Below are 72,089 nucleotides of genomic sequence, written 5' to 3'. Positions count from 1 at the left end.
ATACAAAACCTCAGTGATCTTCTCCCACCGTCTGTCGCTTTGATCACAGGGTCATCGTAATGGAACGTACATGGCATTATTAGTAAAACACGATTGTAAGCTTATAAATTGTTTACACGAAATAATTATGTTCAAATAAAGATGTTTTTGTAATATGTCAAATTTTGAGTGTCTTTTAGAGTGTAACTTTATGCTGTTTTGTTTACTTGTGTATAAATATAGTAAACATGTATGTCGCACCATGAACAAGACAAAATACGTCGTATTCTGCGTCATTTTCCTCGGGCATGTTATATGTGGTTATATTGTGTCGATCAGAACCAGACACCTACACAGTAAAGATTGGTAAGCTACCTTACATATTTTAGCCCACTATCAACAGATGGATTTGCGGTTTAAATCCGCAGTGGCGCATATCCGAAGTCATATTTTAGCCCTCTATCAACGGAGGGTTGGTTGTTTAATCTCCAGCGACGGATGTCTGACATAAGTCATGTTTCAGCCTACTATCATCAGAGGGTTGGTTGTTTAAATCGACGGATGTCTGACATAAGTCATGTTTCGGCCTACTATCATCGGAGCGTTGGTTGTTTAAATCGACGGATGTCTGACATAAGTCATGTTTCGGCCTACTATCATCGGAGGGTTGGTTGTTTAAATCGACGGATGTCTGACATAAGTCATGTTTCGGCCTACTATCATCGGAGGGTTGGTTGTTTAAATCTCCAGCGACGGATGTCTGACATAAGTCATGTTTCAGCCTACTATCATCAGAGGGTTGGTTGTTTAAATCGACGGATGTCTGACATAAGTCATGTTTCGGCCTACTATCATCGGAGGGTTGGTTGTTTAAATCGACAGATGTCTGACATAAGTCATGTTTCAGCCTACTATCACCAGAGGGTAAAAATCTCCAGTGTCGCATGTCCGAAGTCATATTTTAGCCCTCTAGATGAAGCAGTGTCAGTGAACTAAACCGATGAGCGATACAGGCCCAATTGACCTCTTATATTGAAGATACCTATATAATGTAGTAGAGAATTGACAGGAAATTACATTATTTTCTTGAATGAATTGCCTCCTACACAAACTGAATCATTTTAACTTTTAAACATATACAGTGCTTTATTTTTCACTCTTGGGAAACTGGTCACTAAGATAAGATGAAATTCGTGCTCCATAATGTGACGAAGATAACAATTATTACATATACGTCCATGTCATTCTGTATTTACATCACGTCCTGATAAACTCAATTTTTTATTTAGTAAATACTTGATCAAATAGAAAATAAGTTACTAATATCAATATAAGTGAATTTTCCAGTAAAACAAATAGATGGTGTCGTGCAATATTGTTAACCCACTAATTAATCAATGGCCCTCGTTCAGGTTAAACAGCAACTGTTAAAGAAGAAATCTAGATATAGGATTGAATTTTCCACAAAAAATCCCCGGAATTGTACAGGATTCCATGTCCATGCCACCACCAGTCCACTACATCTACACACCATTCAAATTTATACAGAAATCATATTAAAGTACAACTGCGACAGTTAAGAGTTCAGCTGAACCATTAACACCGGGAGGGTAGCACCTGCCTGGAGACGTAATTGAAAATAAAAAAGATAATTGAAATAATTAAATCGTTGCTGTCGAGCGAGACGAATGCAGGAAGGTGCCGAGTAACAATTGTGTACGGAATAATCATTGTATTAATTTAGATAATTGATAGACGGTAAACATCGTCTATTGTAGAGGTCGTCTGTGCGGTATGTTTTAGATGGGATGTTTTTACTTGTTACATTGTACATTTTGTGGTTAGATTTTATTTTCTTGTAAGTGTATCAGTTGTGTAAAAGGTGATATGTTGGTCTAAAATCCGCTGCTTAATCGGAACAGCGTCCATTTCTGTATCCAATTTGGAGGAGATATGTTGACGTATGTCTTGACATCTGCTAAAGACTATTCTACCATGAAGATAAAACAAACCATCACACACATATATATAGTTGTCAAACCATCACATTAACACAGATATATAGTCGTCAAACAAGCACACTAACACACAGATATATAGTCGTCAAACCATCACACTAACACAGATATATAGTCGTCAAACCATCACACTAACACAGATATATAGTCGTCAAACCATCACACTAACACACAGATATATAGTCGTCAAACCATCACACTAACACAGATATATAGCCCTCAAACCATCACACTAACACAGATATATAGTCGTCAAACCATCACACTAACACAGATATATAGTCGTCAAACCATCACACTAACACACAGATATATAGTCGTCAAACCATCACACTAACACAGATATATAGTCGTCAAACCATCACACTAACACGCAGATATATAGTCGTCAAACCATCACACTAACACAGATATATAGCCGTCAAACCATCACACTAACACAGATATATAGTCGTCAAACATCACACTAACACAGATATATAGCCGTCAAACCATCACACTAACACACAGATATATAGTCGTCAAACCATCACACTAACACAGATATATAGTCGTCAAACCATCACACTAACACAGATATATAGTCGTCAAACCATCACACTAACACACAGATATATAGTCGTCAAACCATCACACTAACACAGATATATAGTCGTCAAACCATCACACTAACACAGATATATAGTCGTCAAACCATCACACTAACACACACATATATAGTCGTCAAACCATCACACTAACACAGATATATAGTCGTCAAACCATCACACTAACACAGATATATAGTCGTCAAACCATCACACTAACACAGATATATAGTCGTCAAACCATCACACTAACACAGATATATATAGACGTCAAACCATCACACTAACACAGATATATAGTCGTCAAACCATCACACTAACACGCAGATATATAGTCGTCAAACCATCACACTAACACAGATATATAGTCGTCAAACATCACACTAACACAGATATATAGTCGTCAAACCATCACACTAACACACAGATATATAGTCGTCAAACCATTACATTAACACAGATATATAGCCGTCAAACCATCACACTAACACGCAGATATATAGTCGTCAAACCATCACACTAACACACAGATATATAGCCCTCAAACCATCACACTAACACACAGATATATAGTCGTCAAACCATTACATTAACACAGATATATAGCCGTCAAACCATCACACTAACACACAGATATATAGTCGTCAAACCATCACACTAACACACAGATATATAGTCGTCAAACCATCACACTAACACAGATATATAGTCGTCAAACCATCACACTAACACAGATATATAGCCGTCAAACCATCACACTAACACACAGATATATAGCCCTCAAACCATCACACTAACACAGATATATAGTCGTCAAACCATCACACTAACACAGATATATAGTCGTCAAACCATCACACTAACACAGATATATAGTCGTCAAACCATCACACTAACACAGATATATAGTCGTCAAACCATCACACTAACACACAGATATATAGTCGTCAAACCATCACACTAACACAGATATATAGTCGTCAAACCATCACACTAACACACAGATATATAGTCGTCAAACCATCACACTAACACAGATATATAGTCGTCAAACCATCACACTAACACACAGATATATAGTCGTCAAACCATCACACTAACACAGATATATAGCCGTCAAACCATCACACTAACACAGATATATAGTCGTCAAACATCACACTAACACAGATATATAGCCGTCAAACCATCACACTAACACACAGATATATAGTCGTCAAACCATCACACTAACACAGATATATAGTCGTCAAACCATCACACTAACACAGATATATAGTCGTCAAACCATCACACTAACACACAGATATATAGTCGTCAAACCATCACACTAACACAGATATATAGTCGTCAAACCATCACACTAACACGCAGATATATAGTCGTCAAACCATCACACTAACACACAGATATATAGTCGTCAAACCATCACACTAACACACAGATATATAGTCGTCAAACCATCACACTAACACAGATATATAGCCGTCAAACCATCACACTAACACAGATATATAGTCGTCAAACATCACACTAACATAGATATATAGTCGTCAAACCATCACACTAACACACACATATATAGTCGTCAAACCATCACACTAACACAGATATATAGTCGTCAAACCATCACACTAACACAGATATATAGTCGTCAAACCATCACACTAACACAGATATATAGTCGTCAAACCATCACACTAACACAGATATATAGTCGTCAAACCATCACACTAACACACAGATATATAGTCGTCAAACATCACACTAACACAGATATATAGCCGTCAAACCATCACACTAACACAGATATATAGTCGTCAAACCATCACACTAACACACAGATATATAGTCGTCAAACCATCACACTAACACACAGATATATAGTCGTCAAACCATCACACTAACACAGATATATAGTCGTCAAACCATCACACTAACACAGATATATAGTCGTCAAACCATCACACTAACACACAGATATATAGTCGTCAAACATCACACTAACACAGATATATAGCCGTCAAACCATCACACTAACACAGATATATAGTCGTCAAACCATCACACTAACACAGATATATAGTCGTCAAACCATCACACTAACACACAGATATATAGTCGTCAAACCATCACACTAACACACAGATATATAGTCGTCAAACCATCACACTAACACAGATATATAATTGTCTAACCATCACACTAACACACAGATATATAATTGTCAAACCATCACACTAACACACAGATATATAATTGTCTAACCATCACACTAAATATCTCAGTCATATCTCGTTGCGAGTAAAACTGTTCAAAGCTTCTATTACAATTGGTATATAACACGTTAAATCAACATTGAAACCGATATTATTTTTTCCGTTATGTAATAAGGGCTGATATCTGATAAATTCATATCTTTGATATTTGCATCTTGTTAAGTAAATCTCCCGTCATTGATTAATAGGTTATAAAGGTTTAGTTCGTCAGGCCACCATACAATTCGTGTAGCAGAGGTTTGTTAATAAAGCAAAACCAATAACAGTGTGTTTATGACGGAAATAACTCACGCATGATTGTTACCCTCTGTTAAAATTCCCAAATGAACAATGAGGGATATTGGTACGTTTTGTTTAAGAATATGACATAAACCACAGCCTTTCTAAATCTGTACGATTATTTAGTTAGTCAGGTAAAAATAGTCAAGAGCGTGCTAATATAACTTGTTATACACTTTAATGGGGTTTTTTTTTCTAAATTTACCCACAGCCGCAAATCAAACAATAATATTCAGCCCTGCTATAAAAGCAGAGCGTCGTTAAAACTGAGCTCATTACACCGGAGTAATTACATGGCAGTCGGTACGGACTTCTGCCGTCACGCTTCAATGAACTGTTTAATTCTACTCCGGATGAGACGAGACATCGCGTCAATTTTATCTGGTGGCACGTGCAATAGCGCGAGCACGGCACGCGGCAAGATGAACTGAAGCATCGTGGATGATGCTGGTAAATGGAAGTCGCGAATTGTAAAAGAAAAGACTGACAGGGGAAAAGCCAAAGGTTAGTCAGGACAAAGCTTTAGGGGGAAATTATAAACCCTAAATAAAGGCAAACGTGGCTAGAACATTTTCGTCACGTGTCTATAGGAAAATGACGTTATTTTTATCCACATTTTTCTGTATTGACAGTCGGTTCTATTTTAAATGACTTTCCAATGCCATCGGAGAGTGCCATGTTTTCAGTCTTCAGTGGTGTGGGCGAGCTATTGTTTCACCGTGTTGCCATGACAATGCATGTTGAAGATGATAACTTTACGAACATTAATAACTCGTGCGTTTTAAGAGCTTCTCCATGTTTGTTCTTATCGCCCTCCTCCTCCTCCCTCCTCCTACAAAGCTAAGGCCATTCCAGAGACAAGATTGATGTAAACTTGTTAACGGACACTGAAAACTTCCCTATCAATAATCAAATGTTGAAACAAGACTGCGCTAACAAGTGAGCGTTTCCACGTGATTGACCAGAACGGACACTTGTTCGTATATTGTCCACATATATATATCACATGTATAAGGTGGAAGGAGATGGACATTTAAGTGTTGTAGCATGTCTAACTCTTTGGCTCTAGTCAGATGGCCATTTTGAGGCAGATATTCGGCACCTATATTAAAATTAATACATTATAAGTGAAGACAGTTTGATCTAACATGGCGGTGTGAAGAGTGCATTTCGTTAGAAGCAGATAAAAGCGAGAAAAACAGTTTTAAAAAATCAGAGGCGGATCCTGGAAATCTCTTCCTACCAAGACAATGAAAACAAATACTTGCTTAATGAGGAAAAGAGCAATGAATTACGGACTGTAGGTGTGCCTTCTGTAGTTTGTGAATTTCGGATGATGCACGTGTATATAGCTATCTCGTTATCGAGGTCGTACATGGTGATAATAACGATAAAAAACGCTGTCGAAGCTTAACTTATCTTTGTGTAGACGATCTTCATTGATATTAAAAATCTAAGCAGTTCAGCGAATCTAGGTGATATAAAAAAAATCGTATCTTTTTAACGTTTTCGATCATTGACAGTTATTTGACAATATAGTAATCTACATATATCTTGGGATTTGAGTGACAGAGAGATACTTTTCGAAAAATACATGTACCTAGAGAACCGTTTTTGTAACCACAAATAATGTTAAGTCGCTAAACATGTGAATGAATACTTTCATATTTCGTCATCCGAAATGTAAATGCTAATGTGGATGCGTTATGTTAACTTGATACATAATCTGAAAATGTAAATAAAGGAAAACCAAGTATTTCACATATTGAGTTTTTTCTATCGTGTTGACTAATCTCATATTTTACGAATAATTGCGAAATTTTCTGTTAAACTTGATATAATCATTCTCACAAATAAGAATCAGACAGATAGTGTAATGTTAAATCTATAACAAGTTTCTTTGATGTCTCTTAAAGAGTTTTGTTTCTCGAGAAATTGATATGTGCTTTCGACTAGTATACGCCTGCCATCTGTCGGATGACCTATATTCAGCGTGAAGATGGACTACGGCGTAACAGCCGTAAACAGATTTCAATGAAATTTGAATTTAGTGAATGAAAGTGTCGGTACAATGGAAACCACCCTGTCCATTGAGAGAAATTGCCAGGTTAACGACAAACTCATGCCGGTGTTGGCCTTGAATGATGCGCACACGTATTTTCTCTCAAAATGATTAATGTGGTTTTGTGTAAATAGATTTGTTCAGGTTTAAAAACTTTTTTTCATAATAAACAATAAACAAAGGAATATTGGAATAGATTAAACCTCTGTTCACCATCAACAAAGCAATATCGACATCGCATTATCTATAACACATTGCCTATAACTCATTACCTATAACACATTAACTGCAACACATTGTCTATAACAAATTACCTACAACACATTACCTATAACACATTACTTTTAATACATTACCTTTAAAATATTGCCTATAACACATCGCCTACAAGACATTACCTACAACACATTGCCTATAACACATTACCTATAACACATTATCTACAACACATAACCTACAACACATTGTCTATAACAAATTACCTACAACACATTACCTATGACACATTACTTTTAATACAATAACTTTAAAATATTGCCTATAACACATTGCCTACAACACATTACCTACAACACATTGCCTATAACACATTGTCTATAACACATAACCTACAACACATTGTCTATAACACTTTACCTACATCACATTGCCTATAACACATTGCCTATACCAAATTACCTATAACACGTTGTCTATGACACATTATCTACAACACATTACCTATAACACATTGCCTATAACACATTATCTACAACACATTACCTATAACACATTACCTATAACAAATTACCTGCAAGGTGTTGCCTTCAACACATTCCCTGCAGCACATTGCTTACAACACAATATCTACATCACAATGAATACAGTACATGAACTACTACACATTACTACACATTACAACACATTACGTACAGCACATTGTCTACAACAGGGAACATGGCTCAGATCGCTATTACCCTGTTAAACAAAGTGTAGCAGAATTAAAATAAATTGTTGTCATATTGTGTATTTTTCGTCACACTATTTTCGACCTTAGTGTACGTAGGATTATAGTGCAGCCGAACAAGGTTATGGTGATCATAATTTATTGTTTTAGTTTGAATTGTTGTTTTTGCTGGTTCGAATTTTGTCGTAGGATCTTTTTTCTACACCATCGGACATAAATATCCACCCTTCCTGTCAGAGTAATATACCTGGCAGAAATATCAACACTTCCTGTCGGAGTAAGATATCTGAGAGAAATATCAAAACTTCCTGTCAGAGTAAGATATCTGAAAGAAATACCCACATTTCTTGTCGGAGTAAGATATCTGACAGAAATATCCACACTTCCTGTCGGAGTAATATATCTGACAGAAATATCCACACTTCCTGTCGGAGTAATATATCTGACAGAAATACCCACACTTCCTGTCGGAGTAATATATGTGACAGAAATATCCACACTTCCTGTCGGAGTAGTATATGTGACAGAAATATCCACACTTCCTGTCGGAGTAATATATCTGACAGGAATACCCACACTTCCTGTCGGAGTAATATATGTGACAGAAATATCCACACTTCCTGTCGGAGTAAGATTTGTGAGAGAAATATTAACACTTCCTGTCCGAGTAAGATATCTGAGAGAAATATCAACACTTCCTGTCAGAGTAAGAAATCGGACAGAAATATCAACACTTCCTGTCGGAGTAATATATGTGACAGTAATATCCACACTTCCTGTCGGAGTTAGTTATCTGAAAGAAATATTCACACTTCATGTCGGAGTAATATATGTGACAGAAATATCCACACTTCCTGTCGGAGTAAGATATCTGACAGAAATATCCACACTTCCTGTCGGAGTAAGATATCTGATAGAAATATCCACACTTCCTGTCGGAGTAAGATATATGTATCCTACCAGCACTCACAGAACATAAATAAAAAGTGATTGTTTGATTTATGCCGTTGATAATGACGTGTTAGGGCTATATACCAACGGCCTATTGTGGATGTATAGTCATATGATATCATTTTCTGATGGTATTGGATAACGATATATTTCAGTGGGTAAATTGGACGGAAGACATTCTTCCCTTACATATGGTAGGGCAGAGAGGAGAATCACCTTTGTCTTACCCTTGTATTATACAGTCAAAAATCCTTCTCGGGTAGAGATTTCTCTATTCGACCCTAACAGTCAACAATCTCCTGCGGGTACAGATTTCTCTGTTCGATCCTAACAGTCAAAAATCTCCTGCGGGTAGAGATTTCTCTATTCGACCCTAACAGTCAACAATCTCCTGCGGGTAGAGATTTCTCTATTCGACCCTAACAGTCAACAATCTCCTGCGGGTAGAGATTTCTCTATTCGACCCTAACAGTAAAAAATCTCCTGCGGGTACAGATTTCTCTGTTCGACCCTAACAGTCAACAATCTCCTGCGAGTAGAGATTTCTCTGTTCGACCCTAACAGTCAACAATCTCCTGCGGGTAGAGATTTCTCTGTTCGACCCTAACAGTCAAAAATCTCCTGCGGGTACAGATTTCTCTGTTCGACCCTAACAGTCAACAATCTCCTGCGAGTAGAGATTTCTCTGTTCGACCCTAACAGTCAACAATCTCCTGCGGGTAGAGATTTCTCTGTTCGATCCTAACAGTCAACAATCTCCTGCGGGTAGAGATTTCTCTGTTCGACCCTAACAGTCAAAACTAAAGCTAGAGAAAGACTAAATTTGTCTTGTTTTGTATTTTTGTTGTGTTTTTTTTCACATTATGCATTTAAAATGCTTCATAAAAAAGGGTCATTTCGCGCTTAATTCTGTCCGCTGTATTCATGACTTTTAGAAATGTAAGTTGAGAAATACTTAAAACTATTGAATATTGCTACTATAACTCAAAGTTGTTAGAGATACGTCTTAATGCCGGAACCTTCGTTGACTAGCGCTCTTTGTTCTGTCATTTTCATCAGATAATCAGGGGATAAAGCGCTTGTACACGAAGTTGAAGAAACTCCTATAATTAAGTCGGCTTCTGGAAAAGGATTTATATAAGTTGTTTAACTTGTTTCCAATTTCAATTCCTCTGTATACGTTACTAGGTATTATTCGCATGTTGTTATGGAACAAAAATAAAGTTTATATTAAGTCGGCTTCACTTTTGGAACAATTAAGTTCGTAGTTTTGTATTGAATGAATATATAAAACCTCCCGAAAATTATAGGATCCGGTCCTTCCTATGGTAATATCTGTCAATGTTTTTTGTCAGTCACGGTTGATCATGCATTGATGTATCTAGACATCTGTCTGATTAGTAAAAGTGGACAATATTCTTCAAATTTCTTTCAATCCGAGACATGAATAATTGCATTAGTGTTTTAACCGACTGATATCTATATTTGCTACAAGGGTAAATGTCCGATTTCTCCCTAATGAGATAACTGCAAAACCGCAGCCAGATGGAAACTCCGCTTTGGGCTGATTCTGAATCGAGAATAAGGGTATGGATAGTCTCACATACCTATCTTTAAAAACACATCACATTTTCAGAAATATCAACACGCTTGAGAATGACTTTTTACCGTCGGACCCATTGTATAAAAGAATTATCATAAAGTCAGTAAATATGTAGGATTCGGTATCCAATCGTATATCTCAACTTTTCTTTTCACCTAAATGGCCATTTAATGTTCCTCAAATAAATAAACCTGTTTTTTGCAATAATAAACATTCCGGTGACTGTCTTTATTCATCACTCACAAAAAGAAAAACGAAAATGGCCTTTCATTGAGCTTTTGGAGTCTATCGAGTAAAAATCAAACCAATATATGTTAAATGTTAAACGAATGATTACTTCTCATTGTTAAAGGTGAGTAATCTTCATTCATTGTACTTTAATAACTTTTAAAACTGATATCCAGCATTCGCTGATGGCAACCTGTCACTGGAAATTCAGTATGAAACGCCTTTCTGTATTTCTAATAAGTCTTTCATATAATGTTACGGCTTTATCAACTTGGGCCGGATGTTAAAGCCTTCACACCCATGTTATAACAATATGCTTCCTAAATACAAACTGTTACCGGTGTGACCATCAGATCACAAAGATAAATTGGGTTTCAGAGCGGGAAAGTTTTCATTCATAAAATTTCATGAATGGTGGAAATTTTACGACGAGAAAGGATGGGGCCCACGTGGTACTGTGCGCGCGCTCGCCAGCTGTCGACTGTCGTTTGCTTTTCTCACGGTCGGTAATCGACACCTGTTGATACGAAGGACACGAAGTTTATCAATGGCCGTGAGCTTTGATTTGATAATGTAGCCATGCAGGTGCTTGCCAACGTTTTATTTCAATAAGAATGATTATGTCGCGTGTTGAAGGAATTTGGGCAATCTGATCGCACTCAGATTTACTATGAATTAAAGATTTTTGATGATAACAAGAAATAGACCAAGGTGTGTGTTTTCCCTGTACCGTTTCTTTCTGTAACTAAATCACTTGTCACCTGTTGTTGTACCAAGGAGAACAGTGACACAATTTATATTGGCGGTGAAAATCTGAAGCACTTGAGATCCCCAAAGATAAACTTCCATCTGATATCTCTACCGTATACACTAGTTAAATCAACGTCTAAAGATGTTAACTCACCTAGAAAAACCTCAGTAAGTGAATTCAAGAGAACATACGAAAGATAACTTTAATTCTGTTTGACTGGCAGCGTTGACTTTGCTTACATGCATATATCTATATCTATTTTCCCCGTCTCCTTATCCGAATTGACAAACTGCATTTAGAATAAGTTGGGAAAGGTATTTTGTCATATTTTGTTGTAAATGGTGCGACAAGAGACAGAGGAAGATGGACTATAATTACTTATAGAAAAGGAAACGTCGGAGATTACGTAAATGAAAGCCGAAACCCTTTCTCAAACATATAATGAGACTGCACACAGGTGTCTGTTGTTTTGGAATCAAAGTAGAATGAATTCCAGATTGTCCACGAATCTCCTTATCTCCCTATCGTCTAAGTGGCTTTTCACATTAGACTGTCTCTTCTAATGAACAAGTCACTTCCTGTCGTGGACAAAGTCGTTACGGCAGAGATAACTAGATAATAGTATAATTAGCATTCCGATCATACCAGGCAATGATGTTCGAGTTCACAAAACAACACCAGAATATATTTATCATTTACTAAGCCGAAATTGTCAAATTAAACAGATTGGCTTTATTGTAGAACATTTTTCTTGATTAAAAACAGGATTGGCATTCTGTAATGAAGTCTACCGAAAAACAGGTAAACATACCTGACATTTTTTAAAATTGTGAAATTAATTTGTAATTGGCATCATGTTACTTCATAAGACGATCATGTGAACAGCTGTTTGTTTGACGTTTTTATCTGAGAACAAATTTACCCTGGTATGTGTCAGTAATGTTAGAGGCCTAATAATAAAATCTAGAAGAAGGAAATTAGGGAAATGAAAATAGACCGAAATAAACAAGTATTAATGGGATTGTCCACCAAACAAAATTCAATATTCGTTATCATCAAATAACTTCTAAAGAACTACGTACATTTGTTTATCCTGTCATCAGTAATATTAATTTCATTGTGGAATGAAGGTGTTGCAAAAAAAACACAGACGTTCATCAGCACAGATTTTTCACTAAGATGATGGTAAGTGTGGTGATATCCCCACCGTGACCTCACCAGGAAGTATTCCAATTAAGAGGCTTAATTGGAGATGGCTTAATATAAGATTCATAATCTTGTTGCCAGATCCATTTTCAACTTTATAATTTGTGTATGTGTATGTTGTTAATGAAAATCTGAAAATAAAATATTGTTTAAACCAAGTATTCCATTTCAGAGACTACGTCCACCGTGACCTCACCAGGATGTATTCCATTTCAGAGACTACGTCCACCGTAGCCTCACCAGAAAGTATTCCATTTCAGAGACTACGTCCACCGTGGCCTCACCAGAAAGTATTCCATTTCAGAGACTACGTCCACCGTGACCTCACCAGGATGTATTCCATTTCAGAGACTACGTCCACCGTGACCTCACCAGGATGTATTCCATTTCAGAGACTACGTCCACCGTGACCTCACCAGGATGTATTCCATTTCAGAGACTACGTCCACCGTGACCTCACCAGGATGTATTCCATTTCAGAGACTACGTCCACCGTGACCTCACCAGGATGTATTCCATTTAAGAGGCTACGTCCACCGTGACCTCACCAGGAAGTATTCCATTTAAGAGACTACGTCCACCGTGACCTCACCAGGAAGTATTCCATTTAAGAGGCTACGTCCACCGTGACCTCACCAGGAAGTATTCCATTTAAGAGACTACGTCCACCGTGACCTCACCAGAAAGTATTCCATTTAAGAGACTACGTCCACCGTGGCCTCACCAGAAAGTATTCCATTTAAGAGACTACGTCCACCGTGGCCTCGCCAGGAAGTATTCCATTTCCTTGTGCAATATAGAGGGTGTTTGATGTTTGTTATGATGCCTTGTGATTTGTTGTTAATCTTGTTCCCAACAGTGACAACGTCTATGAAGAAGAAGACATATTTCCTTCCGATACACCACATCTTAATTTCTTTCTTTATTTATTTTGTCCATGTTTTGCCCTCCTGTTAACTTCTGGTATTGTCTTACTGTTGTTTAAACATGACTCTTGAGGTTGTTGCACGTTTTACTTAGATCAACTTACTTTTTAGATGACATGTGTTTATTTTTTCTTAACATGTCGGTATTTTTTATTGTTTACCCTCTGTAAATAAAAAAAAGTATAACTGCACAGTATTAGCTCCAGATAATGAAGCACTGGTCAGTGAAAAACTAAGGTCCTAAATAGTCAAAAGCTAACTTAGTCCTTACAATGCTGGAACTGTAGAAGACCTGTACACACAAACATTCTCTGTGTTATTTATATTTGTGAAGAATGTAGAAAACCTGTACACACGCACATTTTGTGTTATTTATATTTGTGAAGAATGTAGAAAACCTGTACACACGCACATTTTGTGTTATTTATATTTGTGAAGAATGTAGAAAACCTGTACATACATTTTGTGTTATTTATATTTGTGAAGAATATAGAAAACCTGTACATACATTCTGTGTTATTTATATTTGTGTATGATGTAGAAAACCTGTACCCACACACATTTTGTGTTATTTATGCTTGTGTAGAATTTAGAAAACCTGTACATACATTCTGTGTTATTTATATTTGGGTAGAATGTAGAACATCTGTACACACACATTCTCTTTTATTTATATCTGTGTCGAATGATCACAGAACTTAGTGTAGTGTCTTTTTATACCATAGATACGTAAACTATCACACTCATTACATTTACGTCAGATTTACTTAACGAGATCCAACATGGAGAGCTTTCCACTAAGTGCTATGATAAACATGATCCCTCTTGTTAATCTGCCATTTCTGAAGAAAAGAATACATGCCTGCATCTCCGACATTTGGTGTTACTTGTCACTGTTGATTCGATACCCAAGGACCTGTTTGCAATATTACGATTCTCGTGCACGATATTGTCAACTGATAGACAAACTGATAACACGTGGTTTAAAAAGATGATGGGTTGGTGAAAATCATGAGAGAGTTTAAAGGTCGTCTTAGCCATCTCATTGACAAATGATTTGTTTCTGTGTGCGATATGAAAGTGGACGTGTTTGATGCTCCGTGGTTTGTTTGTTGGTTCCGTACTTGTCTATGTTCTTATTTTCGATCAGACTTGGGTTGATTGGACAGACCAAGATTTACATGGTGGATGTCGTCGATGAACAAGGAGACGCTTACCCTTCCGGAGCATCTTGTCGTATCCTCTTGTACTTTTGATTGTTCATAATTTGCAATACATGTTTTAATTGGAGTTATGATTCTGTTCACATGTTGATATTTTATTGTTGTGTTTATTTTCGGTAGTCGTACATAGACATAAGTTTTTAATGATGTTCATTAATCGAATGACGAGTAATATGCTAAATAATTTTTCGTGTCGACGAACCATGGAATTTATCGCAAGAACTTTTCACGGGAATTAATATACAACTTATTTAATGCTATTTTTTTAAACATTTTCTTCAGTTTCAATTAACTTACTTGAAGACATATAATAAACTTTATTATTTTCGCTGAACATGTCTACTGTCACACTCTTGTAGCACTCGTCTCTAATATTTACACAACAGAAACGTAAGACTGGTATTAACATGGCAAGGATGATATTGGCACCATCGATTTGTCAGATCAAATCTATTTAATGTCCAATATTGGCGTATCCGGAATCTATACTTTTTCTATCACAGATGGTTCATGTGTATTTTTCGGAAACCATATGTGTTCAACTTTTATGGCATCGTGGCAGGAAAAAATCCGTTTTTGGCATCTGACACGCTAACTAACTGTACATTTGACGCTGTGACACGTCAGAGCTCGCGATAAGTCACGTGCCACGCGACAATGGAAGAGGCCGCAGGCAGCCATGACAACAATGGCACTCACGCATGACTGCTGGTCGACACAATGGCCGCTACACCTGTGCCCTCGAATCAATGTGGATTCTTTAGAATATGGAAAGAGACATTTAAATAGAGGCTGTATTTACCCCGTATATACAACACGGGCTAAATTGTGTCTTCTATTCAGGTGCCGTGTTAGTGTCATGTTTAATTATCATTCATCTGTTGATTGAGTTACAATGAAGTGCATATCCGACATTGTTCATTGCTCGGCAAGGTTTATCTGTTCCAGCGAATCTCCAGAAAGGACACTTACAATATATATCTACACTTTAAGAAATATTCTTACCCGTCCCCCTTTTTCTTTCCGTCTTGATATTATTATCCCACGAATATATACAATTATTCCACGAAATAGCATTTATTCGACTACCAATGATTACACAGTCCACAAATTTCTACTCCTCTTGATCTTTTCCACTTGCCATAAAAACATTGTTGTTTAAAACATTTAATAGCAAGATAATTTATGTTCAGAACGTCGCCTCTGCCATGTAGTGATGCTGATGGTTTGACAGACCTACGTGATCTCTCATATCGTTGGTAAGATTGTGCAAAATTTATGAATTTAGTTACAGTTTTTAGAAGTGCACGTCCCTATTTTGTTTTTGACATTTATGGCGACCCATTTTGACTTCCCTCGTTCCTCACCGCAAAAAGGACGAAACAGCAGTATGATGCAGTTTTATTCCTTATTGCGCTAAATTGTAACTTGTTTAAATATAGTTTTACGTTTGCGATTCACTCACAAGTCTATTATACAATGTTTGACTACAGATTTAACACTATACCTTAATTATTACCTGTAGTTTGTGTTACAGCTGACTTCCTTCTCTGATTGGAGAAAATCAAAGTTATTCAAGCAACCGATTCCTCTTCCCTCAGATCCATCAACTCAGGTATTCTTACGAACTTTCGGCATGAAACTGTACGAATGCAGATTTGATTGGCAAATTTAAACCCACGCTAACTTAATCAGAATTTGCTGAAAAGGCTAAACAATTTTCAAACACAAAAACTCTAGACTTCATTGCACAAAAATGTGGGTAATTTTTCGGAAAAAAAGTTCAATAGAAGATCGCGAAAAGATGCATGATTGGTGCGGGTCACTTTATAAAAACACTCTCTGTTCGGCAATAGACTGTCCTATATTTCTACTTCTCTGTATATACTTCCCTTACTTACTGTTACAAAATTTTCTTTTAGAAACCACCAACAAATATCTTGATATAACTTAACTTCACTGAACGAAAGTTATAAAATTATTATTTCTATACAAAAATAGGCATGTTTATCACAGAAAAATATAATTTGACTTATCCTATTTCAATCTGGAACGGTTTTCACAAGGCTTAGGTTGTGTGAACATGACATTTAAATCAGTGATAGACCAGTCCTCCGTCGCCATAAATCCACGTGAATGACATTTAAGTAGATACAAGATATGTAAATAAAACTTCGAAACCGATATAAGGTTTTATTAGATTAACTTTCAAAGACATTGTGTACTTTGACTTTTCGTTCGATCTCTTTGAGTTTTTTTTTCCTAAGCTTCAAACTTTAGGCCCTTAGCATCACTGACGAGTCTTAGAAGGACCATACAGCTGTGTAGTGTAATGTACGTGGACGGCACTGCTGGTGGACATTTAGTCCCCGATGTTTGCTGTAAACTACACGCCACGTTTTGATTCTTAATATAATATACACATGTACTTGACGCTTTCTAAAATTATCCGATATATGAAAAAATACCTAACTAATTGTTTTATAGGACTATTGCACCTCCTGCCGTCTAAATTTTCACTTTTCTTTGGATAACTTTGGACTTTCCTCAGCCGTCTCCTAGAATTCAAACTTCAGGCTCTTAGCACCACCAAACTTCGGTATTAGGTTATGCTAATGTAATATTTTTGCTTGCTTCAACAAAACTAGATTTGTTTTGGTCAACAAATTAAAACATTTACAAACCTTTGTGATCATTGCTGTGCCTTATGTTGATTAAACTGAATATTTTGTTTTATTTTTGTTATTATTACGTGAACAACACAAAACATCATTATTCTCACATCATTTTTGTCTAGCAAACTTTCTATACTTCAAGAAAATTTGACGATCTTTCAAAAACAGTTTTAGCAAAAAACCTTGCTCCAAATCCACAATAAAACAAACTATTTTTCCTCGACATATGTCGGATTAAATCGGATGGGTAGTCTAATGATATACCCTCTGTTCTAAAGACTCGGTGAAATAGTTGTCGCACGTGGCCCTCATGTACCCAAATTTCCACCCATCCACTTAGAAGACTTCCAAGTCTTGGGCCACACGCAAATGCACGTGACCCAGATATGTACACAAACCGGTGTTTTGTCTGTCTAGTTTGCCCAATCAAAACTCGAAACTCCAATTCATTACTCTCGTCCACACGAGAATCTCGCGCCACTTGCCAAGTGTGACCCGTATGTAGCGTCTCTTGGAGACCGTCTGTCTTGTCACAATGTTTCGCTCCTAAGAATCCCGCAGTGCGCCATCTGAACTAGTGTCGCCGCTCCTGTTGGACGGAAAGATTTTTTCTATTTTCATTTTAACCAAACACGTGCCTTAGTGTCACTTGAGGTAAAGTCAAAGAAATCACGTGAATCTTTGATGTCCACTTCCCATATGTCGTAGTAACCATGTAGCACTTCCTAAAATATGGTATAAAGACAGCACGTATTTCTTTTCTTTCTTTTTTCTTTTTTTTTTTTTCTGTTTTGTTTCGTTTTGTCGATGGGTGTCTTTCTTTTTTGTACTTTTGTTATATGGATCATCGATTCTAATGAAAATGCAATGGTTAAATGTAAAAAAGAGACTTTATTCGTGAACTTTAATAGGAGTAAATCTAAAATTTGATGACCATTTGCATGTGGCTCGTCTTAATGTGTTGGAGTAACTACCTTACTGAAGTAGATAAAAAAAAAGACTCTGTTGCCATAGTGATGTGTAAGTTTTAAACCAGCTAATGAAATAATTCCGCAACATGGCCAAAATCTACGTTTATATACAATACAGTGTAATATTCTGACACCTTAGTTAATCTTATGATCAACACTGAACGCCCCTCAATGTCCCCTTTACATACACGTTTACTCAAAACGAAACCAACAGTAACAACTAACCACTACGCTATTTCTGTATGGAGTTTACAAATTCCCTTGATTTAGTCAACAGCTGTACATTGATTAATCTTTCACAGTCCATCTATATCTACCACCTGGAAAAACAAAAATTCCCGACAATAAATGAAAAGAATGATAATTCCATTTATGAATGGAACAATACATATTATTTCCTTTTCATACTAACCGTTACAATTAATTGCTCTTTTTTCAAAAACAGAATTTTCCATTTCTACATAGCAGCCACCTCCTTCTCCACACAACAGTATGTTCCAATATTCAAAGGCTAAGTACCAATATCATTATATCGAAATTACCTATATTTGATTAAAATTAACATGGCGGATGTCGCCGATGATGCCTTTCGGAACACCTGGTCTTGTTTCCTCGTAGATGTACTTCAATTGTCTACATCTATAGCCGTTTAATCACAGGATTGTAGTTTTGTGCACTCGGCTATATGTTTTGTTATTGAAAACTATGTTGTCATTGACTATTCTATTATTGTTACATACTCGAACTATTTTGTTTAGCAGGTTAACCTCGTGATATGAAGAATAATGTTCCTGATACTTTAACATCGTGTACACGGGGCGATATATGCCTCGCTTACGTCTTGTGAAGCGTTTTAAGGAGAAATTGCCAACTAGAAATGTGATTAAGCATTGCTTTAAAGAATCATTTGCTTCAAGTATGTAGAATAATTATGTTTACAATTAATTAGTAGAGGATTTGGAGAAATCGGCCAATATTTGTTCAATATTCCAAGAATTTTTATTTTAACTCGGACCACACCCATATAAGTTTGTAATAAGAGTTGAAAAAACATGGGATCGACAGAGAAAAAATACGAGATACAACATAAATATCTATATTACAATATGTTTTAATAGTTTCGATAGTAATACCGATTTTTTATTGTAAATATCAATATTGTTTGTACATTTATCTTCTACAAATCTACTTACTTTATACAATAATATTACAAATTGTATACAAATCAATGCTAATGAGGTTAACATAATAATAATTCGATACAGAAGTTTCACGTAAAACTGAAAAAAACTCTTATTACGAAAGAAGTTTTCAGTTTATATTAATCACTCTTGTTGGCCCGGATTGAAGTGCGCGAGGAATCTTGTTGTGTAAGGAAACCGGAGTATCCATGGAAAACCCGCGTAATCCGGTTGGTGCCCGTATACCTTTTCACGTCCATGCCGGGAAGCGAACCCGGACGCGTATGTTATGTTACCACTGTGCCATCCAACCACCTTATTACAGTGATATGGATTGTCCATTATGATTTATATAGAATATAAACTTCCCTCACGAGTTATGTTTTTACATCTTACTGTCTGCATACATATAAACAAGTATAACTCAGGGCCATCTTGATTCTTTAACTGGACTGTCAACTAGATTGTCTGTTAGTTTGCCTGTTGTGGTATGCATTGTTCTCATTTGAGAACGTGACATTACTTACTTGGATTGTCCTAGGATTACATGGCTGTTGTCGTTGATGAAGCAAAAGACGCTCACTCCTCCTGCACACCTGGTCTCATACGCCTTGTACTTTTTAAAGAGTCTCCCTGAAAATCTTCTTTTGTTCTGATTTTGCCCAAGTTGTATTGAATTCGAGTTTGGATACTGATTACATTGACATGTTTTTTGTTTGGGTTTTTGTTGTTTGTTTGTTTGTTTTTTTTTTTTTTTTTTGTTTGTTTGTTTGTTTCGTTATCACCATATTGTGTAAAAAATATATTTAAAGAAATAATCGTATATGCTGATCATATATCATATTCATTACAAGAAACTACTATTGAGATGTAACAAAAAATCGAAATCGACAATGTATACATACGCTCATGTTGTAGTCCCGGTTACGACCCTGACATAGAAACGTTCATGTTGAAGTCCCGGTTACGATCCTGAGATCCGCACATTTCGGTTACAGGGACAATCAGCTTTGCATTTCTACATAAAATACGTGACTGAAATTGATAGCTTTTTTAAGTTCTTCAGTGTTCTGACAAATACCATCTTTTAATCAAAAGTGTGCTCTTGTTGTATAGCTCACACGTAGATGCATGAATCTGCGAGTGTGACCCGTATGTGTACAGGTTTTCGTGTCGACGGGTTTACTGTCCTACAGAATGTCCCGCAGCGCGCCATCTGACCGTTATTTGTGTAGAATGTCATCTTGCTTATAAAACAACAGCTCTGAGCGAGAAGGTTCCCAGCTTCATTTCCTTAAAACTTGCCTGGCACGTGCGTAAAGAAGCGAGTGTCCTTCCTGTTGTTGGCGACCCATATGTCGTGGTATCGTTGTTGATCTCGGGTAGGAGAACTCTTTTTTCCGAGGAACATGTCAGCCATAATGAGTAGCATTTTACTTTCTTTAAGGAAAAGGAATATCTGAATAATTTTTCAATAAAAAAAAATCGACGAGTATATCACGACAACAATGACGAATTAATCAATTCAATTTCATGTTTCACAAACAATTTCATGTTTTCTCAAGCATCACAAATTCTAGGGACGAAATAGCCGACACTTAGAAAACCAATATCGCTATACCTCCAAATCGCACAGGATTTTAGGACGTTACAATTTAAAAGTGTTCATTTGTCTTACTTTAGTATTTTACTTAAGGGAAACTTGCCCTGCTCGGTCTTAACTTGATTCAAGTCGACTTTATTGTTTCAATAGATATCTGATAAAACAGAACTAAAAATTCACCTCTTATCTGTTCACGAATAACAGTGAAGAGATTTTGACGATGAATGATCCCAAATAAAATAGCTATGTATTTTGAATGATGGTAGAACTCAAAGAACTTACATAAAAACACCCTACATAAAAAGGAGGTATATGGTAAAAATCTTACAAAGCATTATCATCAGTTTTAAACAACACCCTGAAAATAGTCCAGCTAGAAGCTGGACAGAAGTGAGCAGTTCTCTGCCTAAATAATGCTATATACAAATGTAAATGTTACGGATACAATGATGGACCAAAAACGGCAACCATTTTGGAACATGATGAAATTTACTAGATTTACCAGAATCTGATTAATTCGTATCAATGTGATGTTTGTCAGAATTTACCTTTATCAGTTCCGTTACAGAAAAACCACCACTCACTGCAAACATTTTCTGTCAAAACCAATGTCTAAACTTGTTTTTATTCATCACCAACAATTTTTCATAATTATGAAAGCAAAATACAGTGTCTCTGCCATGTCTGGTTTACACATACTGATATGTACTTCTCCTCGCCGATACAATGGAGTTATATGAAGGTGTTTATCACACAGACACGGTAAGAACGAATGATGCAGGATTTTTTTTTAACATAACACTCTACCCATTGACTTCATGATAGACCAGTACATCACATTTCATCAACTCACCTTTAGATGTCAGAAACAAGCCAGCAAATACCTATGTTATAGATGTTAGATTGTCTCGATTTCATTTCCAAACAATGAATCATACATGCATATATTGATATATTTTACAGTTATATATCACAACTTTTTTGATAAGACAAATGGAGATATCATCAGTGTCATTAACATTGTATCGTTAATATATAAGTAGTCCCTCATAACCACTCCCACTTCAGATATCAATCATTACCACCCCCACTTCAGATATCGATCATCACCACTCCCACTCCAGATAACGATCTTCGCCACTCCCACTCCAGATATCGATCATCACCACTCCCACTCCAGATATCGATCACCGCCACTCCCACTCCAGATATCGACCATCACCACTCCACTCCAGATATCGATCACCGCCACTCTCACTCCAGATATCGATCACCACCACTTCCACTCCAGATATCGATCGATCACAACCACTCCCACTCCAGATATCGACCATCACCACTACCACTCCAGGTATCAATCACTACCACTCCCACTCCAGATATCAATCACTACCACTCCCACTCCAGATATCAGTCATCACCGGCAGCACTAAAACTCCATATCACCATAGCTGTATGCTTAGGGCAAAATATTCAAAACAATCGTGGCGATGCTATCGTAGGTCATCGTGAACGCATCCGTTGCTATCCTTGGCTTTCCGTGGTGATTCTTGAGAAATCTTCGAGGGGGGAGGTTCACGTTGTACTACTATTCGGTTACGGTTTCACTACGGATTACTACGTTTTCGGAACGATTGATGACGATGCGTGTACGGTTGATAGCGATTTAATACGATTTCGATACGGATTACTACGTATGCTCTAAGAACTTCTACTTTTTGCCAAGATTGTTTCAAGATTATCCTACGATTCACTACGGTTAATAGAAGTTCTATAAATACCGACCACAACTCGAGACCCGTCTGCCTCACCTCTTTCTCAAATAGAGGACATCTGCCAAATACTGATAGAACATAAATGGAATATGGCACCCAAAACAAAAAAGACAAAAAACAAGAAGACCACTCGTACTCAAAAAGCATGAAACGCTTTCCGATGACGAAAAAGAGTACTTCACAATTGATTGACTGCTTGGCGAATTCGTTGTTCCTTTTATAGGATCTTGACTTATCTTGGTTGGTCGTAACTCAACCGTAATTATTCTTAGGGTAATCGTAGAAGAAACGTGATTAATCGGCTGTGATCGTAAATATCCGTAGAGTGTTCGGCCGTCACCGTGAAGCACTCGTCGGTATTCGTTGGGTGATCGTATCCTGACCGCAGCGGATCCGTGGAGAACCGTAGCAACTTTGGCAAATCGTGATGTGTCGGCTGCTCATTCGCCATGAATCGTACAAACATCGTGAATATTCGTAACATCTTCGTAGGAAATCCGTAGAACAAAGTAATGGTGGAGGTTTGTATAAAAAATCACCACGATTACCATGTCCACGATTGTCAACGATTAATCAGCATCGTCCGTAGCTTTATTCTTAACAGTGTGACCTGGGATTTAAGCATTGAGTATCCGAAGCAGGAGCCATGTTGAGTGGTATACGCATTTGCATGTAGACATGTGTGAACAATGTAACAATGCATTACTTAAGAAACTTGACACCACGATCCTCTGTTTGATAAAATAAATTATATATTAGTGTGTTATTAGTCTCTGTCTATCTCCGAGCACAGACTGGGCCACAAAAATACAAAAAGTGTAGCAGTAAACAGGTGAGTTATATAAATATTTATACATTTGTTATACATATAGAGGGGGAAAGACCCACAATAAAACTGGAAACATTTCCTATCGTATGTGTGTATTTATCACGGGATCTTGTAAGTTTTAACTTTCTAACATGTAATTGGTACCTGTATATCATGTTACAGAAAAACGAACCCTTTGTACACAGATATAAAGCTGTGTATGGATGAATCACTTGGTATTTACTGTTTGTAAATAATATGTTTATAAGATAAATTCTACATGTAGTTCTACATAAAGTAAGATTTTATAGTTTCAAGCAGATAATTAAGGGTATCATGGATCAAAACTTTTAAAAATGGTATGTGGTGCTGATCATTTCTGCATTTCTTAAGAGTGTCCAAAAACCATCAAGAAAATACCAACATGGCAACATAATCAAACTTCAAATTTAAATGCAATGAAACTAAGGCAAAAAAATGAACAAAAGAAAGATTTAAAAGGAGACTCCTGAGAATTTACAAGGAGAATAAGACCGTATGTTCCGGAAGAGTAAGCGTCTTCTGGTTCATCAACGGCACCCGGACAATCCAAGTTAGTAATGTCACGTTCTGAAATGAAAACAAGGTATACTAGAGCAGAAATAGGCAAATCAACAAGCATCAAACACATCCATTTTTTATATCATACAATCAATAGAATATTTCTTAATAGATTTTTGGCGACCGTAAATCTTCCCCGTAATTTTTATCAACCTACATCTTTTTTACCCCTGTGTTACGAGTTTGTCCGTCAGCTGATAATTTCTCATACGAAAGTTCATTATAAATTGCAGCATGACTCGCACTCATTCTAGCAGCATCTAGTTGGATAGGTGAAAAAAGATCGGATTATTTCTGACTGCAATTATTCCACACAACAATTGCAACATGAGTTTAGATGAGAATGGGATTTATATATCATTCCTTAAGATTTTATGACAAGTTGTTAGTGATGATATGTATTTTCATAAATAAAATTAATGTGATCTGACCATGAACCATGACTCATAAGAAACTCAACGATGTTTATGTCCTTCCTTGGGGAGGGGGGTTTATAATTTTCACATTATTATTAATGAATATATGATCAGGAAGTAGTCTATCAGTATTGCGCTTATTTAAAATCAGAAGGGCTTCTGTTGTATTGTGATATAATAGTATATCCCATCTATATGTCAATCTATACATTCCATTAAAAATCATTATTTAAGAATTCAGCAGCATAATCATTATCTATTCGCACAAACAGTGAGGTATCATCAGTAACGAAAATTGACATTTCAATGAATTCATTTTTTTTAGTAATTTATGTAAATAAGGAATACATCAGGACCGAGAACCAAAACTTGTGGTACTCCAGCTAATAGAGTCTTCCATGATGATTTGAATTAATTAATTATTTCACGTTGTTGCCAGGTGATTAGAGAAACACTTAAGGACATTACCTGTAATGCTATGTACATCTATATACATGTCCATCATGCAAAACCCTTACCGATTATTTACTTATATTAAAAAACTACAAAAAATAACAAAAAATAAAAAAACAAAAAATACTTACAGTCTTCTTTCTTGTTATTTAAGTAGTATCATATCCTGATAATAGCTGTTTCACTATGGAGTCTTTGGGGAGAAATCCAGATTGGTTTGAAGAAATGAAATTATTTAAAAAACACTTCTCTTGCATTTTACTGAATAATGGTGTCTCAATAATAGGTCTGTAATTAGATGGAATGTTTTCAGTTTTTACGTTTCTTTTCCTAGTCAGGTAATCAAATAAGGAAAATAAAGATGCTTTAGAAATACGCTAAAGATGTTTTAAGAATGTATAAAATATATACACAACTTTATCTATTTCTCTATATCAGTATATAAACACAACTTTATTTATTTCTCTACATCAATATATAAACACAACTTTATTTATTTCTCTACATCAATATATAAACACAACTTTATTTATTTCTCTACATCAATATATAAACACAACCTTATTTATTTCTCTACATCAATATATAAACACAACCTTATTTATTTCTCTACATCAATATATAAACACAACTTTATTCATTTCTCGATATTGATATAGAAACACAACTTTATTCATTTCTCGATATTGATATAGAAACACAAGTTTATTTATTTCTCTTCATCAATACAAATCAGTTTCATTTTTTGCTTCGCTATTTCAGGTAATAGATGAACAATCACTTCTTTATCAATTCAATTTATTGCATACGTTTACAGCTTATTTCAAGAAACAACACATTTCATGAGACATGATTTGGTGTTATCGCGGTCATAAGAGTACAAAAAAGTTTATGAAATTAAGTGTACGCCAGATACAGAATGATCCTACACTATGTGTCAGCGCCATTAGTCTGTGCTCCATGTAGCTAGTGTGACGTTGTTCGATCTCTCAAGTAATTGTCCATTTCAAGCTTAATCGGTTTCCATGGAAGTGTAAACAAATGGAATCGATGGTTGTATCCGGTTTCCAGAAGACACGCGACCAACCGCGCGCACGTCACGTGCACCTTTGTTTCCTGTCACGTGGGACACACGACAATGGTTTGAGGGTGGAGACAGGTCTCGTGTGGGTTTTGTAAAGGCAGTTGCTATAGCAATTCAGATATTTTGATAACTCCGCCAATGTAACGAAAAATGAAGTCATTTTGAAATTTTGATTACTGTACCGACAGCATACACAGGTCAGTGATACAGCGTATGTTTCTAACATAGGAGTACTAACGCTTTGTCCCATCACATAGTTCAAATGGCTAATCGCAGGAATCTCTCTTCTGGAACGAAGCAAACCTATGTTTTCTCAATTAAAACGAAATTAAACATTTAATGTGCTTTACGATCTAAAGCATGTAGTGACACATGCGCAGTTGATGTACTTAACGCACGCCTGTAGAGATGATATAATAATTATATATAATCAAGTATTTAAATTACCGCCGGCTATGTACATGTGTTACGGCTAGGGTGATATCATCTAAAGTACATGCGTAACTTTGGTTCTCTGTAATATAGTAAATGGTTTCCTGTCACGTGTTCTTTTTATAAAACTAAGATTAAATATCAGATCATTTTTGTAATGACTTTAGATATCGTTAATGCTGACCAATAGTTTTCCAGCAGGTATTATAATTCCGCTGATTATATACATAAAGGGCAGTAACTGCAATTAATAACACATAAGCTTCAATCTTCATCATACGTACGGCAGTGAAGGCAGTTTATCTTGTTAAACACGTGCAATGAAAAGATCAAAAAGTTAGTCATCAGGGACGACGGAAACGTCAAAACTCAGCACACTTCAATATCAGTTAAATCAGAGATAAAAACTAAACACATAACATTAGTTAATAAGATATCAAAACTAAACACATCACATTAGTCAATAAGATATCAAAACTAAACACACCACAACAGTAGTCAATAAGATATCAAAACTAAACATATCACATTAGTCAATAAGATATCAAAACTAAACACATAATATTAGTCTATAAGATATCAAAACTAAACACATCACATTAGTCAATAAGATATCAAAACTAAACACACCACAACAGTAGTCAATAAGATATCAAAACTAAACACATCACATAAGTCAATAAGATATCAAAACTAAACACATAATATTAGTCTATAAGATATCAAAACTAAACACATCACATTAGTCAATAAGATATCAAAACTAAACACACCACAACAGTAGTCAATAAGATATCAAAACTAAACATGTAACATTAATTAATAAGGTATCAAAACTAAACACATCACAGTAGTCAATAAGATATCAAAACTAAACACATCACATTAGTCAATAAGATATCAAAACTAAACACATCACATTAGTCAATAAGATATCAAAACTAAACACATCACATAAGTCAATAAGGTATCAAAACTAAACACATCACAGTAGTCAATAAGATATCAAAACTAAACACATCACAGTAGTCAATAAGATATCAAAACTAAACACATCACAGTAGTCAATAAGGTATCAAAACTAAACACATAACATTAATTAATAAGGTATCAAAACTAAACACATAACATTAATTAATAACATTCACAGTAGTAATAAGATATCAAAACTAAACACATCACAGTAGTCAATAAGGTATCAAAACTAAACACATCACAGTAGTCAATAAGATATCAAAACTAAACACATCACATAAGTCAATAAGGTATCAAAACTAAACACATACTATTAATTAATAAGGTATCAAAACTAAACACATAATATTAATCAATAAGATATCAAAACTAAACACATCACAGTAGTCAATAAGATATCAAAACTAAACACATCACATAAGTCAATAAGATATCAAAACTAAACACATAACATTAATTAATAAGATATCAAAACTAAACACAAGACAGCACGAGTTGATTAAACACCAATACTGAACACACCACATGAATGGAACACAGTAAACAAGAGGTCCCATGGGCCTTAATGGTCATTTGACTATATATGAAAGAGTCCATATAGCCTAAAACAAATTGCTCAACTACTCTACAGCTTAAAAAGAAGACCTTATTGGATCATTAAAACATTTCCTGTAAACTTAAAGTAATATTCTTTATACATGCTGTTGCACAAATGCCATTACTCCGAACCTACTGCTTGTTGAAAAAGAAACTTTAAGATGTCAACTCACTTAACCCAAGAGACCTTATATATAAGTCAAGGTCAATTATTTGAACAAATCGGTAGCCTTTCATCCACTTATATTAAAGAGCCCATATCAAGCCCGAACCTTTTTGTTATTCAGAAGGATTAGTTTGAAGATTTTAACACATTTCACCTCGTGACCTTTAAAAAGAGACAATGTTAATCACATGAACAAACTAACCCTTCAACCAAGAATGCCTCGATCCGGTTATCAGCACTCTGGGCCTATTGTTTCTTGAGAAGTCATTTAAATATTTTTACACATTTGTCCCCTGTGACCTTGAAAATGGGCCAAGGTCATTCCTTTAACAAACTTGGTAGCCCTTTATCCCATCATGCCACGGGCCCAATATCGGCACCCTGAGCATTTCGGTTATTCAGAAGACGTCTTCTGAATGGAAAGTTTACCCCCGGCGAACGAGGGATGGAGAACGACGGACGACGACGGACGAAACGCGAAGGTCAAAGAAAAAAAGAAACTGAAGTATGATTGTATGAACAGAATTCATTGATAACATCCTGGTGTTACTTTGCTGTAGAGAACCAATCAGATGTGACCAGATTCGTTGATAATATCCTGGTGTTACCTTACTGTAGAGACTCCACTAAGTGTGACTAGATTCATTGAAAATATCCTGGTGTTACCTTGCTGTAGACACCCCACTAAGTGTGACTAGATTCATTGATAACATCCTGGTGTTACCTTGCTGTAGAGACCCCATCAAGTGTGACTAGATTAATTGATAACATCCTGATGTTACCTAGCTGTAGAGACCCCATCGAGTGTGACTAGATTCATTGATAACATCCTGGTGTTACCTAGCTGTAGAGACCCCATCGAGTGTGACTAGATTAATTGATAACATCCTGGTGTTACCTAGCTGTAGAGACCCCATCGAGTGTGACTAGATTAATTGATAACATCCTGGTGTTACCTAGCTGTAGAGACCCCATCGAGTGTGACAAGATTCATTGATAACATCCTGGTGTTACCTAGCTGTAGAGACCCCATCGAGTGTGACTAGATTCATTGATAACATCCTGGTGTTACCTAGCTGTAGAGACCCCATCGAGTGTGACTAGATTCATTGATAACATCCTGGTGTTACCTAGCTGTAGAGACCCCATCGAGTGTGACAAGATTAATTGATAACATCCTGATGTTACCTAGCTGTAGAGACCCCATCGAGTGTGACTAGATTCATTGATAACATCCTGGTGTTACCTAGCTGTAGAGACCCCATCGAGTGTGACTAGATTCATTGATAACATCCTGGTGTTACCTAGCTGTAGAGACCCCATCGAGTGTGACTAGATTCATTGATAACATCCTGGTGTTACCTAGCTGTAGAGACCCCATCGAGTGTGACAAGATTCATTGATAACATCCTGGTGTTACCTAGCTGTAGAGACCCCATCGAGTGTGACAAGATTCATTGATAACATCCTGGTGTTACCTAGCTGTAGAGACCCCATCGAGTGTGACTAGATTCATTGATAACATCCTGGTGTTACCTAGCTGTAGAGACCCCATCAAGTGTGACTAGATTCATTGATAACATCCTGGTGTTACCTAGCTGTAGAGACCCCATCGAGTGTGACAAGATTCATTGATAACATTCTGGTGTTACCTTGCTGTAGAGACCCCATCGAGTGTGACTAGATTCATTGATAACATTCTGGTGTTACCTAGCTGTAGAGACCCCATCGAGTGTGACTAGATTCATTGATAACATCCTGGTGTTACCTAGCTGTAGAGACCCCATCGAGTGTGACTAGATTCATTGATAACATCCTGGTGTTACCTAGCTGTAGAGACCCAATCGAGTGTGACTAGATTCATTGATAACATCCTGGTGTTACCTAGCTGTAGAGACCCCATCGAGTGTAACTAGATTCATTGATAACATCCTGGTGTTACCTAGTTGTAGAGACCCCATCAAGTGTGACCAAGTAATACAAGGGACGTATTATACGATATAGATCTATATTATACGTATCGGAGAGATCGGATGAAAATTTGACTGATGTATACGTTTTAAGATTTCACAGTCATTAAGAGGCACCAGAAACAATTTAGAATCACAAACTTAGAATATTGCCGTGGTAGAATCGATGGTCGTGACAAAGTGACACCAACACAGCACGTGTCCTGGACTCACCTGAGCAAAGTAAATCAACATCTAGCAATACGTATGACACGGGCGCAATGACGTGTTATTTGATGCGTACCCCGTGACCTTTGAACTGTATGTCAACTGTCCCTGCCTCGCTCGTGGGAAGATTCCGAGACACGGGGAGTAGACAAACATTGAGCACACTACACCCGTCAGTGCTGCAAGGAGGCGGGGTAGTCTCCGCTAGGGGGCGGGGCAGTCTCTTTACTCGAAACAGCTGTACTGACGCCGAAAATAGATACAAACAAATATTTTTTTTAAAAATAGTAATCAGACCTGGTGGGGCTTTGATAGGATTGTTTGACGTTTTACGTATAAATATACCCAACAGATAACCTCGACATTTCATAAAGTTATACCATTTAAATCACGTTTCAAATTTTTAACAAGATATATCTTCGTTAACCAAAATACCTGCTTATTTCAACCTTTTAAGGATAGCTAGTATCTTGATTTCTTAAAGTGTTTACTGAATCCATAACGGGGAAAAATTGATTGGTACTTCGTTAAGAAATCATTACGCATCTCCACTAGCCAATCAACAGCAATATCACAAACAAATAATTCCAACAGTTCAGGCTAAAAAATTAGCCAATAGAATCCCTTGTCTTAAACAATATTAAAAATCACATTTGTAATCATTTTCTGTAAACGACTGTGATATGTTCTCTTGGTTTTCTTAAACACACAAGTTTATTGACAAATTTCATTATTTCCCGATTTAATTTAAAAAATGAAACTGGAATAAAATCCTCGGTTTATGACTTTGGTTGTGTCATCTTAATCTGATCTTAATCTGTATCATACCTTGTATATATCATGTAAGCAAAACGGACGAAGAAGCAAAAAAAAAAGTACCAAAGTTTAATGCATCATTTGTGAAAGAAAATTTAAATATCGTGATTTATCTTATCTCATTCCGACGCCTTCATGTCAAAATTTGTTTGTTTTTTCCACATCATTCTGATTTTCATTTGCATGTCGCTGTGTCGACAAAACAGCATCACGAAAGCAAAATATTACATTGAAGAAATGATTATTGAAATTAATCAAAGTTCGGATCCTTTATATGGCGAGAGAGCGGTGATTGCAACGGTTTTGTTATAACAATGGTCATACATCTATAGTAGAAACATACATTCCCTTTTAAGTTCGCACGTTTTCATATTCACACAAGTTGTGAGTCATGTAAAATGGGCAATAACAGTGAAATCAGACACAAATAATAGATTATAAACTGATACAATCTTTATGTGGAGATATACGTGTATTCATGGGATGTAATGCTAGATCTGTTTGTAAATACAACCAATAAAAACCGCTCTGCCATTCAACCTTTTATAACTCTTCAACTGTACATGTTATACCACAAATCTTTAACACACATTAAAATGACATCAAACTTTCATATTTATCAAATTATATCGGATCGTAATCACCCGTAAACCTAAAGGTATGATTTCGTGGGAAAACATGTCAGGTATGTGGCTTGGCTCTTCATTACCTCTGCGCCATCTGTCGCCGAGCTCAGGTAAGACAAACTATCGACATTTTCCCAGGGATTTTTACTGTATTTATCCCTTAAGATACCTGTGCCTTTGTGAAGGGATCAACCCTTAAGGGTCACAGGTGATTCCACTCAACAGCTAGCAAGTTACTATGTACACGGAAGTGCTTGTTCACACAGACCCGTTATTACAAGTATTAAATCAGTGATGACGCCATGTTTAAAGTTTGTAAAAGTCTTGTTACGTGACCCTGAAATTACACAATACAAAGAAGTGATAGACAACTGAGAGTAGAAACCAAGCATAATTAGTATCGGTCAGATGACAGATTACAAATGTTTACAAGAGCGCCTCAATACATCAGTGATTAGCCTTTTCAGGCAAAAATAGATAAAAGTGACAGTTAAAAATTATTTAAACGTCGTGTCGGCTATTACTTTCGCGTACAAATTGGAACTCTTAAAAGTCTGTAGATATGACCAATTTTTGCATTTTTTGTATTAATTTGAAAAATTTGAATGTTATTTCTATAATATACCATTTTTATAAGTAGAATATATAAAGTATTTTTAGGAATACATTGCAGCTTGTTGCACGTGTTCAACCTATTGACACATAGTTCTTGTAAACTAAGATCCATTTCTTGTGTTATATACTGAAAAAGAAATATGATTTAATAAAAATGTATCTTAACTAAACCCCTATATGTATTTGGCCATAAGAATAGGTGCTGTATTCCATAACTAAGAGTAGATTAACTTGTTCACACAACGACCGCATTGGGATAAGTTTAGATTCGTTTATGTTCTGTCGAGTACGTACATCCATTTGTCCCTAGGCCTGAACCTGATAATTCCAAGACAATTCTTACAAAAAAAATGAAAGATCTATACAGGTGTTGCCGCTTAATAAAAATATATTTATGAATATTTGTACAGGACACAACATAAGTAGTTATCACTTTTTAGACTGCAGGAAGGAACAATGGGGAAAACAAATGAACATGTGAAAAAGAAACAGCTGATTAATATAATGAAAATGAAGTAGAGACTTGATATCCAGCCTAACCAATTCCATCGACAGATTTTTGTATAGACACATGTATCGTGAGAAATCAACGGAAAGCATTTAATTCCTAAAAATATTAAAGACTTTTTTCTGTCTGAATCAAATACCAAGGAAGTGATTTATAAAATCTGAGACAAGTTCAGTGGACCTTGCTGAGAATACGAGGATTATTCACAATAAAGAATACACATGGTAATTGCATTCTGGTGTTTTCTCTGTAATTTTAAACAATCAGCGCAAAAGAAATCTGACATGCCTGTTCATTAGGAAAGCTTCATTCCCACGCCAGCACCACTCTTTATTAACGGGACACACGCGCGCAGATCATGTTCGCTCGCGAGATCAAAACGTACGGTCGGAAACAAACACCGGAGTCGGAAATAAAATTCCGGATCGGGTCGATAGCTGTTAGCATTTGACTTATAATCGATCGTGCCAACTGTCGGAAACACACGATATATTCACGTGACTGAATCGAACGTTGAATTATCTTGATCTTGTATCCGATTTATACCTAGGATATTCCCAGGGAACTATGAACATTCTACATTCACACGGTCCGCGAGACTTTGGTCGCATGGTCTCGGGCTGGTCCATCTCGGGATTTTCTATGAATGACATATTTTTTGACAAATATTTGATATTTATCGATAAGTTTATACAATATGAAATATCAATTGTCATTATGATGTACGCGTGCAAGGCGCGTGCCGTTGTGAACAATTTTAACAGGTGGAGAATTTACGGTGGGAAAAAGAACAAATCATTTGAGAAGTGCACTGAGTTTAGGTAAGCAGAAGAGACACTTGTGATACAAAGCATAAGTGTCACGAAAGGGGCACGAAGAGGCTTGGTAGGAGCTTGTTTCGGTACTTGGACGACGGGTATGGGGCTAGTTTCTGAATTCGGACGAAATTACTGACAGAGAGAAGAGTTTGTTATGAATGGGCCAAGGAGAGTTGGGATATGGGATATGTTTCAGAACTTCGATAGGAATGCAGACGGGGGGAGTGAGGAGTTTGTTTTGAAGAGGTACGGGAGGTATGAAGTCAGTTTCAGAACTCGGACGAGATTGCTGATGGGAAGAGAGAGGGTTTTTTTTTAGGGATACGAAGAAATGAGGCCGATCGACGTTGATGAATAGGGATGAAAGGGCTTCTGACGACTGGAGCAAACGGAGAGGTTGCTTCTTGAAAAAAAAATAATAAAGTCAAACGACACGGATTTGTTGATTGGGTGATCAATCGCATGAATTGAGCATATGGCCTCTAAGAAGGGGAAAGAATCTGTTACTTTACCAGGACCTTCCAACCGTGTCGACACACTGTTCGCTCATACTGATTAAAATAGAAGTGGTTTGAGACTTTGATTTTGAATCTTCTTAAATCATGAGAAAATAATCAATGATGTTTAGGATAAAAAAAATCAAAACTGCTGGTAGTCTGTTAAACAGCAGAGACGGGAGGTACTGAATCAATTAAAACATACAAAATAACCCCCCCCCCGAACACACACATACCTCCAAACCTCCAAACTGGACATCAAAGATGGGGAAATGCCCCTGACTAATCCCCGTATCGTAGACATTATATATAAATGTATATGAAGACTTTCTTTAGACTTTTGAATGTTTGAAAGGGACAGTCTAAAGTGTAGTTGTACTACTCCTACATCGACATACTCTACCTAACAATATTGTGTTCAAACTCCATAAAAGGAACAAATACGGCATTTAAAGCACAGTCATTATTCAAACGAACAAACAACATTGAGTTATTTCTCCTCGAGGTAAACAATAAAGATATCGAGTTTCCAACTGGATGGGGGGTCCCGATATGTCTTGTGGACAAGATCACAGGGAACTGTAACCAGGACTTTTTAGGTTATTTCCGGACTCAGATTTTGACCAAGTTTGAATGACTGTCTTTGCTTTTATTTTCGGTAGTGAATTTTATTCTTCAAAGTGACAAAATCTTCTGTGGCCGAAAATGGACAGTGTTCGTGACATTACTCACGTATGTATTTTTTACGTGGTGACAAGACTTGTGCCATAACACTCAAAATAAACATAATCTGTTATATTAGGCATTTTATGGTATCATTTAGCCTGTTATCGTTTTTTTCAGTTCATCTTTTTATTCCGTAAGTTTTTACAACTTATTTGATACATATTTTTTTTACAAATGGCATAAAACATAACATACATTCAATGGTCGTGCTTATTTCATCGTCATCAACTTGTTGAAAACATGCAATTTTACAAACGATATTACATAATATGCATTCAAGAATAGTCGTTGGGAACATTCCAATTTGCTCCATTGTTATGTATAACGTTCGGGGTAGTTTTCAGTGATTTATTTCAACTTTATCTAATTTTCTTGAAAAGTAGCTATTATGTCATATCTACAAATTACAAATTACAACAGAAAAAGTCCGTCTATTTCTAAAAAACAACATTTAACATAGAAGTTTACATTTTGTTAAAGCGTCTGATATATATTTGAACACAACAGAAGAGACATTTGTGGTTTCTTGCTCAACTAATTTTCTTTTCGCCGTAACAATTTACAGCACTATTCGTCAAAATCACGGAAGTTTACAATTTTATTTATTGAGTTTTGAGTTACGACTTTAATGAATTTGATAAACACACGTTCACAAAGGTAGAGCCGAGTGGCCAGGTAAGTCTACCTGTACCCCCGGGCTATGAGCGGTACCACCTTATCATCGCCGTCGATAACTAGGGTGTCCGGCCCATTGTCCTGGGTGTGGGAGGCCAGATTGCGGTCTCTTTGATTTGTAAACCTTGTGATTTTCTTCAAAAGGGTAGATAATCACCATTAGCCTTATCGCTACCTCGACAAATTGGTTAATGCATGATTACCAGTATAAAATGCACTCTTTTGTGTATGGCGGAAGAAGATTATAGAGTTAAGTCCCTTTAGTTGCCTCCCCATTTCCGCGATAAGGCGATTTACAAGTGTAAACACTTACATAATTAGGTATTGTGTACGGTACACACACTGAGGTGATTACAATCAAAAGTGAAACATCTATATAGCCTTTCCTGATTTACCTCATCAAAGTCTGGTTAGCTTAACCTAGATCTGAGACTATGTTTGTCAACATTTCAGTATCGAATTGTTTCCACTGAAAAAAGCGAAGGTGTCAGAATCAACATTATTGTTTGTTTGTTTGTTTTTTTTTTAAGAAACTGTCCAAATCTCACGATATTATATCTTAGTAGAGTGTTCAAATTTAATGGCATTTATCATGTGTTCTGTTACCATTTCTGAAATAAATCAAATGTGTGTACTTATTTATCTTTTTTTGTTTTGTCATGCAAAAGAACTACTGTCTGAAAACTGTTTATGCCGGTAATGTTTCATCGTCGCCATTCTTTCCTCAAATCTAAAATTCCGCCACACTTAAGTAAACATCGGACTAACCGTACTTCGGAAAAGATACCCCGACACCTGCTATACTAGTAATCAGTAATGGGGCGGTCAGTCTTCAGAGGGGTATAGATAAATGAGTGATATTTTGTTACGCCAAAAGTCAAAGACGACGTCATCAATACTGAATGGTCCGGTGTTCGGGTGTAATGAGACGGAGAAGTAGAAACATACACAGACATACGCGAATTGCTCATTGGCAAAATCAAGTAAATAAGTTGACTAGTCACGTGAGGAGGAGTCCCTTTGTTTGGTTAATGGGTATACTTAAGTCAATTCAGGTGACCGAACATGGACAGTAACCGTGACTTTTGGCGGTAAGATCACTTAGAAGCGGTAAAACAGTGTTAGGATGGTGTGATATCAAACATAGCGGCAGGTTTTCTTTATAACGGTTCTTGTCACATTCCTCAGTGTTATATCAGTTTAATTATTGACGAGGTGAAAATTCAAGGAATTGATTGATATCATGAGAATTCACGTCGGTGTCTTTAGAGATACGGCTGAGTTACACATCTGATTAATTTAGAAAACTGACGGGCAATTGTGATATTCTTTATTCCCTGTCCGAATGATTGAGAACCAGATTATTAAATTCTGTATCATTTCGCCACGCCCGGCTTGTCTTTAAACAGATTATTAAATTCTGTATCATTTCGCCACATCCGACTTGTTTTTAGACAGATTATTACGTTCTGTATCATTTCGCCTTGTCCGTCGTATCTAGAGACAGATTTACATTCTGTATTTTAATCAAGCTCGGTCAGACCTGTCTAGAGACAGTGTCACATTCCGTATAATTTCGCCTTGTCCGACTTGTCTAAAGACATTGTCATGTTCTGTATAATATCGCCTTGTCCGACTTGTCCAGAGACATTGTCGCGTTCTGTTTGATTTCGCCTTGTCCGACTTGTCCAGAGACATTGTCGCGGTCTGTATGATTTCGCCTTGTCCGACTGGTCCAGAGACATTGTCGCTTTCTGTATGATTTCGCCTTGTCCGACTTGTCCAGAGACATTGTCGCGTTCTGTATGATTTCGCCTTGTCCGATTTGTCCAGAGACAGTGTCATGTTCTGTATTATTTCACTCCGTCATATCGAGACTGTATGTTGCTGAAAACGACATTGAAATGTAATATTTACAGTTACTGTTATAACTGACACTATAACCTTTGTAATGCTCATAATCACTCCGTGTAGAAAATGTTAATCTCTCTCACGCACGTAGTTATGATGCTATGAATGAAAGACTCCCGCGTAACGTCATCCTGTAAGTAATTAGACCTCAATTTTACGTGTTTTATAATGCGTCTGTAAAATTAAGTCTGGTAAAGATATGGTTTCCTTATGACATCCGCGTTTGGAGATTTTTTTAACGAATTCTCAATAGCCTGAATAAATGTTAGATTTTCTTTACTCAACATAAGAAATACTGAGAAAAAATGTTGAATCTGTTGCTGTGGGATCAAAATGAGTGAAGCGATGGGCAGTTATATAATGGTCGTTATTCCAAGGCGTCAAACGAAACATTTTTGCTATTTCTTGTCCGTAAATCTTGAAGTCGATAAAAGCATAACTGTATTTCAATAAAAAAGATGTAACCTTATATTTTCTAACTTATCAAGAGATTACTATAAATCAGCTAGAGTAATTCACATCACTGTCTGCATTTACTCGTGTTAAATTGTAGTTATACATCGATAACCTTGGAACAAAACAGCCAAAAACCCTTATATAGATGATGCCTTGCGTCGTACCCTCATCTTGCTCAATTTTAAATACATATAAATGTATAAATAAAGTCATTAACAGGTCGATATCACGTCACTTTCCGTAAGTTCAGTATAGTTTGCCTTTTTAAAACATTATACCTGCCCTTTATAATGAGCGCTTTGAGTGACTTTGTTCTAATTCGTTGAAATGGTTTTCTTTTTTCGGTATTGATAGCAGAAAATATTTTATCAATAATATATCGTATTTATTTGTATAATTTTACATTGTATTTAGATCGTACTAGTGAGGCCGACACGTACTTGGATAAAGATCGATTTTGTTCCGAAATCATCTTACCGCTAATGAAGTGAAAATTACCAATACATGTATTTTCCCTAATGAAAATTATAACCCGACTCACCAGGTGCTCGTTTTTATATTGTTAGAACAAGATGTTCGAAGATTTAGAATTGATGCTAATTAGAAGAATGACGGTTTTAATCTAATGAAGCAGGTCGATATTGGTCACACTGCTTTGTCAACCAGCCTTGTAAGTTAAAGTTTTGTTTACACAAAAAAAATAGCAGTTACGTCAGCACATATCCAAGATAACTCAAATTTATGTGGGAACGTCGGAAATTACTTCTTGAAATTTAAAGAAAGAAAAAGGGAAATACGATAAATGAAACGGCTTAGCCTTCATTTGACGAAGCATAACACCACAAATATATCTGTTTTCATTCCTGGTCTCTATCTATACAGACACCGAAAAATGATGTGTTATTTTCCGTGTCACGGATACCGGAATTATTTTCTTCTGTGATGACACGCCAAAACAGATAGCAGACATGCACACCCTGTGGTATTACTTTCACAGGAACAGTTGACATGAGGCGACAAGTACGTTATACAAGTGCTGACACTGATTTTTAGCGTGAGTAATCTGGCGATAGTAACATTTGGTTTAGTCAGTAACGCCCCAGTCAGGTAGAGCACCTTTTGTTAAGCGCGGGTAATTATACGACAAATACTCTGTTTTCCCACGATACCGAACCGTCTGCTTCTACCTGAGGGACTATTTTCACATCTGTTTCAACAAATGTCTCGATTAAATTATTCTAAGCCTTTCTCTATTTAATTAGCATAAACAAATACGTAAGTTACACTCATTTCGTGTGTTACGTTCTTCATTTCAAATTCTTCCGAGTGTTTATCTATTTTAATTGGTGTTTACATGAGCACTATATCTTGCGCGCGGACTGTCACTAACTGATCACTACTCCGCGCTGGCTATATATCGGCTGTCACACGCGGTTTTCTCAAACGAGTTTTTACATCTGCACTGGATTTACACAGCTGCTTGGAAATTACCTGTTTGCTATTACTCTCACCACGTGTATTGCTTTATCTTATACTTAACAGGGAAAAATGAAGGTGAGTTATCACAAGAAAATTTTAGTCGTTAATATTTTTTATATTTATTAATTATTTTATTATTTGGTAGTAAATGATAAAGTGTACATTGTTTTTTCAGTTTATTTCCTGCCTTCATTAGTTTATGCCTCAGTTTCAATTTATCATCGGAAATTGAAACATGCTAACATTACCCATTCAAATATCACTAATTAATTTAAAATGTCACACTTACAATATTGCACCATACAGCCATGTCGAACTTTGTTGTAAAAATAGTATCATGTCATAAATATGATTCAAAATCCATTTATGATATGACAGTTAAAATAATTTTGAAATTGTTAAAGAAACTGATGTTATTGATGTGGTATGAAATGTTTATATTTTATTAAAATGTCAATATTATTTTTTTTATACAGATGGTACAGTACAACAGCATCAAGAAGAGCAAACGCTCCCCGACCCAGACCGTTGCTCGTCGGCATCTTAAGCTCCATCTGAAGCGTGTTAGGGACCGAGAATATGCCAGACTCCGAGATATGGTACCCTCCATCGCTAGCAAAGACAAAGTTTCAAAGGTAAGCTTATAAATGTTATCCTTTTTCGTTGATTTAGAGTCGGGTACAATGAGTTTAGGAATTCTTTTAGACACTGATTTTCAAAATATTGATTGTATTACAAAAGCTGTCCAACAAATTAAAAATGATTAAAGAAAAGAACAGAAGATGGAAATCTCGAAATTGTAAATAGGTCTGATTTTGGCTTGATCGATGGACTTGCCGAAGTGATGCGTCACGATTTTACAATAGATTGACACTTTTTTGTTAAATGGTCGTGTTACATCTAATTTTGACGTGAGAGAGTGGGAAACAGAAAAAAGGGAAAGACGACCCTTTTGTTTGAATGAATAACTTCAGATCGATATATTTTCGGTATGACAGTCAGATGTAGACAATGTCATGTGGGAGGTGATTTTCAGAGGAAACATATGTTACGGGTGTCACGCCCCGTGATAGAGGACAAATCACTCTTGACATGTGGAGGATGATTTCCAATAAGTGTATTTTATTACAAGTGCCGTAACAGGTTGCCCCAACGACCGTTTAGCTGGGTGGCAGATTTAGGGTCGTTAAGATGGTATGATAGGGCCGTGTGTAAACAGTCGCGGTGTCATCGACTGTCACCCGCGAACTCCACCACCACGTGCTGAGTATAGTTACTGGCATCTGGCATGATGGTCAACGATCGTTCGAGACTTGACTGGCCACCTGACCAGTATCGTGTCATATCGTAAGGCATATGGCATTGAAATGAATGCTGAATTTTCAATAAATGTTCCACAGTGAATATGTATCCGCCTAGAGCATTCGTGTCACAGATTCGTCAATCTGTTCTCAAAATGTGTCGATTTCATTGATTTTAATGGACTATTTTAACCAATCAATGATTTTTTTATTAATAATCAGTAGGATAGAATACTATAAGCGTTCTTGGTGGCGATATTTTTCAGTTTTAATAGATTTGGAATAGGACCAGTGATAATTATATTATATCGTATGGAACTTGTCACTTTCCAACCGTAAATACCTCAAGTCGCCACGGGTCAACTAAGTGATTTCATTTGACATATGGGACTAAGTGCAAACGTGATACATCCTCGTGATTAGCATAATTTGTCGTATACTGTTAACTATGAAATACACCAGCTGTTTTTAGTGATCCGTTAAAAACTGCCCAACAGGACATGGTAATGAAATTAAACATATGGTCATTTCATACTAGAATTTAACTCCCATAATATTCAGTGATGACTGTCCGTATGTGACGTTTGGTATGTTTTATTACCGGTTTGTCGATGTCACTCGGTACGCTACATAAACATCAATATTTTTTACGTTTATTAAGACGGAGGTCATTATTTTCTTGTCTCTTGTTATGTGTTTTGCCTCTGGGATATATGAGATTGGGATTTTATGAAGTTTTAGAGCAATATTGACACACCTGTGAGAAACTTTTACCTGAGACCGTACTGAATACCCCGATAGGTACATATATAACGGACCCCGACAGTAGATAACGACAAAATGACGGGTATTCATCCACAATGATAATAAATTTCCGGTGAGTCACCTCCGCTCGGTCGAATTTCAAACACGGAAAGGCCTACATAAATAGCACAATAGACCATGTTTAAAGTGTATAGAAAATCACCCTGGCTGATTGGTACAGTCGTTCTACAGCATCAAAACAGATCTTTATAGTCGTTTTTTTAATATCTATTCATGTTCTGACATTAACTACTTCAACACCATATAAGGAATTATTTACGTACTTCTTCACACTGTAACACATTTTATTGAAATTAAACCACGATAAGACGTTTTCTATTATAATTATTTCATATTGTATTTTTTCATTTTTTTTAAATTAAGACATTTTCGCATATCCTTCATCCTGACATTCTTACTATGTTGATTTTATCTTCTTCAGGTAACTGTAATTGAGGAAGCAGTGAAGTACATTGATGAGCTGCATAGAGCCCTTATAGAGAGACTAAACAGCAAAGGTAAGCGATCCGTCCTTAACACCTTAAGTACACTCCGTCGGTACATAAAATTATGATACATTAAATCGCCAGGTGCAAAAACTTGCTTGAATCAGGAAATATACAACCCAATAAAACTAAGTTATCAAAGTTATCACGGGATTGGAAAGAGTTTCTCAAACTATTTATTGTCAGTGGTACTTAAATGTTTGTGAACTCTTCTCGTTCCCACGATATTTTGTGTATTCTAAATTTGTCCCGAGACGGCAGATGGTGCTCATTTGAAAACAGATGGTAAAGGCTATAGGTTTGTTGGTGTTGGGATACGTATACAGGTATATGCATGCGCGGCGATCTACCTGAGTGGTTTGATAGGTAAAACGATCAGGTGTCATTTCAGGTGTAGCGACATGTTTTATGAGTCACCAGAATCATTAACAGTTACACTGCCTTGTCTACTGCTGACAAACTAACTACAACGCAGTTCAGAAAATAAAGAGTAACTTGTTTACACTACTTCAATTAAATCTAGAAAAATACACAACAGAAAAGATTAATTGAATGTAAATTAAATTATTTACTTTAAATATCAAATTTTCACCTGGCGGTGTAAGAATCCTAAGAATTCCTTTACAGCCGGAACAGCTGTTTCACTGATAACACGTGTGTACTTTAAATACATATATAGTTGTAATACACAGTCACCTGTGTACTTTCCGGTCGAGGAGAACTTAATTCGCGGGAAGCCGAAAAGGAAACACCTGTTCAGTATCTCAAGTAGAAGTTAATGATTAGAAATCCTGGCTCCCATCACCATAGAAAATGATATATTTCTCATGATTTCATATCTGATAAGATGACAAATCCCTTGGGGTATCATCGAAATGTTTCCTACATCCGAGTTTTTTTTATCACCTATGCAAGTACCTTTTGTATTAACATGTACTTTCAAACACAGTTAGTGATTATTGAATTTTTTCCCTGTTTTTTCAGGTCTTCAAGATGGTTTGATAAACGAAACAAATGTCAAAGATTTCGTCCACAATATGATGCCACAAACATTCTTCAAGAAAGATGAAAGTACAAGCTGTTATGAAAAGCAACAAAAAGTTCCATCATTTTTATTGCAACGAAGAGGGCCAAAATCTTTATAGGTAAGCTTACTGAACATAAATCCTCCATATAAACTTTGAATCCGTAAATCTGTCTCGATTATGTTTGAAATTAAGATATTTAAAAGATTTACTTGTCATTAACCTCGTTAATATTTTCCATTATCTAATCATGACTACTGCTTGTTCTTTCAGACTGTATCAAGCGCCCGTGCAACCCTGATGTGATAGCCATAATATATCTGTGATATTCATACACTATGTAAACTCCCTCACAAGCGTGTAATCCACCGAGATTATGTGATATATCGGACTGCTTTAACCCACCAGTGTGTTCACACATTACAACGACCGGAAGTGACATCGAGAAACCAATTTACTGACGGATTTCATTACAACGATCTGACAGGAAGTGACATTACCACACTAGCTTTTTATAATGCCTTACAACGAAATGACGTCGACAATGTCTGCACCAATGAAAGTCGAATTGCTGGAACTCGTCTGACCTTGACACTTCTACAAACAATTTCGTCGAGGATGATTTATCAACTTACAAAAAGGTGCGTTGTGATAAATATGTAACTTTTTCTGAAACGGAATTTACTCAATTACATGTAATTTAGTGGGTTTTCCCTTACGTATGTCTGATTTCTCGATTAAGATCAAGGGTTAGGTTCGCGTGCTTGCTCTCACGTTTCTGCATTTCTTTTTCAGATGAAACAATCCAAGACTTAACCATTGTCCGGCCCATGAAGTACGAGACAAGCACGGGACAGTTTCCCGCCATTGACGACTTATCCATAACATCAAGAAAGGTTGGCGTTAGTTACGTTATCTCGCCCGATATCTTAAGGATCACTGTGACTTGGTGGATGGATTATACAAATGTGTCGTATTTGTGTATTTCGAGGAGAACAATGTGGGAGAAATGACAGTTTTTTGTGTGAAAATTGAATTTTCTTTTGAGTATTATAAATACGGAAGATTTTTTTATGAACTAGTCCCATGGTTGTATGTTACCTTTGACATTAAATGTCGCCTGCCGAACTCTTGACATCATTTGATACCCGACATTCAATGTCGCCTGCCGAACTCTTGACATCATTTGATACCCGACATTAAATGTCGCCTGCCGAACTCCTGACATCATTTGATACCAATAAAGACAATGGAAGGCGAGGACAAACGTTTGTGACCAGCATTCCAACTATAGTGCCAAGAGCTTACTTTGTGTGTAAAACGTGTGTTATATTTATTTAAAAAGCATAAATCATGAAAAGCAAAAGCGAAAAACCATCAAATAAAAACTAATAAAACGATTTATTTGTTTGTTATTTTGCAAATTAAAAAATGCCACACCCAGCGCTGCTGTATATTCTCCATACCGATATTTACAATCGATACTATCAATGGATATACAATTGAAATGAGGTGTGAAATAACAAAGGCAGATTAATTTCTGGAAGTGTTATATGTTTTGTTTTGATAGCTGCGGTACATTTGTAGAGGATAAGATCGCTCTTCTGTCAATATCTAGGAATTACACGGTTTAAACTTCACTGATGTTTAATGTCTGATTATCCACTCACGAAAAAGTTATAACCATTCAATTGTACCGTACAAACATGGCGTAAAACGAAATATAGAAGATCCCATCTAGTTACAGATATCTCTATCGTAGTGTATTTATAGTAAATAAACTTAAAGTTACGGCTATTACTTTGTATAGTCTCTAAATCAAGCCTCCGACCCCAATGGTTGTAATTCTCGATGTCACGTGTGGCGATCAGTCATGCGCATTTATTTTATGATTTTGTTTACGTCCCTGAATATATTAAAAATACGTTTTAAATGTGAGGAGACGTGTAAGACATTTTGAAATGACATTAAAGCTAGTGTACTGTCTGTACAAGTATAATACAACAATATGGTAGACGTTACAGTACTGTGATCCTCCTTCACAATCCAGTACCGTGAACCTGCCAGTAGTGTCCGTCTTCATACCGCAGTTATCTAGAGCTATTAGCAATGTCCGTCTTCATACTGCAGTTATCTAGAGCTATTAGCAATGTCCGTCTTCATACTGCAGTTATCTAGAGCTATTAGCAATGTCCGTCTTCAAACTGCAGTTATCTAGAGCTATTAGCAATGTCCGTCTTCAAACTGCAGTTATCTAGAGCTATTAGCAATGTCCGTCTTCATACTGCAGTTATCAAGAGCTATTAACAATGTCCGTCTTCATACTGCAGTTATCTAGAGCTATTAGCAATGTCCGTCTTCATACTGCAGTTATCTAGAGCTATTAGCAATGTCCGTCTTCATACTGCAGTTATCAAGAGCTATTAACAATGTCCGTCTTCATACTGCAGTTATCTAGAGCTATTAACAATGTCCGTCTTCATACTGCAGTTATCTAGAGCTATTAGCAATGTCCGTCTTCATACTGCAGTTATCTAGAGCTATTAGCAATGTCCGTCTTCATACTGCAGTTATCTAGACCTTTTAGCAATGTCCATCCTCAGAGTCCAGGAGACTTGACCTGGTCACCTCAGATAGAGTTCACGTTGTAGAACTGACCATCAGATTCTGTGTCTTTATCGCCTGCCGTCCTGAGCAGTTCGGCCACCGTCAGGAATGGTTTAGGCCCCAGCGGATATGGCCAGAGCATGTTGACCAGGGAATTATAAGACCTCAACGAAAATAAAACGACAAAACAATATCATATTAACAAGGTCATTAGCTAATCGACTACCTGTAGACCTAGTCAGTTTGGACAAACGTGTGTTGTCACCGAGTCACAGCAGGTCTGAATTTTACTGTACACAGTGTTCGGTCACTAGGCCCCGATAGGTCTGACCTTTACTGTACACTGTGTCTAATCACTAGGCCCCAGTAGGTCTGAATTTTACTGTACACAGTGTTCGGTCGCTAGGCACCGATAGGTCTGAACTTTACTGTACACAGTGTCCAGCCACTTGGCCCCGATAGGTCTGACTTAAACTGTACACAGTGTCCAGTAACTAGGCCCCAGTAGGTCTGAACTTTACTGTACACAATGTCCAGTCACTCGGCCCCGATAGGTCTGACCTTTACTGTACACAATGTCCAGACACTAGGCACCGATAGGTCTGACCTTTACTGTACACAATGTCCAGTCACTCGGCCCCGATAGGTCTGACCTTTACTGTACACAGTGTCCAGTCACTAGGCCTCGGTAGGTCTGACCTTTACTGTACACAGTGTTCGGTCACTAAGCACCGATAGGTCTGAACTTTACTGTACACAGTGTCCAGTCACTAGGCCCCGGTAGGTCTGACCTTTACTGTACACAGTGTTCGGTCACTAGGCCCCGGTAGGTCTGACCTTTACTGTACACAGTGTCCAGTCACTAGGCCTCGGTAGGTCTGACCTTTACTGTACACAGTGTCCAGTCACTAGGCCGCGATAGGTCTGACCTTTACTGTACACAGTGTCCAGTCACTAGGCCCCGATATGTCTGACCTTTACATTACACAGTGTCCAGTCACTAGGCCCTAATATGTCTGACCTTTACTGTACACAGTGTTCATTTACTAGGCCCCAGTAGGACTGACCATTACCGTACACAGTGTCCAGTCACTAGGCCCCGATAGGTCTGACCTTTACTGTACACAGTGTCCAGTCACTAGGCCTCGGGAGGTCTGAACTTTACTGTATACAATGTCAAGTCACTAGGCCCCAGTAGGTCTGACCTTTACTGTACACAGTGTCCAGTCACTAGGCCTCGGTAGGTCTGAACTTTACTGTACACAGTGTCCAGTCGCTAGGCCCCAGTAGGTCTGACCTTTACTGTACACAGTGATCGGTCACTAGGCCCCAGTAGGTCTGACCTTTACTGTACACAGTGTCCAGTCACTAGGCCCCGATAGGTCTGACCTTTACTGTACACAGTGTCCAGTCACTAGGCCTCGGTAGGTCTGAACTTTACTGTATACAATGTCAAGTCACTAGGCCCCAGTAGGTCTGACCTTTACTGTACACAGTGTCCAGTCACTAGGCCTCGGTAGGTCTGAACTTTACTGTACACAGTGTCCAGTCGCTAGGCCCCAGTAGGTCTGACCTTTACTGTACACAGTGATCGGTCACTAGGCCCCAGTAGGTCTGACCTTTACTGTACACAGTGTCCAGTCACTAGGCCCCGATAGGTCTGACCTTTACTGTACACAGTGTCCAGTCACTAGGCCTCGGTAGGTCTGAACTTTACTGTATACAATGTCAAGTCACTAGGCCCCAGTAGGTCTGACCTTTACTGTACACAGTGTCCAGTCACTAGGCCTCGGTAGGTCTGAATATTACTGTACACAGTGTCCAGTCGCTAGGCCCCAGTAGGTCTGACCTTTACTGTACACAGTGTTCGGTCACTAGGCCCCAGTAGGTCTGACCTTTACTGTACACAGTGTCCAGTCACTAGGCCCCAGTAGGTCTGACCTTTACCGTACACAGTGTCCAGCCACTAGTCCCCAGTAGGTCTGACCTTTACTGTACACAGTGTTCGGTCACTAGGCCCCGGTAGGTCTGAACTTTATTGTACACAATGCACGGTCACTAGGCACCGATAGGTCTGAACTATACTGTACACAATGCACGGTCACTCAGCCCTGCTAGGAATAACGTTTTGCAGTTACAGACGATGGCGACACCTGGGGTTCCATCCATTTGCTTCAGGCCATGGCAGCAGACTAGATGCTTCCGTCTACCATCTGTACGAGAGAAGCAACAACTGTTCTCTTCTCACGCAAATACACAGGAAGTCTCATTGGCGCGCATGCTCCGCACGTGATGTCACGTGCAGGAAGTGAATAAGTACAAGCGTTCGCAACCATTACAGTTTTGAAAAGTTAAAAGATTCACTTAAAGATAATGAAAATTGTTAGCGAACAGCTTTAAATTCTAGGTGTTAATCTCCATTTACAACAGAAGTGATAGGGTAAATGCTGACTTGGTGTGTCTGCCTGACGCTGTGCAGTGTTAAAGGCGGGCAATTGTCGGGTATAAATGGCAGAAGTCAGTGTCACACGTTCAACCGCCCACCCAGTAAAATAAACGTACGGGAAAACAACTAGCAAAGTGTTTGATACGACATCAATATCAATATAATGAATAATCACTTTGGAATGGCAGCGCGTGGTGTATAGAAATATGGTTCTCATCTTTGTATGTTGAGGATTAAACCGCTACTGGTAACAGATTTAAAAACAAAAGGGACGTGAGAGGTAACATAAACCCTGACTTTTGTTGATTATAAGGAAATTCTATTTACCATTTCCAACATCATAGGAACAGAGTGAATATCTCATCATATAATCAAATTTTTTTTAAATTGGTGATAGATTGTATCTATTTTCAGGTTTGTAAAAGTTTCCATATTTGTATATTCTTACATATTTGCACAACTTATGGATTCCTACATATACGTGCACCTAAATACTTTTACGATTTTGTACATGCAATAACGTCACTTCGGAACGCCTCTAATTAACCTTAGTTTTATGAGTAAATCGGAACACTTCTGACGTTCTGTACATCATCCCTAGTTACCGGTAAGTTGATTACAGTTCAGAGGAGAACAATATATGTAAGAGATCACCTCCTACAGAACCAGACGGCATGAATTATTGTGATAGTTATATATAATACATAATCATTATGGATTTAAATCGATACATCAGTTTATCAGGGCCTACATGCCACCATATTTGGTCGTAAAATATGTTAATTTTGGATATTTTTTTTACATACAAGTTATGTAAATTTTGGGGATATAGCATAAACACGGTATAGATTATCTAAGATCTCACATAACATTTAACATAGGTAGTTAAAGAATTTTAATAACCCATACCGACAATTAGTTGGGATACGTTATCTGTCATTCTATTCACGAAGTTCAGTATAACTTCATAATGTCACATTGCCCGAAAATTACATATTTTAATAAAGAATGTCACATAGCATGAACATGTTTTGTCAAAATTACATATTTTAATAAAGTAATCGTTATTGTACTAATGCAACCACAACTGACATAGGGTTTTTGAACATGTTATTGTCATGGTTTGACTACAACTGACATAGTTTTTGAGTGACGTCATTATTATCGTCCTGGTATGACTACAACTGACATAGGGTTTTTGAGTGACGTCATTATTATCGTCCTGGTGTGACTACAACTGACATAGGGTTTTTGAGTGACGTCATTATTATCGTCCTGGTATGACTACAACTGACATAGGGTTTTTGAGTGACGTCATTATTATCGTCCTGGTGTGACTACAACTGACATAGGGTTTTTGAGTGACGTCATTATTATCGTCCTGATGTGACTACAACTGACATAGGGTTTTTGAGTGACGTCATTATTATCGTCCTGGTGTGACTACAACTGACATAGGGTTTTTGAGTGACGTCATTATCATCGTCCTGGTGTGACTACAACTGACATAGGGTTTTTGAGTGACGTCATTATTATCGTCCTGGTGTGACTACAACTGACATAGGGTTTTTGAGTGACGTCATTATTATCGTCCTGATGTGACTACAACTGACATAGGGTTTTTGAGTGACGTCATTATTATCGTCCTGGTGTGACTACAACTGATACAGGGTCTGGTAGTGACGTCATCATTATAACAATTTACTGGTAGGATATCAACTAGTGCTGGCAAAGTTTGTAAAGATCTCTCACACGGTGTCAAAACATTATTGAATAAAGTGATATTGTTGTATATATATACTGGAAATGAAGAAAACGTTCTCGATATTATTTTCCTTTTGTGAAGTTATAATGTTCTCTTATATAAATACATAAAATGGCATTGGGAAAGAGCCTTGCATAAATCGGAAGACTTGAAAATAAATGTCATTGTATATATTTTATTCAATAAAATACCTTTGAATTTAGGACTTGTCAGATGTTCAGCGGATCGAAACACTTTAACCAAAGAAACGTTGCTATATATACTTTAATGACATAGTTAATATATTTACTAAATTCACGAGTCGATTTAAAGATGCCCAGGAAATTTACATATAATGAGGATGAATTAGCTCAAGGTTTTGTAATGGGACCTTGAGGCCCAGAAATCATGTGTACATACAAATAAAGACACGTGATTGCAATCGACACCCTCACCTGTCGTCTCTACTGAATACTGTTATCATGACTACGTCAGATCTGATATCTCGTCTCACACCTAACCTAATATAGCAGTTAACATCAGTACATATTAATCTCGTCTCCCACCCAGTCTTATATACCCGTAAACATCAGTACATAATAATCTCGTCCTACACCTGACCTAACATACCTGTAAACATCGGTACATACTAATCTCGTCCTACATCTAACCTAACATACCTGTAAACATCAGTACACACTAATCTCGTCCTACACCTAACTTAATATAGCAGTTAACATCAGTACATATTAATCTCGTCTCCCACCCAGTCTTATATACCCGTAAACATCAGTACATACTAATCTCGTCCTACACCTGACCTAACATACCTGTAAACATCGGTACATACTAATCTCGTCCTACATCTAACCTAACATACCTGTAAACATCAGTACATACTAATCTCGTCCTACACCTGACCTAACATACCTGTAAACATCAGTACATACTAATCTCGTCCTACATTTAACCTAACATACCTGTAAACATCAGTACATACTAATATCGTCCTACATTTAACCTAACATACCTGTAAACATCAGTACATACTAATCTCGTCCTACATTTAACCTAACATACCTGTAAACATCAGTACATACTAATCTCGTCCTACACCTGACCTTATATACCTGTAAACATCAGTACATACTAATCTCGTCCTACACCTAACTTTATATATCTCGTCCTACACCTGACCTAACATACCTGTAAACATCAGTACATACTAATCTCGTCCTACATTTAACCTAACATACCTGTAAACATCGGTACATACTAATCTCGTCCTACACCTAACCTGATATACCAGTAAACATCAGTACATACTAATCTCGTCCTACACCTGACCTAACATACCTGTAAACATCAGTACATACTAATCTCGTCCTACATTTAACCTAACATACCTGTAAACATCAGTACATACTAATCTCGTCCTACACCTGACCTTATATACCTGTAAACATCAGTACATACTAATCTCGTCCTACACCTAACTTTATATATCTCGTCCTACACCTGACCTAACATACCTGTAAACATCAGTACATACTAATCTCGTCCTACATTTAACCTAACATACCTGTAAACATCGGTACATACTAATCTCGTCCTACACCTGACCTTATATACCTGTAAACATCAGTACATACTAATCTCGTCCTACACCTGACCTAACATACCTGTAAACATCAGTACATACTAATCTCGTCCTACATTTAACCAAACATACCTGTAAACATCAGTACATACTAATCTCGTCCTACACCTAACTTTACATATCTCGTCCTACACCTGACCTAACATACCAGTAAACATCAGTACATACTAATCTCGTCCTACACCTAACTTTACATATCTCGTCCTACACTTGACCTAACATACCTGTAAACATCAGTACATACTAATCTCGTCCTACACCTAACTTTACATATCTCGTCCTACACCTGACCTAACATACCTGTAAACATCAGTACATACTAATCTCGTCCTACACCTAACTTTACATATCTCGTCCTACACCTGACCTAACATACCAGTAAACATCAGTACATACTAATCTCGTCCTACACCTAACTTTATATATCTTGTCCTACACCTGACCTAACATACCTGTAAACATCGGTACATACTAATCTCGTCCTACACCTAACCTAACATACCTGTAAATATCAGTACATACTAATCTCGTCCTACATTTAACCTAACATACCCGTAAACATCGGTACATACTAATCTCGTCCTACACCTAACCTAACATACCTGTAAATATCAGTACATACTAATCTCGTCCTACACCTGACCTAACATACCTGTAAACATCAGTACATACTAATCTCGTCCTACATTTAACCAAACATACCTGTAAACATCAGTACATACTAATCTCGTCCTACACCTAACTTTACATATCTCGTCCTACACCTAACCTAACATACCTGTAAACATCGGTACCTACTAATCTCGTCCTACATTTAACCTAACATACCTGTAAACATCGGTACATACTAATCTCGTCCTACATTTAACCTAACATACCAGTAAACATCAGTACATACTAATCTCGTCCTACACCTAACCTAACATACCTGTAAATATCAGTACATACTAATCTCGTCCTACACCTAACCTGATATAGCAGTTAACATCAGTACATATTAATCTCGTCTCCCACCCAGTCTTATATACCCGTAAACATCAGTACATAATAATCTCGTCCTACACCTGACCTAACATACCTGTAAACATCGGTACATACTAATCTCGTCCTACATCTAACCTAACATACCTGTAAACATCAGTACATACTAATCTCGTCCTACACCTGACCTTATATACCTGTAAACATCAGTACATACTAATCTCGTCCTACACCTAACTTTATATATCTCGTCCTACACCTGACCTAACATACCTGTAAACATCAGTACATACTAATCTCGTCCTACATTTAACCTAACATACCTGTAAACATCGGTACATACTAATCTCGTCCTACACCTAACCTAACATACCTGTAAATATCAGTACATACTAATCTCATCCTACACCTAACCTGATATACCTGTAAACATCGGTACATACTAATCTCGTCCTACATCTAACCTAACATACCTGTAAATATCAGTACATACTAATCTCGTCCTACACCTGACCTAACATACCTGTAAAAATCGGTACATACTAATCTCGTCCTACACCTAACCTAACATACCTGTAAATATCAGTACATACTAATCTCGTCCTACATCTAACCTAATATAGCAGTTAACATCAGTACATATTAATCTCGTCTCCCACCCAGTCTTATATACCCGTAAACATCAGTACATAATAATCTCGTCCTACACCTGACCTTATATACCTGTAAACATCAGTACATACTAATCTCGTCCTACATTTAACCTAACATACCTGTAAACATCGGTACATACAAATTTCGTCTTACATCTAACCTGATATAATTTGTCCTACACCTACTAATACACTCGTAAAGCGTCAAACAATCACATTGATATCGGAATATTCGTCCTGGAAAGTATAAATAAATTGACACGGAGAATTGGTTCCTTGCTTCTCCTCTGTGAAGCGATAGATCCTTTTAAGTACAACACCAAGTTATCATAATGTATCTGGTTTGATGTCCTATCCCAGATCCATTATGACACTGCCAACTTGGAGAAAATTCCTTTACGGTTAATTTCTCTGGAAATTGATATTTATGTCTGTATTCGCCAGAATTCCTCCGAGCTGTTGCTGAAGACTAACATTATGAGGATGGAAACTGTCATTTTCGTTTTACTTGATGATCGAGCTAAGTAAAATCTACAAATATACGGTATGATTTTTTTTTTATAAAAATCAATCTACATTTTCTCCTTTGTGGTAAGTTTAAAACTCCTTTTAAGTGCATTAGTTGGCTTTTTACCTTTCATTTGTGAGCCATATTAATTTACAGCTTCCCGTCATCTGACGTTAGTCTGTCTCCTGCCCAAGGGCGAAGAAACTTCACAAAGAACACGTGTTGGAGTAGATTTGTCACAAATCAGACCAGCTTCAGCAATAAAACAACTTGCCTATAGTGGTATTTTATCTTTATTAGACATTTTATACTGAAACTGGAGTCACAAAAAAAAATCCATGTTCCTGTTTAGAAAACAATCGGTGTATTTATTCCTATAGCTGGCGATCTAGATTCTAACAAAGGTGCCTGTCATTTCATACTGTCTGGTAACTATTTTAAACATAAATATATAGATAATGTACGTATTCTGGACACAGGTGCAAAATGTAAGGTGTATATTTCACTATACATCCCATAATATTTGTCTTTCTGTTGACTTCCAGATCTTATCTCGACCTTCACCGCCCAAGGTCGGTAGACTTACACTATCCTGACTATCAGACTGATTTGCCAGATGTCCGCAAACTGTCAAATAAAACCAACAAAAATTGGAAACGAAACTTTTTCATTTCTCAATAAAGATATTTTAGGTGACAGTGATTTATTTTAATTACTAAAACCCGTAAATATTTCTATACTCGCTATTCCCTGTGACTTATTGTGTACAGATGTGTCTTTCCGTATTGGCGCGGCACAGTAATCGCTTGTAGAGACGGATTTTATGTATATATAGGACGGAACACAACGGTAAATAATAGTTATACAGTACACATCACGCACAGGTCGCCGTTCCAAACACTGAAACAGGAACTTAATCCGTCTCAGTACCCATGTTAAGTCCGAATCACATACAGCAATCTACTTATTTATAACTGCGCATGTGTTTGAAATGAAACACACAACAACAAAACTCTTTGATTTACTAGAAGGTTTTTTTCGTCTCCATTTTATGCGAAATTAAGCTAACAAACAGATCCATTTTTGACCTTCAGCGTTGGGTCAATGGCGGGGGACAAACAAGGTTCACATCGCTGTCAACTTTCATATTCTTAAACCAACCATGTCGTGTAACTGGGTTCAAATACTTGATTAAAAGGAACTTTCCTGTCAAAATAATTATCGCATAGCACAGACGAACAAAATTTGAAAAATTAAAGGGGATGACTCATATTTATTAAACATATACCGCGCCATTGTTCACACACACTGAAACTGTTAACACTTTCTAATCACGAGGATCTCATATCTAGTCTGATAAATGGGAGAAAATAGCACTAAACTAAAACAAATGTCTCATTAATATAGACATGTTTTTGGTATCCAGTTATCTTACTGGCTGTGTGAAGTGAAAAAACTGTTCACAACCTGCACATTGTTTCGTAAAAAGTTAGTTTCTGTGTGATGTTACGTATCTATTCATTTAAACTACATGAAATGTTTGATTCATTTATATATATATATATATATAAAAACAGCCGCATATATCATACATATTTCGGAATCACTTGCTGTGTCTTTTTGTCGCCTCAAACTTTCCCCAAGACAACTTAGCTACATCTGTACTGGAAATGTTTAACCTCCGATTCACATGGGGAAACAGTTTGATGGGTAGGGGGCGTATCCTGTTCTAACAAACACGTGACCATTGTCTCCAAAAACAAATCGGTGTGAAAAATACCAAATGTCACCACAAAAATAATTTTTATTGGTCAATTGAACAAATAGTATTGAAATTATTCTATTTGTCGTCTGCAGATGGATCCCCGAGCAGACGACATCATGAATCGCTCAGGCGACAGTTGTAGAATAAAGGAGCGCGCTGAAGGATGACCGGTGACGGATGGTCCAGTGTCCACCACTCCCAAGGTCACAACGAACAGCTGGTCACTGTCGGGTAGAACTGGTTAGTTAAAGATGACCTTGACAGTTTTTACTGACCATCTGTATCAAAAAATAACGTGACCACGATCTGCTGTTAATGGTGTCACTGTGTCAACACCACTGACACAGTCATTCATCCTATTACTTGTTCTGAAATATGTTTGTTCCCTCTTTCACTCCTTCTCTCACCGATGTCACCGATGTTCATTCATTCAAACCAAGGTGGTTTTATTGGAAAGTTGGTATGTGACAGAAGAGTGACTTTGTTCGTATGTGACAGCACTGTGACTTTGTCCGTATGTGACAGCTAGGTGACTTTGTTGGTATGTGACAGAACAGTGACTTTGTTTGTATGTGACAGCAAAGTGACTTTTTATGTGACAACACAGTGACTTGTAGGTGTGTGACAGCACAGTGACTTTGTTGGTATGTGACAGACTGTGACTTTGTTTGTATGTGACAGCACAGTGACTTTGTTGGTGTGTGACAGACTGTGACTTTGTATGTGACAACAAAGTGACTTGTTGGTGTGTGACAGCACAGTGACTTTGTTGGTATGTGACAGCACAGTGACTTTGTTGGTATGTGACAGCACAGTGACTATGTTGGTATGTGACAGCACAGTGACTTTGTTGGTATGTGACAGCACAGTGACTTTGTTGGTATGTGACAGCACAGTGACTTTGTTGGTATGTGACAGCACAGTGACTTTGTTGGTATGTGACAGCACAGTGACTATGTTGGTATGTGACAGCACAGTGACTTTGTTGGTATGTGACAGCACAGTGACTTTGTTGGTATGTGACAGCACAGTGACTTTGTTGGTATGTGACAGCACAGTGACTATGTTGGTATGTGACAGCACTGTGACTTTGTTGGTATGTGACAGCACAGTGACTTTGTTGGTATGTGACAGCACAGTGACTTTGTTGGTATGTGACAGCACTTTGACTTTGTACAATTATCAAGCTTGTACTACATTAGTGCTTATTGCTGTGGAAAAGTTCTCCGTTTAAATACTTACAGAGCATGGAGACAAATCTGTTTAAGAAAGCTACCCGAAACCAGTTTAAGCTACCACTTACCTTGTGCATTTTGCTATTGGAGAAATTATCAACTTGATTTCTGTTCTGCTCTTGAAATTACATAAAACATAGAAAAAGTTTTACAATTTTATAAGTAGCCATCGCATTTATATATATCCAATAACGAACCGTAGAACAGAGGTTATTGATTATTTAATCGTTTTATTTGTCATCGATACGAAACCGTATACTCAAAAACATCAGTGGTAAAAGTCGATCTATACCAATACATCATTAACAGTGGTTATTGAATTCTATTTCATTTTATTCCGTATAGCAAATAGGACTGAAATATACACATATTATAACATAAGATATTTGTGCAAGATGGCGGAAATATAAGTCACCAGGCCCCACTTTTATAAAACATTTCAACTTTCCTCAAGTCCAGATTTTCCTCAGCTAATATCTCCTTGAAAATATCTTGTATGAAAATTCCTCAAGGAATTTCAGAACATCCTAGCCGATGGCTTCCTCCTGATCCTTGAGAAAATTTTATACAAGCCGTTTTTGAGGAGATATCAGCTGAGGAAAATCTGGACTTGAGGAAATCTCAAGTTGAGATGTTTTATACAAGTGGGGCCAGATATCAAACCTCTGAATATGATACAGTCGCTACGTCATTACATTAAGGCGCCATCATGAGAAAAAGTGATAACAAGCAACATCACAACAAAGCGGATTGATAAAATACCAGATATAGCATTCAGTGTTTACAAGTGACAAGGAAGAATTTTTATGAACTGTCTTTAAATAGTTCAAAGAAAATAAAAATCAATACACAACTATTTAGTTATTCATACAACATAGAACAGATTATTCATGCATTTAGTAATAACTTTCTCTAAGATGTAGCATGGATTAGATACCTGTCAAAATTATGAAGAGATTCTACCTTACTGCTAGTAAACAGTTCAACCATTTTGAATACAGTGGACAGTGAAAGAATGGTTTGATCTATAATACTCTTAATATGTTGGACGTAATAATACAAAATTACTTTCAACTTCGACTTCATTTCTTCACAGACTGTATAATCTTTGAGGTATATGAATGCCCTGATATCTGCAAGTCTCAACATTCAACGTTTAAACTGTACTCATAACATTTTCTTGTTTTTAAAGTTAGTGGCTTGTTGAGGTATGACTGCACAACAAACTGGTCTTATATACATTTATATGATATACACCTTTATGAATGAATGTTCAAAACAGTGTCTTAATGCTTGGATAAAAATACCCTGTATCCGTTTATGTAATGGTGAAAAGAATTGTTCATTGCATACCTGCTTTGTCAGTCACACATCAACAAAAGCTTATCTATATTAATACCGTTTCTAATGAAACATCTATTTACCTTACATTTTGACTTCTTTGTATTAAGCTCTACTAATCTACTATAAGTAACCGTCAATATACAGTTATCAGTCTTCGAAAGTATTGCCCAATATCTAATGATAACCTTACGCTGTATGTGATCAGGAAAACGGACAAGTCCAACGTAAACCTTAGAAATATTTACAATTCTCCTCACACCCAATAGGGATTTTAAAAACGACAGATTCCTTTCTATCTGCAGTGTTGAAAGCCCAGACCTCATAGCCATAATTGAAAATGCATATGTAAGTAGCAAATAATGATATCTTTGTCTTTTTATCCAGGATGAACGTTATTACTTTACAGCCGAGAAGGTAATACGCCTTTCTGTCTTGTGTAGCAATCTATAGACTAAATTACAAAATTCATTCACCATCTACGTGGATTTATTTTATCAAATTTCCACTGCTCGTTTGGTAACAATTGCTACCTTTTTCTAAATACCACAATTTTTGTCTTATCTACATTCACAGTCAAAGTCTAACGATCTGAATACCTCTTTAAAAAGTCTGGAATATTTTTAAGTTCAGCGATGTCTTCAGACAATAACACGGTATCATCTGCATACATAATAAGATACAGAATTTATATGTGATAACTTTAACAATTAAATTCAATTAACTCTGATTCCATGTCATTAATAAACAAAGAATACATAATCAGTGTTACAGATTCTCCTGGTAGAAGGCCGACCTGCAAGTCGAACACTGGAGACGATTTATTGTGCAGCCTTATGCAGGACTTTACACTTTTGTATATAGGTAACATAAAATTCAATAAACGGTAAATAAATTGTTCTCTACAATTGTATCTTCCTGTTTGCTTTACGGGCTGTGTATTTTGATAGTCCGTAGTGTGTTATGAGAATGCTTCACAAAATACATTTATACACGCCTCTTTATAAGCAATGTATCCCCAGTGTCATTTGTATCACATTAAAGACAATTTTCAAAGATGTCTGCGTGCTTTCGATTTACAATTCGGCGAGACAATGTCACCTTAAGTCAACTTTAAACCGTTTTTTTTTCGGAAAGGCAGCCAGAAAGTGAAAAAAAAGTTTCTCATGACGAATCTCCGAGTTTACGAATAGACATTGCAGGGTCCTTGGTACGTCCCGAGGATTCCTTCATACTAACGATGTCCATGCTCACGACTGCACGTTTACCTTTCTACCTGGTTGCTTTCTAATTTGCATGATTTATTTATGTTATTGACACACAACCTGTTAAGTCATTATTTATCACGGATTCAGGAAGACAAAAAGAAGTTATAAATCACATTTATAAAGACGAGTCACTGTAGGTAAACATCTCGTTACTGAAGTTACAAGACTATCACCTAGCAACTGATGTTGTTTAATACAATACTGAAATAAAATGAAGGAAAAATTGAACAGCGATTTGAGTTTACGATGAAAGTAGTGAAATAGATATAATCTGGATGTAGCACTGCGGTAACACAAACATGTCTGTATCACGCTGCCTTCAAACCAACCTGGCCCCACTTGTATAAAACATCTCAACTTGAGATTTCCTCAAGTCGAGATTTTCCTCAGCTGATATCTCCTCAAAAACGGCTTGTATAAAATTTTCTCAAGGAACAGGAGGAAGTCATCGGCTAGGATGTCCTGAAATTCCTTGAGGAATTTTCATACAAGATATTTTCAAGGAGATATTAGCTGAGGAAAATCTGGGCTTGAGGAAATCTCAAGTTGAGATGTTTTATATAAGTGGGGCCAGGTCCCAAATAAATTATACATAACTCACGATCTGTGTCCATTTCGTTCTTTTTTACTTCAATATCATTTTTGTAACTATAACAACACAAAATAAAAAATAAGTATGGTGTATTATCTATGATTTTGCCAAATTTTGAATATTCAAATGTTGTTATGTCGGAATAAATAATTGAAACTGTACACGTCATAACTTGCTCCTTATTACATCCTTTTCAGATCTAGACTAGGTATTTATTCTCATGGTTTCTTGTATAAGAATTATAAGCGATAAATCTCAAATTGTCACGTGACAGGAACATTCTCGCCCCGTTGTGAAAATCGCACCTTCGCTTAAATAAGCGATGATGGAAAGGGTTAGGTGCGGACTTTTAAGTCTAACGCACTAGTTGGAGGAGAGGATTTTAAAAATTGGAATATTTAATTAAATATGTGTAAATTAATCAAGTCATGTTATCATGACTTTAGCTCGTTATAAACACGGTATGATAGACCAGACAAAACCTTATGTGATTTATAAAGATAGCTTGTTTATAAAGACTTGTGTACGCCGCGAGATCTATTAACATAATGTTATAAAAACTCGAAATATTGTCCAAAGATATACTTTCACATCTTTATTAAGTTTGCATTACAATCAAATTTTAAAAATCTAAATAATACTAAAGAGTGCAAGTGGCATCAAGGTGCTCTATTGTTAATGATCGCGCCATTTTTATCACAAAAAAATAATAACGTTTTATCTAGAAAATCTTATTCGCAATCGCATAGGCTTTAATAGGCTTCGATCAAATTTCTTAACATGAGGAGAAAAAAAATCGATATGAAACGACCATTGGAGGATCAGTCAGGCCGCGAAAAACCTACTCTCTTTATTTAAGTTACAACTCGCCATTAAAAACAAAACCTGTTATATTTGTTCCGCATGACTTCACTCTTGGAAACCACAAACAAAAGCATATCGTCTAAATTGTTCCACAGAAAATCGACATGTTTGTTTTTAAACCGACAGATGTATTGAAGCAGACGACACCACAGGGAAACGGCGGGAAATTCAAGGTTTGAGAAACAGACAGCTGATGGTGCGATGCTTTGTTCGACAGGACATATGTCTCCGCAGTCTGTCAACTGGGCGCGTGCAGGACACTCTCTTACGGACGACACCCAATATGGCGAAATAGTCCAGGTGGCAACGAGAGGAAATTCCAGGTGATGACATTTCGCCAATTAAGGATTCAATGAATGGCGGATAGATGACACGTTTAGGGTAACCAGAAGATCGTACCGGTAGGAGACGAGGATGTAACAGCGTTGTCAACTATTTCTTAACTCATTTTCTCCTAACCATATTCGCTGTCTGAAACTGATATGTCAGTTACTAAGTATGGCACGGAATTTTAATGAACTAGATCCAGGATTTCCCATTTCATTCCATTCCTTTATCAATTTAGACAGTCTGAAATAAGTATTACACTGTATATGATATATACTATTGATATATTGAAAACGTACCCAAATCATAAACATGATTTAGAACACTGAAAGAAACGTGAATCAGCAGGAAGTGGTAAATAAAAAACTGAATATTCTACATCACATAATCTAGTTAAATATATCTGTCAAGTCATCAGGAATTTTGTACCTGTTAAACAAACAATCTCACTGTCGATGGAACCTTTCACTATCCAATCAGTGTTTTAGTGGAAACTTTCATTATCTAGTCAGTCCTTTAAGGGAAAATTTCATTATCCAGTCAGTGTTTTATTGGAAACTTTCACTATCCAGTCAGTGCCTTATGGGAAACTTTTAATATTAAGTCAGTATTTCATGGGAAACTTTCAATATCCAGTCAGTGCCTTATGGGAAACTTTCAATATCCAGTCAGTGTTTTATGGGAAACTTTCAATATCCAGTCAGTGTTTTATGGGAAACTTTCAATATCCAGTCAGTATTTCATGGGAAACTTTCAATATCCAGTCAGTGTTTTATGGAAAACTTTCAATATCCAGTCAGTATTTCATGGGAAACTTTCAATATCCAGTCAGTGTTTTATGGAAAACTTTCAATATCCAGTCAGTGTTTTATGGAAAACTTTCAATATCCAGTCAGTATTTCATGGGAAACTTTCAATATCCAGTCAGTGTTTTATGGAAAACTTTCAATATCCAGTCAGTGTTTTATGGAAAACTTTCAATATCCAGTCAGTATTTCATGGAAAACTTTCAATATCCAGTCAGTGTTTTATGGAAAACTTTCAATATCCAGTCAGTGTTTTATGGAAAACTTTCAATATCCAGTCAGTATTTCATGGGAAACTTTCAATATCCAGTCACTATTTTATGGAAAACTTTCGCTATCCAGTTAATGTTTTAGTAGAAACTTTCACTATCCAGTCAGTGTTTTATGGGAAACTTTCATTATCCAGTCAGTGTTTTATTGGAAACTTTCATTATCCAGTCAGTGTTTTATGGGAAACTTTCAATATCCAGTCAGTTGTTTATGGGAAACTTTCACTATCCAGTCAGTATTTAATGGGAAACTTTCATTATCCAGTCAGTGTTTTTTAGAAACTCTCACTATCTACTCAGTGTTTTTAATGGGAAATTTTCAATATTCAGTCAATATATTATGGTAAAAACTTTCATTATCCAGACAGAGATTTTTTGGAAATTTTTATTATCCAGTCAGTGTTTTATGGGAAATTTTCAATATTCAGTCACTATTTTAAGGAAAACTTTCACTATCCAGTCAGTGTTTTATTGGAAACTTTCACTATCCAGTTAGTGTTTATGGAAAATCTTCAATATTCAGTCAGTATTTTAGGAAAAACTTTCACTATCCGGTCAGTGTTTTATGAGAAACTTTCAATAACAAATCAGTGTTTATGGGGAATTTTCAATATCCAGTCAGTGTTTATGGGAAACTTTCATTATCCAGTCAGTGTTTTATTGGAAACTTTCACTATTCAGTCAGTGCTTTATAGGAAACTTTCAATATCCAGTCAGTATTTTAGGGGAAACTTTTATTATCCAGTCAGTGTTTAATACATTTTTATTTATATACATATATAAATAAAGAAATGACAATTTCCAGGTTTGAACGTAATGTTTAGATAACATTTCAATGGTTTTATATAAGCAGGAGAGTATATCCTGCCACAGACATGTACGATATTAGATCGCCTACTTACCCCTGTATAACTGGAATTATCTCAGTCTATATACATTGAAGTTGAGGAGGAGTAAAGAAATATCTAATATAGATAGCCAATAAACTAATATGGTGAAAACAAACAATATACCAACAACAGTATTGCACACCTCGAACTGCAGAAAACAATACTGGGAATGACGGAAATGAAAACAATTAAGCAGTGGTGTGTGATCCTTTTGTCTTTGAAGGAATTGAATTTATCAATTACTAAACAGAAATCCGAATATTGTTTCTACATTCATAATTCAAATATCAGAGCTATTGCGCCATTTTTTTCCTGCACCATGACCCAACATCTGCAGATTTCACGGGCGATAACTCTGACGTTTTATTAGGTAAAGCTGCTTTGCAGACGGAACATTGGCGGGCGATCGTTAGATGGACCTATTGTTGTCGCAACACCTGACAAATAGATTCGACAGTCATGTATAAAACTCAATAAAATATGAAAATAATAAATAGGTGTTTTATGGCCAAATTCATAGTATAAATGTTACTTTACCCGTACACAGGAGTGTTGTATGGATGATTTGCTTGTTCAATTAAAAAAACATATGCTTGTTAGGTCGGATTGGTTGCAATCCTATAATGGAGAAGGACAACAGGAGCTGATAAATTGGAGTTAAGGTCACATTGTCCAGATTATGTATCAAGGGTTAGACAAGCTTGGGCGATATTACAAATAAAGCCGTTCAGCAATAAAAAATCAGACTGAATAGACGTCGTTCTTCATCCTGGCTGTATTATAGCCATTTAGTCATCGTAATCAGCTGTTCCTCTCCCAGACATGATGGTAAGTCTAGGTTATCATCATAATCAGCTGTTCCTCTCCCAGGCATGATGGTAAGTCTAGGTTATCGTCATAATCAGCTGTTCCACTTTAAGACACTATGGTAAGTCTAATTTATCATCATAATCAGCTGTTCCACTTTAAGACACTATGGTAAGTCTAATTTATCATCGTAATCAGCTGTTCCTCTCCCAGGCATGATGGTAAGTCTAGGTTATCGTCATAATCAGCTGTTCCACTTTAAGACCACTCCTCTCCCAGGCATGATGGTAAGTCTAGGTTATCATCATAATCAGCTGTTCCACTCCCAGACATGATGGTAAGTCTAATTTATCATCATAATCAGCTGTTCCACTCCCAGACATGATGGTAAGTCTAATTTATCATCATAATCAGCTGTTCCACTCCCAGGCATGATGGTAAGTCTAGGTTATCATCATAATCAGCTGTTCCACTCTCCATCAGCTGTTCCACATGATGGTAAGTCTAGGTTATCATCATAATCAGCTGTTCCTCTCCCAGACATGATGGTAAGTCTAGGTTATCATCATAATCAGCTGTTCCACTTTAAGTACACTATCTAGGTTATCACACATGATGGTAAGTCTAGGTTATCATCATAATCAGCTGTTCCACTCCCAGACAAGATGGTAAGTCTAATTTATCATCATAATCAGCTGTTCCACTCCCAGACATGATGGTAAGTCTAGGTTATCATCATAATCAGCTGTTCCACTCCCAGACATGATGGTAAGTCTAGGTTATCATCATAATCAGCTGTTCCTCTCCCAGACATGATGGTAAGTCTAGGTTATCATCATAATCAGCTGTTCCTCTCCCAGACATGATGGTAAGTCAAGGTTATCATCATAATCAGCTGTTCCATTCCCAGGCATGATGGTAAGTCTAGGTTATCATCATAATCAGCTGTTCCACTCCCAGACATGATGGTAAGTCTAATTTATCATCATAATCAGCTGTTCCTCTCCCAGACATGATGGTAAGCCTAATTTATCATCATAATCAGCTGTTCCACTCCAGGACACTATGGTAAGTCTAGGTTATCATCATAATCAGCTGTTCCTCTCCCAGACATGATGGTAAGTCTAGGTTATCATCATAATCAGCTGTTCCTCTCCCAGACATTGTAAGTCTATTATCATCATAATCAGCTGTTCCACTCCAAGACACTATGGTAAGTCTAGGTTATCATCATAATCAGCTGTTCCTCTCCCAGACATGATGGTAAGTCTAGGTTATCATCATAATCAGCTGTTCCTCTCCCAGACATGATGGTAAGTCTAGGTTATCATCATAATCAGCTGTTCCACTCACAGACATGATGGATGGTTATCATCATAATCAGCTGTTCCTCTCCCAGACATGATGGTAAGTCTAATTTATCATCATAATCAGCTGTTCCACTTTAAGACACTATGGTAAGTCTAGGTTATCATCATAATCAGCTGTTCCACTTTAAGACACTATGGTAAGTCTAGGTTATCATCATAATCAGCTGTTCCTCTCCCAGACATGATGGTAAGTCTAGGTTATCATCATAATCAGCTGTTCCTCTCCCAGACATGATGGTAAGTCTAATTTATCATCATAATCAGCTGTTCCTCTCCCAGACATGATGGTAAGTCTAGGTTATCATCATAATCAGCTGTTCCTCTCCCAGACATGATGGTAAGTCTAGGTTATCATCATAATCAGCTGTTCCACTCCCAGACATGATGGTAAGTCTAGGTTATCATCATAATCAGCTGTTCCACTCCCAGACATGATGGTAAGTCTAGGTTATCATCATAATCAGCTGTTCCTCTCCCAGACATGATGGTAAGTCTAATTTATCATCATAATCTGCTGTTCCACTCCCAGACATGATAGTAAGTCTAATTTATCATCATAATCAGCTGTTCCACTCCCAGACATGATGGTAAGTCTAGGTTATCATCATAATCAGCTGTTCCACTCCCAGACATGATGGTAAGTCTAGGTTATCATCATAATCAGCTGTTCCTCTCCCAGACATGATGGTAAGTCTAGGTTATCATCATAATCAGCTGTTCCTCTCCCAGACATGATGGTAAGTCTAATTTATCATCATAATCAGCTGTTCCACTTTAAGACACTATGGTAAGTCTAGGTTATCATCATAATCAGCTGTTCCACTCCCAGACATGATGGTAAGTCTAATTTATCATCATAATCAGCTGTTCCACTCCCAGACATGATGGTAAGTCTAATTTATCATCATAATCAGCTGTTCCACTCCCAGGCATGATGGTAAGTCTAGGTTATCATCATAATCAGCTGTTCCTCTCCCAGACATGATGGTAAGTCTAGGTTATCATCATAATCAGCCGTTCCTCTCCCAGACATGATGGTAAGTCTAATTTATCATCATAATCAGCTCTTCCACTTTAAGACACTATGGTAAGTCTAATTTATCATCATAATCAGCTGTTCCTCTCCCAGACATGATGGTAAGTCTAGGTTATCATCATAATCAGCTGTTCCTCTCCCAGACATGATGGTAAGTCTAGGTTATCATCATAATCAGCTGTTCCTCTCCCAGACATGATGGTAAGTCTAATTTATCATCATAATCAGCTGTTCCACTTTAAGACACTATGGTAAGTCTAGGTTATCATCATAATCAGCTGTTCCTCTCCCAGACATGATGGTAAGTCTAAGTTGTCATCATAACCAGCTGTTCCTCTCCCAGGCATGATGGTAAGTCAAGGTTATCATCATAATCAGCTGTTCCACTCCCAGACATGATGGTAAGTCTAATTTATCATCATAATCAGCTGTTCCTCTCCCAGGCATGATGGTAAGTCTAGGTTATCATCATAATCAGCTGTTCCACTCCCAGACATGATGGTAAGTCTAATTTATCATCATAATCAGCTGTTCCTCTCCCAGACATGATGGTAAGTCTAATTTATCATCATAATCAGCTGTTCCACTCCCAGGCATGATGGTAAGTCTAATTTATCATAGTAATCTGCTGTTCCACTCCCAGGCATGATGGTAAGTATAATTTATCATCATAATCAGCTGTTCCACTCCCAGGCATGATGGTAAGTCTAATTTATCATCATAATCAGCTGTTCCACTCCCAGGCATGATGGTAAGTCTAATTTATCATAGTAATCTGCTGTTCCACTCCTAGGCACTAAGTCACTACTAAGTCACCATTAAGTACCACTATGACGAGGTGATCTGAGAACAAGTGATGATCTATCAACCTTAATTGTTTTCTTTTGTACAGTTTAATCATGGTTTTTACATGCCTGTTATTTGTAACTCATGTTGTGCTTCTCAAAATCCTGGCTTTTCAAATGTCTGTTTGTTGTATTTCATGTTGTGTTCCTCCAAATCATGGTTTTTAAAAGTCTGTTAGTTGTATTTCATGTTGTGTTCCTCACGATCAATCCATTTTTTGCCTTTACGATAAGAAATAAACACTTTATATTGTTGTTTTCTTTACTTGTTTACTGTTAACTCTGTTTGTAGAGAAACAGTTATTCTGCAAAATTATAAAATGTCCATGTTCAGGGAAATTCGTTCATCTCTTCATCGTCCGACGTACACATTGACCTTGATATTAATTGTTTAAAACTGTAACATAATGTAAATCACTTAAAACGTGATATCTATTTAAATGAAACCCTGTCAATGAATGTCTATCTCTCTATGTTCTCAGTATCAATCACGTAAACAGTTAAAGTACTTGCGTCGTCTGGTTAAAGAGCTAACAATCACATCTGCTCTACGATATCGTTCAAGCTTTAAAGATCAAAATCACGTGGTCACTATTTAATAAGTACAAGGGAAATAGCAAACTGAGGCAACTTGCACTTTTATTTATTAATAATCATTTTTATTTTTTATTTCATTTTGCGAATATAGCAAAAAGTATTGGTTCAAACAGTCGCCCGTTCTCTAGCCAACGGGTGACAACGAGAAAAACAGCAAAATAAACACTGTATATTTCAACCTATAAATGAAAATTTCGTAAACGGAACAAGAAAATAATCAACCCCCCCCCCAACCCCATCCTCACCCAACCCTCACCCCACCCCCGACATCAACATCTCGCCTGAACCAATACGACTAGCACAACCAGACATCATCACGACAGCCACTGTACTTATAAATCTCATTTAGAACTTCACACTCGACAAAAGATGACTTGGAATCGGCACTAGATCACAGTTAGAAGTAGGTTGTATACTTATGGTTCTCGGCGTCTAACCCTGGACTATCAACTTCGGCATTTCAGTGAAGTTATCTCAAAAACTTGAAATTAAGAAATTGTGCAAATATATTTCTGCAATTCCACAAAGTAGTACCACAACGATCAATAATTAAGGCCATTTGCTTCAATGTCTTCCCATTGGGACTCTGCAACCTTTTCAACGACACAAGCAAACGCAGAAAAATGTCAAGAAATGGCAATATATAACAAAGCACAAAAAAAGAAATATCACTTTTCAAATAGGAAGCGACACAATTCAGTAGGAGCTAGAAATAAAATCACATTGGCTTCAAATAGATTTTCTATTAAACTTCGATATAAAATTACCTTACATCTGAAAAATAGCATCGGACCTAATCAATGTACCAAATGTACGAGGAAACAGACTTAGCAAACTCATCAGCTTACCAATCATTTATTATGTAATTGTGTTTAAAGTGTCGGCTTTAGCAACTCGCGAATATTGTGTTGTTTATAATGTACTGACGTAAAAGTTCATGAGAAACGGATTGATTCTACAATATCATTTATTTTCTCTATGTCATCGCACCCGATCAAATAGTAGAATAACTCATTTTATTGTGATTTTCCTGATAAAATATTTATGAAATAGAAAAACATCCCCCCGGCCAAAAAAAAAAACAAAAAAACAAAAAAACAAAACAAAAACAAAAAACAAAGATGAAGGTTGTTGGATGGGGTGGAGTTGTGTTGGGGGTTGTGGAGGGGAGGGGAGAGATAAGCCAGGAACTGAATTGATTGTATTACGGACGAAATTGATAAGACGAATTGCATCACTCGAAAATAGATTCGAAAGTAACTTGTAATATGCTGAGTTTAGTACTATGTAGCGATACATTTTTATATCTTTCAAAATTATAATTGTATATAATTCTAATCCTAGACCAAACAAAAATTGACCGAGCTATCTAAAAAATTTCTATCAAATATGTCGATGTAATTGGGTTGTGAATTACTACTGTCGAACCTCGTTGTTATCCGATAATAGCTTTTACGGTAGTTCTGTATTTGTAGAAAGTGACCAAGTGATACAACTCTCTTACAATAACCTTTTGTGGGAATAAGATTAGATGTGGTTAGGTATTTGTCAATAAAACGGATTTAAACTAATTATAAATAGGAATTTGAGCTCTACGTTCACACGCAAATATCAAAACCGTACTAAGTTTTCGTGATACAATTTCCTCGTCAGAACTGAATGGACATTCTAACAGCCACCTCCTCGTCCAAAGGACATTACTGAAACTTGATACCAGCTCAAAAGGAATTAATTATCCGGATATAATGAAACGTCGTTCGTTTTTTCTATTATACAGTCATATAATTTTAAATCTCTGAACGAATTCAATAAGAGTTTTTGTTCGACATATGGAGATGACCATCAATTGACTAAAGAACAGGTCAGTAATCCAAATAACTGACCACTGAGTTTGTCCACGATACAATCATTCTGACTCGGATCTTCGTCAGTGTTATTACCAGATATTATACGCATCATTGTGTGAATTGTCCGGTTCCGTGTCCTACAATCAGCATCCGGGACAATAGTGACCGGCAGAGACCCGTTTGGGGTCGGCCCCTAAACCCCTCGTGTGGAAAATTACTATTGAAAATTTGGCATTGGTCCCATATGTTGACCATTGATGAATGTCCACACGCTCGGCGAATAAACAGCCAAGAATCTGTGTGATAAATAATCATCCATATGTATAGCGTCAGATGGAACAGAGGTCAGGGGACAAGTGACACGGACAGGAAGCAAACGGCAACAAGGGAACGGCATTATCAGTAGCAGATGTGACGTGGCAGCGAACAGGGTAAAATTGGGAGAGGATATTGAGACATGACTGTGGACAATTATCGAAAAAAAGCAAAGGGAAGCGGACTACAATTAGATGAGAAATTGAGGGAAATATGGGAAAGCGAATAATATGGGTCAGAGAACAGGGGAGACGGACAGGAAAGAAGAGAACGGAAGTGAAAAAAAATCATTCTGAATTCAAGCATGATTCGTAAACAGACTAGAGCAATTAAAATTTGACTAAGGACAGGATATCGGATAGGGAAGACAATGGGATCAGAGGCAAGATATCGGTTAGAGAAGACAACGGGAGAAGAGGCAGGATATCGGAAAGGCAAGACAATGGGAGAAGGGGCAGGATATCGGATAGGGAAGACAATGGGAGAAGGGGCAGGATATCGGATAGAGACGACGTTGGGAGAAGGGGTAGGATATCGGATAGGGAAGACAACGGGAGAAGGGGGTGGATATCGGATAGGGAAGACAATGGGAGAAGGGGCAGGATATCGGATAGGGAAGACAACGGGAGAAGAGGCAGGATATCGGATAGGGAAGACAATGGGAGAAGGGGCAGGATATCGGATAGGGAAGACAATGGGAGAAGAGGCAGGATATATGATAGGGAATTCAACGGGAGAAGAGGCAGGATATCGGAAAGAGAAGACAATGGGAGAAGGGGCAGGATATCGGATAGGGAGGACAATGGGAGAAGGGGCAGGATATCGGATAGGGAAGACAATGGGAGAAGGGGCAGGATATCGGATAGGGAAGACAATGGGAAAAGAGGAAGGATATCGGATAGGGAGGACAATGGGAGAAGGGGAAGGATATCGGATAGGGAAGACAATGGGAGAAGGGGCAGGATATCGGATAGGGAGGACAATGGGAGAAGGGGCAGGATATCGGATAGGGAAGACAATGGGAAAAGAGGAAGGATATCGGATAGGGAAGACAATGAGAGCAATGGGGAGGGGGATATGGAATAGGAAAGAAAAAGAAAGCAGTGTCCGTTTTCTTTGACTGCAAAAAGTTGAAGGTGAAATATTTAAAAGAAAAATTAATCGTGAAATGATTGAAGAGGTAATTTAATACCACCTGTATCATTTATATTCACAATAAATGGGAAAACATCTATAGCTACAGAGTTTTATATCAAAATAATGTCTAGATACGACTATTTGTTAAAAACTCCGTATCCCTTACTCCTCGGTATACTTCAGTGTCTCATTATCTACAGAGATGTATATATATCCTACTGACTAACGACAGTTAATCTCGTCTAAAATATTCATTATGGATACCATTGTTGATTACGTCATCTCTCTTACTGTTAACGTCCCGGTAATATATTTGAATCAGTGGTAAAAAAAATCCTATTATTTGATATTTTAATCTCTGAAAATGTAAAACAGAAAGAAGAATGGCCGATTCGTCTGGAGTTCCATCAAAGTACAAATTTCGGGTACGGGCTATATGGCTTAAGACAGGTGAAAGAAGTCAAT

General features: G+C 36.9%; 2 protein-coding genes across 2 annotated transcripts; both read left to right on the top strand.

Moving 5' to 3' along the window:
- The first annotated feature begins 40,098 nt into the window (after positions 1–40,098).
- On the top strand, positions 40,099–43,834 carry LOC132552279 (uncharacterized). Its single transcript, XM_060216442.1, has 4 exons — positions 40,099–40,153; positions 40,555–40,713; positions 42,626–42,701; positions 43,674–43,834. The coding sequence occupies exons 1-4, from the start codon at positions 40,148–40,150 to the stop codon at positions 43,832–43,834; spliced, it is 402 nt and encodes a 133-aa protein (XP_060072425.1). The 5' UTR covers positions 40,099–40,147.
- A 27,023-nt stretch (positions 43,835–70,857) lies between these two features.
- Positions 70,858–71,607, top strand: LOC132552278 (keratin-associated protein 6-2-like). The gene has a single exon (XM_060216441.1). It carries the CDS (start codon positions 70,858–70,860, stop codon positions 71,605–71,607), a length of 750 nt encoding a protein of 249 aa, XP_060072424.1.
- The last annotated feature ends 482 nt before the right edge of the window (positions 71,608–72,089 follow it).

The sequence above is a fragment of the Ylistrum balloti genome, unplaced genomic scaffold, assembly GCF_031769215.1.
Source record: "Ylistrum balloti isolate Yb309-2 unplaced genomic scaffold, AGI_CSIRO_Ybal_v1 Utg370242, whole genome shotgun sequence".
NCBI classification, from domain to species: domain Eukaryota; kingdom Metazoa; phylum Mollusca; class Bivalvia; order Pectinida; family Pectinidae; genus Ylistrum; species Ylistrum balloti.
Note: the sequence above shows the minus strand (reverse complement) of the source record. Positions and strands in the feature narration are given on the sequence as shown.

Coding starts and splice junctions, on each gene's coding strand:
- LOC132552279 (XM_060216442.1), top strand. Junction 40,714..42,625: donor GCAAAGACAAAGTTTCAAAG/GTAAGCTTATAA, acceptor TATCTTCTTCAG/GTAACTGTAATTGAGGAAGC. Junction 42,702..43,673: donor AGAGAGACTAAACAGCAAAG/GTAAGCGATCCG, acceptor CTGTTTTTTCAG/GTCTTCAAGATGGTTTGATA.
- LOC132552278 (XM_060216441.1), top strand. CDS start 70,858: ATGGGATCAGAGGCAAGATATCGGTTAGAGAAGACAACGGGAGAAGAG.